Source organism: Zalophus californianus, chromosome 2 (assembly GCF_009762305.2).
Source record: "Zalophus californianus isolate mZalCal1 chromosome 2, mZalCal1.pri.v2, whole genome shotgun sequence".
Taxonomy (NCBI): domain Eukaryota; kingdom Metazoa; phylum Chordata; class Mammalia; order Carnivora; family Otariidae; genus Zalophus; species Zalophus californianus.
The window spans coordinates 43,161,186-43,233,274 of record NC_045596.1 but is presented as its reverse complement, the minus strand read 5'-3'; the positions used below and the strand labels follow the sequence as shown (position 1 = coordinate 43,233,274).

The 72,089-nt window shown below is 42.6% G+C and overlaps 1 long non-coding RNA gene across 1 annotated transcript; it reads left to right on the top strand.

The window, feature by feature from the left end:
- Positions 1-31,470: 31,470 nt before the first annotated feature.
- On the top strand, positions 31,471-68,808 carry LOC113924225. Its single transcript, XR_003520586.2, has 3 exons — positions 31,471-31,608; positions 32,282-32,455; positions 68,715-68,808. It is a non-coding gene; the product is annotated as an uncharacterized LOC113924225 (long non-coding RNA).
- Positions 68,809-72,089: the final 3,281 nt, after the last annotated feature.

Below are 72,089 nucleotides of genomic sequence, written 5' to 3'. Positions count from 1 at the left end.
CCCTTTCTCCCCTTTTCTAGCCCCGACTCCTGGACTTGGGAGGGGAATTTACAGCAACCAGTTTGGACTCTTGGCCAGAAAACCATTTGGAAAAACAGGGCTATATGACCCAAGGATGGAATTTTTATTTCAATTTTTGCTCATCGTTTACCATTAAGATAAAAGGATTCATGCATGCAAATGAATAATGTTGACAGATCTCTAAAGAGAGAAACAAAAGGAAGAGTCATATATTAAACTGATATGAACTTACTACAAAGACACGTGGGGACTCACAGTAACACAGGAAGTTACCTCCTTGGCCTTATTGGCTATGTGGTCACTCTGGTTCCCAGAAATTCCAACAATAACATATGCCTGAGCTTTCAAGAGCAATGGCAATAACCTCATCTGAAGTGACAGGCTCTCATGTTGTTCACCTACCATTGATGTTTCCCTAAAGAGAGTATTTGAGTGGATTAAACAGAATGTTATGCCTCCATGGGGCAGAGTTCAGAGCAAGCTTCACAGCAGAGGAGCTCCCTTGGCTTCAGGTCATAAATGATTGCCTTCAGCTTACAAATCTTTTCTTGGCCCTATAAATGGTGACTGGTACAGCAGGTTGGTTTCATCTGCAAAGATCATACAATATGTTGTGGTCACTTGCACAGTGAAAATGACCAATATGGAGGTTTCCCCAGATGGGGGATATGTAGGCAGCTAATATATACAGCCTCAGGAACTCCTTCTCAGCCCTTCCAGAAGATCCTGTGAAGGAGAAGGAGAGTGCTGGCTAGGAATATGAATGAGATGGACTTAAGGAGGTTCTCTAATTCCTCACTCTGTACCACTACCAACCACCCCATAAATGGAAGTGGCCAGACAGTTGAGATTATTGTCTGTGCTAATATGACAGAAAATCATAGGCTGAGATGTTGCCATCATCCTGACCTCTACCTGCCCTTCACTCCATTCATGACTTTAAAACAGTTTATTCCGATCCACCTGAAACAGGTGATGACATACATTCAGTCATTGCAACGAACACTGGAGGGTTTGTGCATATAATCCCCTCTATTTCAGCTCTGTTATTGTTGATTTAGTGCTTTTCATGATGCCCCTTGACCAATGTCACATACACTGACCTGCCAGCAGGCAGGGGTTTTATTTATAGGTAGCTTTAGGCTGGTATTCTCAAAATGCTGCTTACCCTCTTTACCTCACCCTTCCCTCAATGGAAAAATTCTCCTAGAAGCTAAATACCAGCTTCAGAAACAGCTACTGAAATGTTTACCTATTTCTTTTCTTTGTCAACAAATTTCACCAACAAGATCCAAGAAAGCCTAGAGAAAAGACCCTCACAAAAGCATCCTGTTCAGTGAGGAGAGGTTTCTAACACCATGAGCACCCCTTTATATCCTTACATGATTCAAAAAAAAAAAAATTGGCAGACTACCATCGCTCCTCACCCCTCCCCCAAATTATGCTAAAAGTGCTCTGAGGAACTGTTGATAGAGAAAATATGTAATGATAAAATAAATTCAGTACCCCTCTTTTATTGAATGTATATCTTACAGATCACAAGATCTGCATACGTTTCTTTTTTTTTTTTTAGATCTGCATACATTTCTAAAAATAGCCACACACACCTGGGAAAGAAGTATTCTTGAGCAGTTTGCAGACACTGCTGATATCACAGACCTCTTGCAGAAATTCTGTATTGGAGCCGATGTCAGAAAATAGTTACCTAGGGCTTTTGCTCTGCTCTAGGGATCTATGTTTCTCCTACCCAGAAGGCAAGGGCATCTGGGCCAGGAAGCGTCCAAAAGACTCAGTATGTTTTCAAATTCTCTCCAATCTGGAGAACTCCAAAAAGCTGAACAAAGGGATCAATTATTCTGGAACCAAATCAGGGATTCTGATCTCTCCTGGAGTAAGAATGGAATATCTGATCAAAGCTAGAGTTTTAAGGTATAGAGAGTTATCCAGATGTCTCACCTTTCCCCATCCTCAAGAGCTCTTCTAGGTCAGCTCCGGAGCCTGGTTGGGCCATAAGTCTGTGAGCTGTGCCTGTGTTTTAAAGCCAAATTAGACTCAGGAATTCCAACTTTGCTACTTAGAGATGTGACCTGGCTTGTGTCAGTGGTAGTCATTAATGCTAGATAGTAGGATTATGTGTCTTGACCTTCTTGTGTTTGGGTGGGACCCTATAACTGGTTCTGGCCAGTGAATTTTGGGCAAATGTCATGGTGTCACTTCCAGGTCAGATCATTTAGTTGCCATTCTGAGACCCTTCGGGGCTTTCTCTCCCCCTAGCATTTGACCCATGGCATCAGAGATGGTGGTGGCTCTGCCAAACTGGGTCTCTGAAGACTGTTATGAGCAGAGCGTCCCTGCTGAACTATGACGGTCAGGTAGTATGTTGGGAAATAAACCTTTGTTGGATTAAGCTACTGCAACTTCATAGCCACTTGTTCCTGTGGCACCAACCTCACGTAACTTGACCAGACAGACTAGGTTATACTGTGTGATGGTTCTGTGTTTTAGGTTCCCCAGCAAAATTAAATGGGAAAGTCAAATATTTTTATTTGTTATGAAAATAAAATCCTATCACCTCCAACCTCCCTCTGATTTGACTGGAATCAAGTTGGCTTTCAGGAGCGGGGGAGCTGAGAAAAGACAGCATCACCAGGGTATTACTCTGGTGGCACACCTCTGGCCAGGCTACTTCCAAAGCTGCACTTTTTCTCTGTCCCTACAGAATGAGCCACACAGGCAAGGTGAAGAGGGGCAGGCCCTCTCAGAAACTCAGGAAACATGGGACTGAGCCTTTGTGTTCTATGGGTGTCAATCTAATTCTTTTCATGAGGACAACCTTTTTTGTGCTTGAGTTTAAATGGCATTTTGAATCTTGGCCAATTTGAATCATTCTCGCCCCTCACCCTGATCCTCCCGGGACTCTTGAATACACTCGGGTTTGTGTTTGGACAGTTGCAATGATGTATTTCAAACCCAGTGTTTAGCTGCACACTTTAATGACAGGCAGGGACTAATTGGGCAGTTTGGCATATGTCAGGTTCTAAATGCAGGGATGAAGGTTCTAATGGCAACAGAGAGAGAAATAGATTTGTCCTGAACTTGGCAGCAATGTCACCATGCCAAACTCTGCCAGCCTGATGCTTGAACGTTTCCAGACCTAAGACTTTTCTAAAAAAATGGAAAAGCACCCTGGAACCACACATGAAATAGGAAAACAAAAATCTGCTTTGCAACACCTTTCACAAATACCAGTGATTTGGGCATGACCCTTTTGGGTGAAGGCTTTTTAAATAGCATGATATTTAAACTTGGTCCAACATCATTGTTTCCCCATTGCCATTCCCTTCCTTTGACAGACATCTCATTATTAAGCATCATATTATTAGCACAAATGCTTTCTGTAGAAACATAAAGGCAAGGATGCTTATTAATCAGAAACCAAATTTTCTATTCAGGCTCATAATCAGGGATCTTGGAAAATGTGAATATGCTTATTTAGTTGGAGGGACTGAGAGCAGCTTCCTCCTGTGGTACTTGATCTGCCAGGATGATGACATCCTAGGGAAGGTGTACTGAGACATAGGAGAAACTACGTAGAGTAGAGCAGTCCTGGGGTATCTACCAGGGAAAGACTTATAGGAATTGATCCGAAGAGAGCTGAGAAGGGTTTGCTGCTGAAAAATATCTCCCCACTGATTTGCCTACATTTCCAATGTCAGAGATTCATCCCTTCTTATCTTAAGGATTTTGTATTTTAGGAGATGTAGTAAGTTAGTAAAATCCATGAACTCTGAGGCCATGCTCCCTATGTTTGGATCCTAGCTCTGCTACTTCATGAGGGCATGACCCTGGGGAAGTTACCTAAATTCTCTGAGCCACCATCTCCTCATTTGTATAATGGGATAATAATTGTTCTGCCTCACAGAGACCCTGTAAAGCTTAAATTGAGCTGATGTATGTAACACACAGAACTGATCTGATATCAAGGTTCTAACCTGGAGCTCAAGTTCTTCAAACAGTCAGGAGTGGTGGCAATTGTGCAGTGGAGGAGGAGTTACTTCCAGACCCAGAAAGTTCCCCTTGACAAGGACTTCTTCTGGGGTTTCCCGTTGCTGTATAATCTTCCCGAGTTCTTGTTCAGTTCTAAACTTCCCATAGACTCATAATGTAGGGGTGGAATGTAGGCATGAGGGGAAGGAGCCCAACACAGAGCCAACCCCTTCCATTCTCCTGGAAGGTCTTGGGGCCACTGAAAACATCCTGGGCCCCATCAGCTGAAACTGGTTTCAGAAGGTTATCAGTTAACTCCACGTTAGGCTAATTTTCTGACTCCAAATGCTAATGCGATGGATTTTCTTTCTTCAATACACTCTTATTTAAAGCAAAAGACCATTAAAAAGAAAGTATGATTATTTCCCTGATCCAAGTGGATCCAAGCATGTTCCAAAGAATGTTCCTGATCCAAGAATGTTCAAAAACATTTTCAGAAATGGTAGGATCTAAGCTCCTGGGGGCGGCCAGCTCCCAAGCCCTTCTCCGCACCCAGGCCCAGAGATCAAAGGCACAGGATGTTTGCCAACCACCTCTCATCACCTGAAGGGCAGTGCCAAGAAGAGGTTGCTCCCATCTTTCTCCAATTTTTGAGGTTAAAGTCACAAATGTGTGCCCTGTCTCACAAATGGCTCTGTCCTCTGTCCTATGCAAACTGCTGAACAAATGAAATGGAGGTTTTAAAGGTCACACTGACCTTCTTTGAGGTGTCTGAGAAAACGTAATCCTTTCAGTCGGTCATAGAAAATAGGCTAAGCTACCTGCCTGGCTTGCTTGGCAGGGAGCGGCTGCCTTCCCATCTTCAAGGCTCTAGTATCTTTGCCCAAACTCTCCTATTTGGTAAAATTCCTGGGGCACGGGGTAGGCAAGCAGGTCATTTGTATTCCTATTTGGATTTTGCTTCTCTCCTAAAGCAAGTCATCAACTCTCTGAGCACAATCTCCCATTTCCTTCAGTTCCCTTGGTCACATCATAAAAGTTCATGTTCATTAGCTATCAGTGATTGAAACCAGGGCAACAGGCCCAGGGGGGAAAAAAAAACAACAACAACAAACCAAAACACCATAATGTAAACTTTTTTAAGAAGACATTTTTCTGGGCCTGGAGTCAATTTATCCAGAGTTCAGTTGGATTGGGTTTTGCTGTGCACTGTTTTTTCTTTTGCTCCTACTCCAGGTTAATGGAGTCTTTGAATGCCAGCCCACTGAATCCTTCCTCTAAAATGGCATCTTGTATTTTCTTCCAAAAAGTCTCTTGACTGGGGCAGGATGGGGTAAACAGGATTTTCACAAGGAACTGCCTGCCCAGAGACATTTCTTTTGGCTATGAAAACAAATGGGAAAATACTAAACAAATATAAGTCTTTGCATTACTGGGTTTTGAAAAAGTAAAGAGAAACATGTATTTATTCAACGGACCCACCCCCCTGGAAAAGCCTCAGAGTGCCAAAAAACATATGATTAGGGCTCTCTGAGGGAAACAAGCCTTCCTACAACTACCATTTTCTTTTCTTTTACTTCCAAATCTGCAAATAAACTTGCCAGTAATTTTGTCCTTTTCCTCCGCTAAAATGAGATTTCCCCGTGTGCACTGCCAGAGGGTGTGCGTCCATGTCCAAATGAGAGCGGGTGCTGGGAATCTGCTTTAATGATCACATTCCTTCAGTCCCTTTCAGAGGCATCATGGATCTGAGCTTCACGGCCATGCAAGGAGGATAGACTTAGACAATTACACCTGGACTATTAACAGTAATTTATTTGATGTTTAATTTGGAAAATTGGAGCTTTGTCCAGATTTGACAATGGTACTGACTTTAATTGAGATAAATACCGGATAAGGAGCTAAGGATTTTACGCACACTGATTAGTTCATTTAATTTGCAGGACAACCCTGAGGTCAATAGTATTATTACTCCGTCTCACAAGTGAGAAAACTGAAGCACAGAGAAGTTCATTAACATGCTCAAGGTCACACAACTGGTAAGTGACAGAGCCAGAATCCAAACCCCTGTTTTGCCTTGAAAGTCCAGGGCCTTCATCGCTATAGTCAGAGTGCTTCATGAGTTGGCACCTGGCAGAGTAACTCTTGTGTGGTGGATTTGAAGCAGATAGTTGTTGGACAAATTAAAAAGCCAACAAGTAAGTTGATCCTTATAATAGTCCTCTCAGGAAGATTAATACCTGTAGTTTTCAAGGTAAGTAACGGTAACTGCTATAAGAAATGACCCCTGCATCTGAATGGCTTCACACAGCAAAAGTCTACTTCTCAGTCATACCGCAGTGCGATATGGTCGGTAAAGATTTAATGGGGCAGGTCTGTTCTCTGCAATCATTTGGGAGCCAGGCTCCTTCTAGATTATGGCTCTGCCATTGTCAGTGCCTTTCTCCCAAAGTTGGCCTGAGCATTGTGGTCTCCAGGCTTGCACTGTCATCCAGGTGACAGATGGTAGATGAAAGAGTGGAACAATAGCCAAACTGTGGAAAGAGCCAAGATGCCCATCGACAGATGAATGGATAAAGAAGATGTGGTGTATATACACAATGGAATATTATGCAGCCATCAAAAGGAATGAGATCTTGCCATTTGCAACGACGTGGATGGAACTGGAGGGTGTTATGCTGAGTGAAATAAGTCAATCAGAGAAAGACATGTATCACATGACCTCACTGATATGAGGAATTCTTAATCTCAGGAAACAAACTGAGTGTTACTGGAGTGGTTGGGGGTGGGAGGGATGGGGTGGCTGGTGATAGACATTGGGGAGGGTATGTGCTACGGTGAGTGCTGTGAATTGTGCAAGACTGTTGAATCACAGATCTGTACTTCTGAAACAAATAACGCAACATATTTTAAGAAAAAAGAAAAAGAAGAAGATAACAGGGAGGAAGAAGAAGGGGAGTATGTCAGAGGGGGAGACAAACCATGAGAGACGATGGACTCTGAAAAACAAACTGAGGTTCTAGAGGGGAGAGGGTAGGGGGATGGGTTAGCCTGGTGATGGGTATTGAGGAGGGCACGTTCTGCATGGAGCATTGGGTGTTATGCACAAACAATGAATCATGGAACACTGCACCAAAAACTAATGATGTAATATATGGTGATTAACATAACAATAAAAAAATTAATAAAAAAAAAGAGTGGAAGATGGTTTGGGGAATTTTAGGGGTAGGCCCAATAGTGTCATGCATTCCATTGGCCAAGACTCCCTCATATGGCCCCATTCACTGCAGAGAGGGCTTGGAAATGGAGCTTGGCTGTGAGCTCAGGAAGGACATGAAATGGGTCTGGTAAGCGCACAGCTTTGTCTCTGCCACAGACCTATACCCTTCCTTTATAGATAGAAGTCTGCATACTTGTACTCTATTTCCTTGACAAAATCCTTTCCTCCTGCTTGAATGGAAATTTCCATCATTAGAGTCACTCCCTTGAGTATGATGTCAAAGATGGGAGTTTTGCACACTTAAGGCCAGATATAAAATGAACAAACTTAAGACCATCATCACTAGTTTTCTTATGTTAGCACAGAATAGATTTGTTGACAATATTAGAAAGCTCTAGCATTTGTTGGGACATTTTAATAAGGGTAGCCTCAGTGGGAAATTCTGGGTGTGAGGACGGAAGAAATATTCTAAAAGTATGGCATGGTGAGGGAATGCCTCGTTTAGGATAAAATATATGTGCGTGGCTTAAAAACTTCATAAGTTTATCTGTAAAGACATTAATTATCTTGTTCAGGATGACAAAGAGAATCAGTTGTTAAACCAGATCAGAAATGTATTCATCTCTTTATTTATCTCAGACTTGACTCAACTAGGTGACCTCATTTTGAGGGAGTTGGTTTTCATTGAGAAGTGTGTTTTAAGCTTATCTAAGTGACAACTGGCAAATCCTCCTCCTATTTAAAATTATAGCCCATTAAAGGCAGGCTACCATTTACTCTCCCAAGTATCGGGGCTCTCAAGTTTCTAATTTCTAATGATAGGCTAAATTATTTATAAAAGACATTTATCTTTCTTACTCCAATTATTAATCTCTTGATGCTACTGGTGGTCTGGAGGCTGTGCCTTAAAAGCTTAATGCATTCTTCATCAGTGTGTCACATTTGCTAGAGATGTGTTTGGCTTGACACAAAGGGGTTAAAAAATAGGACTTGAGGTGGTGCCAGACAATTAGATAATTACAAAACACTTTTGCACATTCAAGTCATCGTACAAGCATTATGTCTGAAGTCATGACTACCAACTTTTTCTTAATTGTGCAGGGGCGTTTTCAATGTTGTCATCAAATTCAAAGATTAAAAAAATCATTTCCTATTTTTAAAGCATACTGTGATACTTCTTCCTCAATAACTTTTTTTACTGGTATGAAAATATTTCCAAATCAATAATGATCACAGTAGCCAACCCTGACTGAGTGCTTGCTGCGTGCTAGGTTTTGTGCTATGTACTTTGCAAGTGCTATCTCATTTAGCTTTCTCAACCACCCTGTAAAGTAGGTAATGATAAACAGCTAAGGCTCAGAGACTGCTTCCTGTGCTCCAGGTGCTTATTTACTATCATTACAATCCTCTGTGGTTTACACTCAAAATTTTCTTGAACTAAGAAGCCGTCAACTGTAGGACAGGCAATGTTATAGACTGAATTGTGTTCCCTCAAAATTCATTATTGAAGTCTTCACCCCCCCCAGTACCTCAAAATGAAATGTATTTGGAGATAAGATCTTTAAATGAGGTAAAATGAGGTCATTAGTGTGGTCCCAATCCAATATAACTGGTGTCCTTGTAAGAAGGGGAGATTCAGACCTAGACAGGTACAGAAAGAAGACAGTGGTATAGGGAGAAGACCGCCATCTACAAAATAAGGAGAGAGGCCTCAGAAGACACCAACCCTGCCAACACCTTGATCTTGGACTTTTAGCCTCCAGAATGGTGAGAAAATAAATTTCTGTTGTTTAAGCCACCCCCTTGCGGTCCTTTGTTATAGCAGCCCTAGCAAATGAATACAGGCACTATTATTTTATACTGGCACGCCTAAGAAAATAGCAAATTAAATTATGACCAAAGCTTTGAATTTTTTAGACATATCCAAAGAATTCTTTCAAGGAGACTAACTTTCATCAAATGTAACTCTTGCACATACATAAAAAAGGAAATCGTAAAATAGAAATACATTAGTTAAGGCATTCCTAAAACTTCTTCACAAAGAGTGTGACTTTTCTAAAATACTTTTCTATTCAGCTCCATTAAAATCTACGATTTTCCACACAAAATTATCATGTAGACCATCAGGAGTGTTGGTGATACAGCATTTCTTAAAAGAAGAGCCACTGTTGTCTCCAGGATGTTCTCTAAGCCACAGACACCCATCCTGCACATTTTGGTGCTGACAAGGTTCTGATCCTGCTGATCTGATTCATCTCTGTGTATGCAATAAATTTTGTGTCAACACTCACTCTTGATGTAAAATTTTTGCATTCGATAATCAGTTACACAACAAATAGAAAGAAGGAGGAATCTGAAGTGAGAGAATAGCACAGCCTGGGGGAAAGGCCTGAAACAGGAGAAAGGGAGGACCCACACCCAACACAAAGTCATGGATGATAGTCATCCACCTTCTGGTTGGCATACAAACCAAACCATTCTCCCTGTCAGGGAATAGAGTTATATTCTATGTGTCACTGATGCACATGGGTTGCTCAGGGCTGAAAAGATCTGAGTTATTCCAACTGAACCCAAAGATAATGTCATAGGGAGGAGGGCCAGAGGGGACATTTGGCTCAAATTAAAAATTTGGGATTTTTTTTCTCATTTAAAAAATATTCCAATTATCTCAAAATATAGAAACAACAATGACAATTCTTCCTTGATTTACGAAAGACCATAATCCCAAACACGAATTTACAACTTGTCCATCTTTGCAACAGTTACTAATAAAGTGGCTACTGTGAATTGTGCTACTAAGCAAAGTGGGTGTGCTTTAGATAGATGTCCAGTGGATTCATGCATGATCTCTTGCCTTGGAGGGCCCGCTGTCCACCAGGGGGAATAGATTTTGTAAACTTGCAATTGCCCTGGAGTGATGAGTGGTTTGCTAGAGGTGTGTAGAGGGGGAAAAAAGTGAAATCTGACTTAAGAGTTGGGACCACGTCAGAGAAAGTATACAAGAAAAAGAGGTCACAATCTGTGGCTTGAAGGAAGAATAGGTGATTTGGTGTCCAAATATGGGTTGAGAATTCCTTACAGGAAAAGCAATATAAATAGGTAAATGCAAACACAAGACTAAGACATGGGGTGTGTTTAGGAGGGGAGGAAATGTCATGGGAAAAGTAGCTGAAGGATCTTAGATACCAGTGGATTTTAGTACTGCCTTCACATGAGAATCACCAGGACACTTTATAAAAATACGGATGTTTATGCCTCGGCACAGATCAACTGACTCAGATCAGAAACTCTAAAGGTAAGATTGTAATGTATAGCTGGGGTTAGGAATCAGTGTTGTTCATATTCTTAATGTGAATGGACTTTATCTTGAAGCCAGGTGTTCTGAACCTCCTGGTTTACCTCTCCATACTTGAGAAAAAGGACCTATCCCCAGCATTACGGCAATGTCTCTCAGGGGCACACAGTGCTGTGGAAATATCACAATTTTGGAGAAAGCGGTCCAGAGCAATTAATTTGAAAAAGTCCCCATCCTCCCAGGTGATTTTAATGTGACAAAGCTTATGTGATAGAAGACATCCAGTGAGTTATGCTGAGTTACACATTACCTGGCTATTAGGTGATAGAGATTGTTAATGTCCAGAGGACCAGTTGAAATTTCCACTGTTCGTATTAAGAATCTGGCACCGCTTGGAGGCAGAGAGGTTGACCTGCATTGTGAAGAGCAGGATTATTGCTCAGCCATGACCTTGGCAGTCGCCACCATGACTTTGATTTTGCCTCAATCAGTTGCCACCTCTTGGGATTGTAAATATTGACACTCATCCTCAGAGAAATCAATAGCTGTGTATTAGCCTCCAATTTCATATATCGATGTGCAGATCTGAGGGCCTCTGGAAAATACGAGATGACTTCAGCATTTGAGAACGCTTCCTCAGAGCCAAAGGCCTGCGGATTTGCATTTCCCTCAGTGATTCTTGGCTTCGTGACTTTTCTCATTATTATCTCTCTGCAGTGTATCTGTATGCAAAATTTTGGCAGAAGCACATTAGAAGCCAGCAGAGAAGAAAGGAAGATCTGCTTTCTCAGAGCTCAAGATCAACCTCCTCAAATTCAATAGAGTAAATTCTCCAAAATAACTGCCAAAATTTTTTTAAAAATTAACCCTTTGGTTGAAAATGTGTTTTGTCTTGCTTACATCATCCAGGGATTGGAGTATCCCGAGATAGCCTTTCCATCTCTGGTCTCAGTTCAAGTACCAAGTCAGTCAGATTAAATGTGAATGTTTCACATAATATCACCACCTCCTGGATATACTTGAGATACATAATCCGTCTGTATGGTTTATTTTACTATAGAGATGGCTGATGTTTTGATGAGAACCGAGTCTACATAATTCGCAAAACAACCCGACTCTTCAGTCAACCCTTGTCAGGCACTGTATACACGAGAGGCTCCCCAGCCTGGTGGATTGTCCTGGTCAAATGGACGCAGGCATTGACAAAGAACCTGTCCTCTGGTTCATAAACTTGAGTAAGGCACTGTGTGAGGTGATAAACCACCTTAATTCCAGCTCACTCACCTGTGAGATTGCTTAGAAAAAGTAGGAAGAGCCAAAGGGTGTATCCAAAAATAACTGACAAGCTCCTCAGCCTTCACTCTGGGAGTCCTGTGATTGTTCCCTTCAGCAAAATTGGCAAAGGTTTGGTGGGGGCAGGTAGGAGAGAGCCTTTCACTCACATCCCTCCTTGGTTGGGAGATCAGCACTGTCTCAACAGGAAGATCAGCGCTGTCTCATCAGGAAGCCTGAGCTTGCCAGCTCTAACAGGTGGGCGGATGACAGGACACAGAGCCGAGCTTCAAAAGATGGCTCCGCTCAGGGAAGTTTGCTAGAGCAGCAACTTGCCTGGGTGCTCTGCCCTGACAGTCAGAACGTGCCTACCTTTAAACTAAGCTCACCTTGTTTCCCACCTTCCCTCATCCATACGTAAGTTAGGAGTTTTGATTTTCAAAAACTACTAAATAAAATGATCTGCTCACCTTTCTAAGAATTATAGAAATGATGACGTCCTCGTGGTAGGAACTTTGGAAAATACAGAAGCACACAGAGAGAAAAAGTGCCCATCGACTCGTGGTCACCAGGCAAAGGCAACCACTGTAGGTACATTTCAGCTTGTCTGTAGTTCATTGTTAGCGTGCATGAGTGTGCGTGTGCGTGTGTGCACATGTGCATGTGTATGTGTATACTCCAATATAAAGGACAAAGTAAAACAAAGTGTTCCCACCCCCCGCCCCAGCTAAAGCCATGATGGGTGACGCTCTGCCACACCTATTCGTAGTTAAGACCAAGGACTACCAGGGCCCTGCCTGGGCCCTGTGATGCTGCTAAGGAGGCCATTGTGGTTCTAATTTACGGTTTGGCTACGCCAGGCAGCTCAGTGATAAGCACAGTTTGTTTAGTTGTCTTTGATGGATGCCAGGTGGATTGTGGTCAGACAATCTTCCTTCGGCAGGCTCAGCACTTGGAATGCACGGAGCCCGCGTGAGGCCCTCCCCTGGGCAGAAGGCAGGACACACAGTGGGCACTGACAACAGAAGGACTGACACAGTGGTAGCAGTAACGAAGGACACAGAAGCCCTTGGGCGGAGAGGAGAGAGGCGGAGAACTTGGGAGCATGCAGGAGAGGCAGCAGGTCAGACTGACTGGCTTTTCTGTAGTGTACACGTTTTGCTCCAAGAAGCCAGGCTCTGGTGTACCTTCTCATTAGACGACCTGCATCGCTTCCAGCAATGCGTGCAGACAATTTTGCTGAGTTTTGACATTTTTCACCCTCTCTGAGAGCTGTCAGCTTGTGAAGCAGGATCCTCTCATGGGCAGAGTCTGGTGCCGGCTGCAAAATTAAAAGCAAGAAATAACCACAAATAAGAGAGCACTAGTGGCCAACTATTTCTCAATCCTGGTGAGGGCTGTGGAAGGCCATGTGTGTTTATGTTCTCTCCCCAGCTGGAGCCAAGAAGAGGCATTGGAATGATGGCATCTGGAGGCCTCAAGAGGCAGGGCCTGCAGCCGGACAAAGGCAGGAGAGGTTTGGGGGTGGGGGGCATTCTGCTGGCAGGTATACGAGGCCCTTGTGGAAGCCAATGAAGCATGCTATATTATCTGGAATTTTCTCAGGGCTGCCTAGGCTATTGGTTGGAGGAATGGGCTGGAGGACCCAGGCTTAGTCATTTCTTCTTCCCCAGTTTGTGCTGATTATGGGCTGGAATGTGACGTGTTTTCTTTTCTAATAGGGTAATTGTTTTAAAAAACCTAATGATTTTCTTCCCCTAAGGAGGCATGTCTCTGTCTCAAACTAAGGGAAAACATTCCAGGTAATTGGTGGTGACAAAAACGTCCTGTGGAAATGATCCGTGTCCTGAGCAGTCAGAGAAAGGATGGGGGCTTATTACCCAATGCTCTAGAGAACGATGCTCCAGCAAAGGTGGGACACATTTCATGAAATTCCCCAGCAGCAAACATTAGGCCTGAGTGGCAGATCAGTTCAGGTACACTACGATCCAGATCCAGGCAGAGCTCAGTCAACCAGCCTAGGACAGGGATTCCCAAATTCCTCGAGCATGTGAATTTCCTTTTCAAATTCTGAAATCATTCAGACACCTCCAGCAGAGTGTCAGTAGCTGTTGACTGGGAAAATGAATGGTGATTCAAAAATAATTAAACACATTTAAAAACATATTTCTTGACAATCAAAGTTATATAATAGCACATAGTTAAAATCAAAGTTGTAAAGGAACTAGCACAATAATTTCTACAATTGGGTGAATATTCAATATACAGCCCCCATGTCAGTTCATCCCAGACTCCATGTGGTGCTTCATGCCAATGTTTGAAATGGCAACCATGATGAATTCCTTCTTTTCCTCAGGACTGTGAGATTCTCAATGTATCCCCATAAGATGTCTATGGTGTGATGATCTGAGGACCTGGGCAGCCATTACTATTCCAGAATTAAGTCAATATTGAGACACAAAGCCGCCAACTCAGTGCCCTAGAATATATTCATGAAAGAACTTCTGGACTGCACAATGGAAGTGAGGGGGAGCTTCATCCTTCTGGAAAGTGAGGCTCCCAGAGATTTCCCGAAGCTGTGGGAAAACCTCTTGGTATATCCTGTCTCATGACTCCTGACACTGTGTTCACACACACACACACACACATACTCACATAATGGCCCACAGCCCTATGTGTGTGATATGGCACAAAAGGAATTAACTATTGGGGAATCCCTTGTGTGTTCAATCATCACATGTTGGTATTTGGTGTCTTGATGTGGAATGATATGTGGATTCACTTTTTTGATTAAGTGAATGCGGCCTTACCACTGAATTTGAGACACCTGCAAAGTCAACTTCATCTTCCATGTGAGTCTGGAGGTTTTATCCTTTGACCTTATCTGCCTCCAACAGGGCCTGAACAGGGTGCAAGAAGGTTTCACCTTCCATCATTTATAGAGAAGATGCCAGATCATGGCTGAGGAACAGAAGGCTCTCAGCCAACCCTCTTTATTGATTTCTTGGGGCGGTGCTGAATGGGACAGAAAAATGATTCACAGTTTTCTCAAGATAAGTGAAATGCAAGAGCAGTTACAAGTTGGTGCCTACTACATGTTTACTTGTCATCGAGGCAGTTTTCCCCAATGTGTTCAATTTTTTTTAAAGATTTTATTTATTTATTTGAGAGAGAGACACAGAGAACACTAACAGGGAGAGGGCAGAGGGAGAGGGACAAGCAGACTCCCAACCAAGGCGGGAGCCCAACGTGGGGCTCGATCCCAGGACCCTGGGATCATGACCTAAGCCGAAGGCAGACACTTAATTGACTGAGCCACCCAGGCGCCCCTCTGCTAAGTTTAAAGATTTTATTTATTTATTTGAGAGAGAGACACAGAGAACACTAGCAGGGAGAGGGCAGAGGGAGAGGGACAAGCAGACTCCCAACCGAGGAGGGAGCCCAACGTGGGGCTTGATCCCAGGACCCTGGGATCATGACCTCAGCCGAAGGCAGACACTGAACCGACTGAGCCACCTAGGCACCCTAGATGTGTTCAGTTCTTTTTGAATCACCCTGTGTATACTCGCCAAAGACTACAAGTGTTCAGTAATGCTTTTGAATTAATTTGCATTTTTCTAATCATCAAAGCACCTTAAACACACTATAAAATAGTGAGGCATCATGGAACACTACATCAAAAACTAATGATGTAATATATGGTGATTATCATAACAATAAAAAAATTAAAAAAAATAGGCATATGTATGTATCATACCACAAAAACATATCACTTTATAAAGTGACATGCCCTGTTATACTTAGCTCAGTTGACCCTCAGAACAATCCTATAATATACATACCTGAGCCCCATTTCATAGATGTGGGAAATGAGGCTCAGAAAGACAAAGGCACTTGAGCAAGGTTTTGCAAAGAGCAGATTGTAGAACTGGGATTCCATTTCAGGCCTGGTTAAATTCACGGCGCTGGCTCTCAGTCCTAAACTGTGTTGCCTTCTCAAATAAGGAGAAAACTTGATTTTCTTAGAATGACATTGTGCCATTACTCTCTTTTCTTGGTATACAAAAATAAAGGTTTTAAATCTTGGATTTGGTTTGTTGTATCAAGTTGAAGTGTATTAAATTGCTGATGTTTGATCATTTCTGACTTATGATTCAACCTAATAATTTCCTTCTTTGAAAGAAGGAAAGAAGGGAAGGAGGGGAAGACGGGGGGTCGGGGGAAGGAGAAAATGAAATGCAAAAAAACCCAGAGTGATAGAAAAGGAGAGAGAAAGGAAGGAAATAGGGGAAGGAAAAACGTTTAAGAAGAAATTCGAAATTACTAGCAAAGCTCTGTCACTCTCTCTTAAACCCTGCTGCCCTACAGCCTCTCCCCCCACAATGTTGGCTTTATTGTCTCTCGCCTTTGATCAGAATTTTCACAGTCACCAGACTCCCTAAGTAATCAACAGAGACCAACTGTATCATATTGTCTTTCAGCCTTTACTTTTTTTTTTTAAACAAGGATTGCGCAGATTTCTAGCCACCACCCCGAGGGATTAAGAAGAAAGGAAAGATCAGCAGAACAAAGTCTTGCATTTATTAGGAGCGTATAAATACAACTTTCTCTTCCCAGGGGTAAAACACTGGACCAAAACAAAATGCCCTCGATGTATGAATTTATAGAAATGTAAAGTTAGCACACATTGAAGTTTCAAATGAGAGGCATGACCTCAATGTTGAAAGAAGAGAGATGAGAAAACAAAAAATGAAAGAAACCCCCTTTTTTTAAATTAAATAATTAGCTTGGAGATGATATGAAGCATTTTCCGAATGAATTCATTTATAGGAAGAAATAAAAACATTTGAACCGTTTGATTAACACATATGAGGAACAAATGATAGCCAGCTCACGGGTCAAAGTCTTGAAACTGAAGTCTTTAAAGGATGAATGTTCTCACCCTCTAATGCTATCTCTGGAATCTAAATATGTTCATCAAGTGCTGGTAGGAGAGAAATGTTCTCTCCAACCATTATTACGATATTGCTATTACCCAACACCACCAGCATGTAGAATCACATTTGGCTGCAGCCCAATGTGATGTGAAAGAAAAAGGACTTTCTTCCCTTGTAAATGTTCACGATTAAACTGGATCAGAACGGCAAATCTAGGAGTCAGCACGCCCTGTTTTCTTGAGCACTGTCTTCCCAGATGGCGCTCCCTTGGACAGCATTGTATCTTTGGCTCCCTTCGGCTGCCCACAGAAGAGGACAATGGTGAGACGAGCCCCAGGGCATGAGGCTGGTTACCTCTTTGCCAAGGCACATTATTAAAAGTGTCTTTGTAAGGAGACACTTGCCAAAAGATGTCTCCCCAGAGCACATGGCCCCTTTTTTTGGATCTTTCGTATTCTCCAAAGGAAATGGCCCTGAAAAGATCTAGGGTATTACATTATGGGTACTATCATGATTAATTACTATCATTTAAGGCTTTATTAGTTGGCTAAGGTTGTCATAACAAGGTACTGCAAACTGAGTACCCCAGACAAAGTCATAGATTGGGTGGCCCAAATAATGGAAATTTATTTTTCTCACCGTTCTGGAGGTTAGAAGTTCAACATCAAGGTGTCGGCAGCACTGGTTTCTCCTAGGGCCCCTCTCTCTCCTTGGTTTAGAGATGCCTCTTTCTCCCTGTGTCCTCACATGGCCTTTCCTCTGTGGTCATGCATCCCTGGGGTGTCCTTTTGTATCCAAGATGCAGCTGATAAGGACACCAGTCACATTGGATTAGAACCCACCCTAATGACCTCATTTTACCTTAATTACCCCTTTAAAGGCTTTATCTTCAAATACAGTCACATTCTAAGGTCCTGGGGTTAAGACTTAAACATACGAATTTTAGGAAGGCACAATTCAACCCTTAATAAAGGCCTCTGAGGCTATTTTTGCCTTGGAATTGCATGATTTTTTTCTTAATTGAAATCTGTCTTTGTTCTAGACTACTCTAGCTGCATCCGTGCAGTTAAAAAGTGTGGAGTTAGACCTTTGCACCCACTTTCCTTTGCTCTTGTGGGCCTGTTCCACCTTCTTCCTCCTGTAGATTTTCAACCTCTCCAGTGTTTTTATGTGTTAGACATGTCCCAATAGCATACAGCTGGAGTTTTCAAAACCTCTAATCTGAAAATTGATATCTTTTCAATTTTGAGTTCACTTCTGTTATTGTATTGTGATTGCTGAGATAGTCATCTAGTAGTCTACTAGTCATCCTAGGCTGAGTTATGCATCTCGCTCTGTTTTCCCACATGCTTCACCTTAAATCATACAATTGGTGGGTTACCTTCTTTGCCTTTCAAATGAGCATAGGCAACCATTTTTACTCAGTGTTTCGCTACTACATAATGTGGATTGCCATCCCTCCAGACTCCATTCTTCTGAAAGCCAATACCATACATTGTGAGTTGAGGGTTGTTTTGTTGGTTCGGTGTTGTAGTTGCTGTGATAGTAGCACTTTATTTCTAGGTAATAATTTCCACGTCACTCACCTTAGGCCATTGTGCTGCAGCAATGAACAACTCCAAAATCTAAGTGGCTTTAATGCAGATTTATTTCTCATTCATATTACATGTCCATTTCTGCTTATGCTCTTCATCCTTGGCTCAGGCCAAAGGACTGGTCAGTCCCTTCTGAAATCCTGTAGAATGTGGCAGAAGGAAAAGGGAGATAGGGAAACTTATGACAGCTTTGAAAAACTTTGTTCAGAAAGTGACAGATTTTACTTCCACTGACAGTTTATTGGCTAAACAAGTCCCAAGGCCATGCCTGACATCACGAGTGTGGAAATATAATCCTTCCAAAGAAAATGCACCACAGATGACAGGACAAAACCTGATGTCGGTGGGATGGGGGGTATGATCCTCCCACGGAGAGGGGCAACCTATGTTTGGGAATAAAGCTGCAACCCACTACACGTTAATCACTGTAGCCTCAAAGGCTGAAAAAATGGCCATGTAGCCAGTTAAAAACTGCAGTTTCATTATAATATAAGAAAGGGACAATAGCTATGAGGGACAGCTAGCAGTCTTCTTACAGTGCCCACTCTAGATATTTTAACACACTTCATATCTGTATTTTCCTCCCAGGCAATACAAGATCTTATAATATTTTAATGCTTATCACCTTCTCCACAACTTAAATGCTATTGAGTATTTTAGTTATACCTTTTATTTAATCATACAACTTAACACATTAATGCATTGTTTTGTTCAGTCAAAGTACATTTAGGTTTAGCCAGTATTTACTAATATTTAGAATTTTTTCCCCTGACGTGAATCTTTTAGATTTTCCTCAGCGAGGATCTATTGATGGTAAAACTCTCAATTTTTGTTTGTCTAAAAAAAAAAAGTATTTTGCCTTGATTATTGAAAGATATTGTTAGCATTCTTTGAAAGTCTACACTGACAGCACTTTTTCTTTTAGCACACTGCATATTTTATATCTGTCTTTTGTCTTTTATTACTATCATTGAGATGTTCGCCATCTGTCTGATTGCCATTCTTTGGAAGTGTTTTGGTTTTTTTTCCTGGTTGCTTTTAAGATCTTCTCTCTGCTTTAGGCATTCTACAGTTTTATTAGAATATGCCTAGGTGTGAATTTCCTTTTATTTATTCTTCTCAGGACTTTTTAGGCTTCCTGGTTCTGAGGGTTGGACTCTTTCAACAAACATTTCTAGAAAACTCTCAGTTACTTTTCCTTCCAATATGCCTTTTCCCATTTTGTCCTTTCTCTCTTTCTGGAATTCTAGACCACCTCACTGTATCTCTATGCATTTTAACCCATCTTGCATATCTTGTATCTCTGTTATAGCTTAGGTAATTGAATGAGATCTATTTTCCATTTCACTAATTTACTACTCAGCTGTGTCAAATCTGTTTAACATATCCAGTGAGTATTTTTATTGAGGTGAAATTCACATAAGATAAAATTAGTCATCTAGAAGTATATAATTCAGTGGCTTTTAGTACATTCGCAATGTTGTGTAATGCCCAGTTTTATCTTGTTTCATCAGAACATTTTCACCAACCCAACAGAAGACCCTGTATCCATTAACTGGTCCCTCCTCATTACCCTTCCTCCCGGGAACCATCAATATGCTTTCGGTCTCTATAGATTTAACTATTCTGGATATTCCATATAAATAGCAGCATACAATGTGTGACCTTTTGTGTGTGGTTTCTTCCGTAACATAATGCTTTTGAGGTTCATCCATGTGGTTGTATGTCTCAATACTTCATTCCTTTTGATGGCTGAGTAATACTCCACAGTGTGTATATATCATGGTTTGTTTATCCATTCATTCATTGATGGACATTGGGGTGGTTTCCAGATTTGTGCTGCTCTTAGCCTCATTTTTCAGATGGGAAAATTGAGACACAGAGAGGTGAGTTAACTTGCCCAAAGTCACACATCTGATGAAGTGGGGAGTTGGGGTTCAACTCCAAGCAGTCTATCTGCAGAGTCCTTCTTTTCAAGCATCCCCTCATTTGATAAATACTTAGTGAGGAGACATTGTATTCCAAGCACCATAATGTTTCTTCCACCTCCCCAGGCAAAGTTAACTGTTTCCTTCTTTGCTTTCCCAAGCCATTGCTTATTTGAGATCAACTGCCCCATGAAACTTAAATATTCCCGGGTACTAACTTTCCATTGAGCTGACTTCTAGCTTTGGCTTTATCAAACTTAAGCAAGATAAAGAAATGAAGGGTATAAACCAAGACTTGTACTTAAAATGATCTGACTCTTCTTTTTTCCTCATAATGACCCTGTGAGGCAAATACTATTATTTCACAATGGAATGTCAACAGTAATAACCAAGACAAACTAAAAACCAATAAAATGGAAGAAAATTAAAAGAGTAATGCTCAACATCATACCTCATCAGGGAAATGCAAATTAAAAAAAACCAGTGAGATACAACTCTAAATTTATTGGATTGGCCAACATCCAAAGCACTGATAAAACCAAATACTGTAGGATGTGGAGCAACAGGAACTCTCACTCATTGCTGGTGGGGATGCAAAATGGTACAGCCACTTTGGAAGACAGTTTAGCAGTTTCTTACAAAACTTACCATATGATACAGCAATTGTGCTTTTTGGTATATACTCAATGTGATGAAAACTTATGTCCATGCAAAAACCTACACATGGATGTTTATTGCAGCTTAATCCACATTTGCCAACATTTGGAAACAATTAAAATGTCCTTCAGTAGATGAATGGATAAACTGTGATATATCCAGACAATGAAATATTATTCAGCCCCAAAAAGAAATGAGCTATCAAGCCATGAAAAGATATGGAAGAACCTTAACATATATTACTAAGTGAAAAAAAAAAAAAGATTACATACTGTGATTCCAATTACATGACATTCTGGAAAAGAAGAAACTATGGAGACAGCAAAAAGATCAGTGGTTACCAAGGGTTTGGGGGGTAAGGAGGAATGAATAGGCAGAGCACCAAGTATTTTTAGGGCAGTGAAAGTATTCTGTATGACACTATACTGGTGGATACATGTCATTATATATTCATCCAAATCCATTACATGTCTGTAATGTACAGCATCAAGAGTGAACTCTAATGTAAACAAGAATTTGGAGTAATAATGATATGTCAGTGTAGGTTCATCAGTTGTGACAAATGTACCACTCTGGTGGGGGATGTTGATAGTGGGGGAGGTTATGCATATGTGGGATCAGAGGGTATATGGGAGTTCTCTGTACTTTCTGCTCAATTTTGCAGAAATTGAACCTAAAATTGCTCTGAAAAATAGTTTTGTTTTGTTTTGTTTGAAGATTTTATTTAGGGATTCCTGGGTGGTTCAGTCAGTTGATCAGCTGCCTTCGGCCCGGGTCATGATCCCAGGGTCCTGGGATCGAGTCCCACATCAGGCTCCTTGCTCAGCAGGGAGCCTGCTTTTCCCTCTCACCCCCTCTGCTTGTGCTCTGTCAAATAAATAAAATCCTTAAAAAATAATATAATAATAAATAATAAAATAAAAAAGATTTTATTTATTTGAGAGAGAGAAAGGGAGAGTGAGCATGAGTGGGGGGGAGGAGCAGAGAGAGAGGGAGAAGCAGACTCTCTGCTGAGCAGGGAGCCCGATGTGGGGCTCGATCCCAGGACCCTGGGATCATGACCCGAGCTGAAGGCAGACGCTTAACTGACTGAGACACCCAGGTGCCCCTAAAGTCTATTTTTTTAAACTAAAAGAATTAATCACCTAAGAAGTCTTCTTCTTGAAAGAACACAGATTATAAAGGGGGAAACTGAGCAGAGAGAGACTCCTGAGCAGAGTCTGAAAGAACTTCTGGGTACTTTCAGGGATTTGAAGCTGATAGACCTGGTACATTGACAAATGAACAACACATATGACTGAATAAAAGTAGGTAGGAACTATTAACCTCAGTTTGTAAATTTAAAAAAAGTAAGACCTAGAGTGGCCATAAAATCTTTCTGTGGTCATACCTAACAAGAAGCAGCCCAGAAATTCAAACCCCCATGTGTTTCACTCAGCACCCTGCACTCACCTTGGGATGGGACTGCCCACCCAGAGGAAATGCATGGGAAAGTGGGAAAGTTTCACTTGACAAACCCTTGTCAAACAGTTTCTGGAATACTGGCATAATTGATGAACAGTTGGCAAATACCAGTCAAGAAAGATTAAGGCAAATGAAACAACAAATTACCTTTTAAAATCATGGAAGTTGGTCATATTTTGGGTCCATAATATTTAATTTAAAAATTAAGAATATAAAAAATGTAATATATAAAAATGATCATATAATAATATCAGAACAAAGATTTTCCAATTCCTATCCCTCCTAGCAAGGTAGAAAACATAGATGTCTATGGCGAAATAATGGGGTGTGTGTGTGTGTGTGTGTGTATTTTTGAACAATATGCAGCTATATAAAAGGATGAAAAAGCTCTCTGTATACTGACCTAGGCAGTTTTCCATGAAATAAATATAGTTGAATGAAAAAAGTAGCACAGTAGCATGAGTCTAATGGAATCTCATATGTTTAAAACAAAAGCATATAAACTTTTATCTGCCAATTTATCTTCTTTCTCCTCAAGCCAGAATATATGATGTCCAGGAACTAGGACCATGTCTGCCACATAGTAGGTGCTCAATAGACATTTGGTAAATGACTGAATATGTAGTGCCAATTCAAAGCAGTAAAAAATATTAATATGAAATGGTAATAATCAATAAGAGAAGAAAGTAACATTTGTGGGGCCCCTACTCTATTTCCAGCCCTTAATTAATAATTGCTTTATACTTGTTATTCTACTTAACACTCACAAAATCCCAATGAGACTGAGAAAATTAAGACTCAGAGAAATTAAATAATTTATTCAAGGTCACACATTTAGCCTGGGATTCAAAAGGAGGTCTTCTTCATCCCACAGCTCCTGAGCACATTTTCAGGTCTACTCAGTAATAAAATTCCAGAGCCCTCTCAGTGGTGTCTTATCTGTTATCTTGATATGTTGTCTATATTATGAACCTACTTATAAAAAGCAAAAAAGAAGTGCAAAACCTGGCATTTCGTTCATAACTCCCTAAGGAACCTATGCTGTAAATTCAAAGAAGGAAAAAATTTTTCTTGACTAAGCTTGCACAACGCACTATAATTGGTGTTTCCAACTCAGTCCTCCAAAACACATTGGTAGGCAGGTCTTCTTCTCCCCCTTTTGAGAGAGAAGGAAACTGGGGCTCTGAAGATTTAAGCCCCCTACCCGTCAAAGTCACATCCATATGAAACGTTCAAGCTGAGACTCCCCAGATTTGTCTGTCTCCAGAATTCTGGCTCTTCCCAAATTCCTCACTCCCTTTCCCATCACTGGGTCAAGATAGGTACAGGATTCAAGGACACGGCCCTCCTAAAAGCTGGGCCTCTTTCTCTCAGAAGCTCAGATCTGCCCAGGTGAAGACACAAGGAGGGAGCTGAGCTTGCTGAGCTCCGGGCTGGGTCAGTTTTGGCTAGTAAGCCCTGAAGACTGAGTCTATGAGAAAATCTGAACCCCAGATGATGGTAGACAGTCAGATAAACCCCATTGCAGAGTAAGCTTCATCTTTTCTGTCCTCAGACGATATGATCCGTCATGAAATAGCTGTCAGTTTCTTCCAGATCACTGTATTATGTATGGGTTGCAAGGCTACCAATTAGTTTGAGCAAGTGCTAAAAATAAATAAATGATGAGGAGCCTTCTATTTTCATCCAAGATAATTAGGGCCTGCGTTTGGGGTGATGGGGTGGAGTGGAGTGGGGGAGTCTGAGGAAACATTACAGATCATGGATAGCCCTTGAACTCCATTCAGCAAAACCAACGGTCTGCTCTGTAGCTTGTTTACAAATGGGCCAATTGCCCCAGCCTGGGCCCCCTTCCTCGGGTCTGGGGCTGAAGCCTGGAGAGAGGCAGTTGTGCAGTGCTCATGATTTTATTCTTTCTTAAGATCCTCTTATATAACCGATTTGTTGTGCAATCGAGCAGTTGGTGGTTCACGGAAGCTGGCTCTTACCTTTAGATAAGAAGTTGAATTATTCCAGGGGACATTTGGAGTCAGGCAGTCTGGGAGACAGTGAGGAGTAAACCGGGCCTCCCACACAGGACATGGTATTTTCACTGAGAAGTTCCCTATATGTGAGCCACAGGAGCCCACCATTTCCTGAGCATCTGTATTTGGTGAGCACTGGAAACCTCTTGCTTTCCCACTGAAGGCCTCTTGCTTCCTCTTGGTAAAGTCAAAAACACGACCCAGTTGCAACAGAGGCACAAAATAGCAGTTTGGTGTGAGGAGGGAGACAAGGTGGCAAGAAGTCTCCATAATTGAAATGATCTCAGAGAATCACGAAAGCATTAATGAAGTGCTTCAAGATTGCATGCATATAGATGTGCACACTCATGCACGCACACGTGCGCATGCGCGTACGCATACACACACTCACACCTAGGACAATAGCTGGTGGTGCAGATGTTAGTAAGAGAAGAAAAGGGGAAAAGAAGGGGGGATCAGAACACATCATACCAAGAAGCCAAATGATCTATACATTGACGGTAGTGTTTTCTTTTTGCAAAAAAAAAAAAAGAGTTGGAACAAATCCTGAAAATACCACATTAGAATTTTTATTTCCTTGCAGGCTTGCTTCTCAGTCATAACAGGATGTGGGTAGCTGGCGGTGGTCCGTCTTCCACCGTTCTGTGTCCTCCCATGGGACATACCTGGATCCTGGGTCTCCCCAAGGGAGCAGCGGAGGAGCCTGACACATGTTCAGGTCTTTTTCAAAATCAAATATAATGACCGAGAGAATGAGGTTTTCTCCCTCAGTCCCCTTGCCTTTATTGTTTTCCATTTGCAATCCAGGGGGTGTTTGTGGCAGGGTAAATGCTTTTTATGCATGTACATTTTGATTAAAAAAGATAAGGCAATGCTGTAAGATCCTATGCCCAAGGGATCCTAGTGACGCGATGGATACTCTAATCTCCAGATTTGTGCTCCCAACCTACCTTGGGTAATAAAGGTGTGAGACTATCCGGATTTAAACTTTCTCTCCATTGGGTGTTCCTGTTTGTAGAACCCCATCCCTCTCTGAATAAAAACTTCCCAAGATCAAGGAAAGGCCACGAGGGCAGCTCTGTCCTGCCACCTGCCTTGATGAGGAGAGAGGCCTTAAGAGCTCGGGCTGAGGGGAGGAGCTCCCTTTCTGCATGCCAATGCTGCTCCTGGTGGGTCCCCGCTGTGTCCCGGCCTGGGTCACTCGCTGCTCCTAGGTCTTTGGAGAAACAAAGGGCAGAGACTGCTGATTAGCACCCAGGAAGAAGACGAAAGCCAACGGATACAAAAGAGTGGAGTGCAGGTGAGAATGGTAGAAAATGCAGGGGAGGTGCCCTAACGGAAATGGGAGGTGCCCTGGTGCCTAGGAATGAAGCCACGCAAGGCAGAAATAAGACTCAGACAACCATCACAAGCACGCTCTCCCCAGGACAGCTCAGCACCAGGACCTCGGTTTGCTGAGGAAGATGTACAAACCCAGGGTGAGGACCTAAGTGTCCCAGACAGTGGCAGTTCATTATCTTCATATGGGGGTTTTCAGAGTCTTTTGGGGGGAGGAAGGTGAAAGGAAGCAGAACTGTCTAGAAGCGGCAAAGGGAGAAGACTGAGTTATGAAAGGGGATGTTTAGGAAATTCCAGAAAGTCCAGGAAATTCTGCCTTGCTCCCCAGGGCTTTGGAGTGGAGTGGGCATTTGGGGGGATGGGAAGAGAGGCCGAGTTTGGGCTCAGCGTGGGGCCTGGTGAAAAGTCTCTTTCTAGCCAGGTGTCCCCCTGAAGCTTGTTACGTGAGTTTCCAGTGCAAAATGAGCATTTCTGTAGCATCTGCTCTTCGTTTCCCAACTTTAGCAAACACTTAATTTGTCTGGAGACCTGATTTCCGGCACATATATGGTATAATCTATCATTAAGTCCCTAAGTGTTTTTGAGAGCATACTACACACCTAGAATTGGACAAGGCCATTTGGAGACTCTAAAACAAGCAGAGAAGACAGTTGATGGCCTCGAGTTGATTAGTCTTCTTGCTTCGTAGGAGACCAGGAATCCGGGAGAGACGAACTAAGGCAGTACAAATACGTGACATAATTATTCCAAATATAATAGGAGTTTAGAGAATGGGAACAGCTAGAGTATCATCTACCACATTGATGGGACGAGGTCCTGCACATGCACCATGCTCAATGCTTTATATTATGTATTAGTACTTTTACTCTTCCGAACAGCCTAGTAATATTGTTGCACTCATTTTACAGATATGAAATTGAGGCTTAAAGAGGTTAGGTCCATTTCCCAAGGTCTCAACACAAGAAAGCACTTGAGGTGATATTTAAAACTTACTTACCAGACTTGAAGTACAGTATCTTCATCACAGTCCTGCATCTACCTTCCATGCAGGAGAAAAGGAAAGAAGGAGGAGGGGGAAAAACTTCACCAGCTGGGTCTTCTTCCCTTTCATCAGGAAGGCAAGAGCTCTCCCAGAATCCTCACTTGTAGAAGTGCTCATCGGTAGAACTAGGTCATCCACCTGCAGACGCTGAGCAGATATTTTTACCTGAGCATATGGCAACCTCCCAAATAATTGGAAATCTTTTTTAGTAAGGAAGGAAGGGAGAATAGGTACTTAGTAGTCGATCGGCAGCATTGGCCACACCGGGCACCTTACCTATGTGATGGCAGGATGCTGATGTGAGGTGCTAGAGTCTGGACTAGGATGTTGGAAGTAGAAGTTAGAAGAAAATAATAAAAATATCTAAGAAATAATTTTAAGAAAAGAACTCACTTGGAGGTAGATTGGACAGAGCTCCTGAAAATGAGGGATGAATGAAAGTGATGCCAAGGAAAACGGGAATGCAGTAAATGGTGTATGAGACTGAAGATGGCTGTGCTTTCATACACGTTGAGCTTGAAGTGATGGGAGGATATCCAAGTGGCTATGTCCTCTGAGTAGGTGCTAGTCACAAATTCTGGGGGCAAAGAGTCAGGGCTGGAGGTGTCACCTCAAAATGATGCTGGAGTGATGGATGGGTCTCTCAAAGCAGAGAGCATAACGGAAGGAAAACAGGATCCAAGGAGCTTTGAGGAGCATCCCCACTTAGACATGGGGAAGGAAGTGAGCTGACAAAGTGAGCCAAAAAACTTTGCTAGGCGTTCAGAGGAGAATCCGCAAAGTGAACTTTTACAGAAGCCTGGGTTATAGTAAGTTTCAGGCGGGAGGTTAACTGTCAAGTGCAGCTGAGGAGTTGAAGAGGAAGAGAACTAAGGAAGCCCTGTGATTTGGCAAAAGGAGATAATTATTATCTGGAGGCAGCAGAGTGGAGAAGAATGAGGGGAATAGAAGCCAGATAGTTGTTGTTCTCAGCAGTAGCCCAGAGGGGCTTGAAGAAGTGCATTTGAATCACCAATGGTTTAGTTATGTTCCCTATAATAATACATACATATTATATAATTATATATAATATAGTATATGTTAATTATATACTATTACTATAAATATATAATATACAATAATATATATAAATATATAATATTTATATAATATACTGAATATTTATACTACATTCTAACATATAATAAATATGTAATAAAATAGAACATAATATATAATATAATTTTATTATTTACATATATATTATTTTATATATTGTTTTATTTATATTTTTAATAAATATCATTTATATTATTATATATTATATGCTTATATCATAATATATAAATATAATATATTATTTTATGACACTATTATCCTTTAAAATTTTGCTATTCTTAACATAGCAGGTATGGTGGCAATTTTTTAATAAAACTGAATATTAATTAATTAGTTCATTGCCACGCCCTGACCATAGCAGAAAACTTGTATTTTCCATGATTACATGGATCAGGTAACAGGCAGACAGGTATGGAATATTTTACACTCCATGTTTTTATTTTATCCCCAGTCCACTTATGTTAAAAATCATCCACCCTTCCTGTCTCTGAGGAGCATTCCCACATGCTCTATGCCCCACCTCAAAAGCCTGGCACTCCCAAAGTCCAGTTGTCTTTGAAGTCTTTGAGGTGTCTGTGGGAGAAACTGGAGTATTTGAGACCAAAAAGTGCCTGTAGGTCATCTGAGTGCCAAGTCTCCATCACCACCTCTTGAGACCTAAAGACTATTTTAAAGTGCAATGTTTTTCTCCCTTTCTATGAAAGAAACACCATCCTGAGCTATTGATGCTTCAAGGACAAGAGCCCAGCCAGGGTGGCAGCCAGCTGTGGTCCATGATTTGTGAGGATGTGGATAATTCACAGGCTTTAAACTGAATTCCATTCAAATAATTTCCCTAAAAGATGAAAACACCAAGCCATTTGGGTAAACAGACACACACACACACATGCATGTGCATTTTGCCTTCAATTTCAAGTGGTTCATAGACCACCCCCCAATCCAACTAAAGTCTATCTCTGGATCTCAGGTTAAGAAACCCTAACCCCACACCTAATCTGACAACTATTTTCTTAAAGATAGTTTGTAGAGTCTTTCCAAAGCAAAGAGAAAAAAAAAAGAAACTCTAGAAATTCACTGCTTGGTTTTGTTTTTAGTGAAATCCTTGCCATCAGATTATTTTTTAAGGATTATCTGTCCTACAATTTGGACAGAGCCTACTGTGTTCTGGAAGTTGAAGTTTCTGGTTAACCAAGACTTTGCTACCTCTTATTTATATATTTCTCTATAGCTACATATCTAGGAGGTGCACAAAGAGTAGCCCATGGGACAGAGCCAGTCGTTTCTCAGGAAGATGATGCAAAAGAGGCCACAAACAGCCAACAATCTAGAATATCTCCAGTCATCACCAATAAGAATGAGGGTTGATTGAGTAGAGAACGAAGCAGCACCTGATAAAGAGGTGAGGCTGCAAGGTGAGCTCAGTTTGTGTTTTGGCATATTTCAGAAAATAAAGAGAATGAAGAAGACATGACGTGACAACATGAGATAATCCAGAGTCTTCTGGCCAATTAGCCCTTAGGCTGAGTCCCTGTGCCCTTGCACCCCACAACACCTTCCCACATCAACTGGAGAGGTCACTCATCAGCGCTGAAACTTCCAATTGAGAAGGTGTCTTCAGGTGACCTTAATCATGGTTCAAGAACCTACAGTCATCCTTTGACTGCCAGTCATCCTCAACTCGGGCTGCACGTTGCAATCATAGAAGAATCTTGGGAGAAAAAACACATTCCCCACCCCAGACTAATCGAAACAGAACTTCTGTAAGTGGTCCCAGACAACTGGATTTTTCCAGGCATCCCAGGTGATTCTGTCGCACAGTCAGGGGGACCAAACCAAGCTAAACTCCTCACCTGTGCTGAATGACAATCACACCCTAGTTGGTTGGAGATGTGGAGTGAGTCTTGCCCATTCTCTATGAGGTAACTCATCGTACCTCTGCATTTCAGTGATCTTGGAGTGTGCTCTTGTTTCTACTTTTGTTAAGTGAAGGAAAATAAGTAATTTTGTACAGAATACATACACATCTATGTATTTGGGGAAAAATACACCAAAATGTTAAGAGTATTCATTTTGGGGTACTAAGATAATAGGTCATTTTTATCGCTTCGTTTGTATGTTACATTTTCTATAAGAATGTTTTACTGTATGTTACATTTTCTATAGGGACTATGCATTTCTAAGCAAAAGTTAATTAAGTAAATACTTAATATTACAGATATCCCTCCATTTATAGTGGGGTACGTTCCAATAAACCCATTGTAAGTTGAAAACAGTGTAAGTCAAAAATGCATTTAACACACCTAGCCTACCGAACATCATAGCTTAAAAGTGTTCAGAACACTACCTTAGCCTACAGTGGGGCAAAATCATCTAACACAGAGCCTATTTTGTAATGAAGTGTTGAGTATCTCATGTAATGTATTGACTATCATACTGAAAGTGAAAAACAGAATGGTTGCATGGGTACACACTGGTTGTAGGCATGTGGTTGTTTACTCTCACGATCAAATGGCTGCCCCCGCCCAGCAACACAAGAGTATACTACTTTATGGCTAGCCTGGGAAAAGGCCACAGTTCAAGATTCCAAGTATGGTTTCTCTGTGTGTCGTTTTCACACCAGTGTGAAGTGGAAAAATTGTAAATTGAACCATCGTAAGTCAGGAACTGTGTTTTGGGAAAAAAAATCCAGGAATAATTTTTGACGATGTGCAGGGGGTCCCAGAATCTAGTTATAGTCTAAGGAGAACCCCTTGCTAGAAAGAAATTCTTGGGGCCAAATCAAGTGGAGTTTTGGCTGAAATGGGGAAAAACAAAGAAGGAAATAAAAGAGAACAGAGGGACAAAACTAAAAAAAAGGAAGTGATAACAGAAAGCCCAAGCAGTCCGGAACAGGAGGTGAGGGGGATGGCAAAAGAGGAAGATGAGAGTTCTAAAGACCAACTCTTGAAAATATGGGGGCTCTCAAGGACAAAAACTTCTCTTAAGTGTGATGGTTTTTGAACCAGAAGTCAGTGGATGGTACTGATATGTTTGGAATCCTAAACTGAACACTGAACACGGAAAGTGAATTAATCTAAATCCTCAAAAAGAATAGCCCATTTATTTCAACGCTCCCCTCAATCAAAACCAAGCTGATGAAAAATAAAGTTCAGCATTGGTGAGAGGATTTATTAAAGCCAAACTGGAGAGAATATTCAACATTAGGAGAGGTGTTTAGGGGGTAAATAGAGCATGAATGATGGGCAGAGAAGGGAATTAAAAAAAAAAATCTGATGGCCATTATTTTACTCTTTAATTATCCCATGGTATCGGGCATATGACTGGCTTGAGTAAAAATTTTCCAATCTAAAATACAGAAGCAACAAGAAAAGCTACCGCTGACAGCTTTATCCTTTGAAGTTTAAATCTAAGCCATCAACAATCCACAATCATCACCCTGTCCAATGGCTGATTCCTTTTTCCAAGCCTTGGCCTTTTGACTCAAGTGGCACAAACATGACTTTTAACCCAGTTAGAGCGGCTCTCGCGATGGCATTTTCTGTCCTTGCACAGAGGGAACATTTGCTGAAAGCTGACACTTCACCTCCCGGAAGGCAGAACAACATTTGCAGCTCTTGGGCACCCTTGTCCCTTGAGACTCTCTCCCTTGTCACAGAATTGTCAGGAACTGTCCCCTGCTAACGTTTGAGCTGCCAACCTCTGGATCAGCACAGACCAGAGTCAATTGGAGGTAAGGAGCTCTTGTTGGCTTTTCTGGCTACCTCAGAGGAAAAAAAAAATTGCTTAGTGCCCAATTAAAAATCCCTCCATAAGAGACCCTTCCCCTGCCCCACCTCCCCCAGAGCCTACCCTTTCACTCAGAGCTGTGGGTTTCCAGTTCCCTTTCAACGCCCAATCCTGTCCTAACTCCCTGTATAAACAGGCAGATGGAAAAAAGATAAGATTTCTTTTTTTTTTAACTCGGTACTTTGTAGAATGCATTTTGGGGGAAAATTAACTATTCCTATTTTTATTTTTTTTTCATAACCTAGTCTAATATGGGGTTACCTCATTGCCACATATCAACATAGAAATGAGTTGTGAGTATATTCTGTTTATGGTCTTCTGTGGATACGACAGAAATCCCAGGTTGCTGGACTGAAAAGGACTTTAAACATTAGCTGGTTTGACTTCCCCTAAGCTGCTTAAACCCCTTTAACATTTTCCCAACCATCTGATGATCCGGCCTCTATTTAAACATCTTTATTAATGGCAAGCTTGTTATATTCCTGTATGATCCCATTCTGGGCAGCTGTGGGTGCTTGAAAATCCCTCCTTCCCCGCGTCTCTGCATCTGGGTTAGGTCCTTACGTCACCTGTCTGACTGCATCCTGACATTACTACACTCGCCTTGTAATCATTAGCTTCCTGGGCTCCACCCCGCCTCTCCACGCTGCAGACTCCTTGAGGACGTGTTTCTCTTCGACATCGCGTCCTCAGCATATAGCACAGCACGCTTACTAGGCAATCAGGGACTATCTGCTGAACGACTTAAGAAATGAATAGCATGCACAAGTCAGCATCCTTGCGCTCACCAGGTAAGGCTGGAGGAGAGTATTAATGACAACTATTTAAATAAATAGTAAAGATATTTAATATTTTAAATATTAAAAAAAGTTTAAATATTTTAAAAAATATTTAATTAAATTAAATATTTAAATTTAATAGTTTAAATAGTGAGTTTAAACTAGTCACAAATGTGTGAGCAGTTGCTAAGTGCCTTCTGCTTCTGGAGCCTGTTTTCTCACCTTTGCAATAGAGCACTGGACTCCATCATTGCCACCAGGGGCAGTACCAAGCCTCCCTAGGCGGATATAAAAACATGTGGGGGCCTCTTTGGCTGTCACAGGTTTTTCAACTGGGTACTACTGGTGGGGACCAGAGATTCAGTATGCTCTGCAATATGAAAGACAGTCTAGCACAATGAAGAATTGCTTGCCACCAGCCCCATCCCCGTGAAATAGCAATAGTGCTCCACTGAGAACCACTGTGGATTGAATACAGGCTGTGAGTTGGGGGACTGGGATTCTAGTCTGCCACAAACTAGCTGTGCGACCATGAGCATACTGAGTCACCTCTTTGTGCATCAACTTCCTCATTGGTGACATGGAGATAAAGATAATTGCTCGATGTTTTTACCTTCCATGGTAAAATCAAATAATCATGGTGAACACCCTGCAAATAATGTAGGAGGGCCATACACATGAGGCCTCATTGTTGTTTCATGAGAAGCATAGCACTTGGGTCAACATTTCTATAAAAGTAGGAGGGATTCTCCGCTGAGCGGAGCGCCGCTACCAAGGAGTGGCATCTGTTAGGATCCCGACAGTGTACACTGACCCTGACCTCATGGACATTTCAAGAGCAATGCTGTGATAGGAAAGAGAGGAGGGGGAGGCAGAAGGAGGGCAACACCAATCAGAGGAGGCATATATGTGGAAGGGGCATTCTCCACCCCTGCCTGGAATTGCCTTCTTCTGGACTTCTGCTGGCGAACTCCTCCGGCAATCACCTTTTAAAGCCAGAAATCAGGTCACAACCCTCTCCTGGCTTATAGCCCCCAGTGGTTTCCCATTATACTGAAGATACTGTTTGCCATGGCTCACAAGGCAAAGAGATGGTTCTCTCTGACCTCATCTCAAACCATCCTCTCTCTCTCTCACTGCTCTCCAGCCACGCTGGGTTTAGCAGTTTCCTTAAGCTTTGTTTTATTTTGTTTATGATTAGACCCAGCGAGTTCCTACCTTAGAGCCTTTACCATTTCCTCTGCCTCAGGCACTAACTCTGGATCTTTGCGTGGTTTGTCTCCATCCCATTAGTCTGATCTTGACTCAATGTTTCCTCCTCTGGGACTCTGACCTAAAATAGTCACCTCCAGCTCCACGCCCCTCATCCCCCATCACTCCCCATTTTCTTCTTAGCATTTGCTGCTAAGAAACGCCTCAACTCTTTATATATTTGTTTTATTTTCTATCTTCCTTCAGCAGGATATAATTTCCATGAGAGCAGAGACTTTATCTGCTTGTTCAACACTCTAACCACAACGCTTAGAGCAATGTTTGGGCATAGTAAACACTTAACATATATTTGTTAAATAAAGAATGGATGGATGGGTAGATGGATGAGTGGGTGGATGGATGGGTGGGTGGCTGAGTTCTTCCAGGTTTGGTTCAGGCATCACCTCCTCCGGAAAGCTGTTGCTAACTCCTCTAGGCCCATAATGCTCCCTGTTCACGAGCCAGTCAGAGTTGACCAGCTCACAAAAAAAAATTCTGTTTATCCATCTGTCTCTCCACCAGCCTATGAGCCCCTCAAGGGCAGGAATCTTGTCTCATTTATGTTCGTATCCTCAGTGCCTTGAGTATTGCCTTGCTCATAATCATTCAACTGAGTTGAATGGCCTGGAGCAACCCACATTTTCTTTTTGATATGCAGTGAAGGGGTGGAAGAGATGGTCTATTCACCTCATAGTGAGCAGACGTCATAACCCCAAAAGTCTTTGGCAGGGAGTAGCAAATGGCCAGCTAACCCTGAGGTGTTTCAGTGGCAACTACTTGGAAGTTGACAACAGAATTTTAGATGTCATTGATATCTGTTACTGACTTTTAGGATTTCCCTTTATTTTGATTAACAGATATGCTCCCAGAGAAATGCATATAAATCAAGATTTTGCCCTTTTAGGTAGAAAATTATTTAAAATTCAAATTCAGAATTAACTCTGAAAGATCAAATCTTTCAGATTAAAAGACTGAAAAATATTTTCGATATCTATTTTGTGCCAGACACTATGCTAGGCATTTTGAAATTTGTTACTTCACAACAACCTAAAGCATAAGTATTAAGTACGCCCAGAGGACAAGCCTGAGGTTCAGGGTGGTTAAGTAGCTTGTCCAAGGTCTCACAGCTGATATGTAGCGGGATCTGGGTTAGAATCCTTAACTCCTATATGTAAATTCCGTATATCTTACACAGCACCACTAGAACACAGCAGGAAATCACCTCTACTTTACCTGATTTGTTGGTTAGAATTCTCGGGTGTTGGGCTTTCTTAAAGAGAGGTTCCTGTGATTCCTTCTGCGGCTCTCCATCTCCACAACTCCGTTCCTTTAATTGCTGGCGGGGGTTTAGTACCAGAACTATACCGACTAGGTCTGACATATGGGTATTCCTACGTGAATGACAGATCGTTTGGGTAGCAAGTCCCTTTATAAGAAAAATGAAGTCCTTGGGAAGATTGAAAGCAATTTGGGTTTAAATCATTGTTGGCTTTGTGGTCCAGGGTGTATCAGCAAAGAGATGAGCAGCTGCCTTCCTTAAAAATTATACAAAAAAAGTACAAATGTACAAAAAAAAAATCACTGGGCCAAAAGCAAGCCTCCACAAACTGAAATATTTTGGCTACAAATCCCTATAACAATGATCACACTATCTGCAAGTTCTGGCCATATATTATTAATACATTTTCAGAGAAAGGGTTTTAGTAAATGCAGATTTTACGGATCTCACATAAAGCACAAATACTTTAGACATGTTTCAGGTAGAATTTCCTCATTGGATATGTTTTGGCAATATGTTTTGGTAGGTGGGATTTGAGATTTGCTTTAGTTTATTTTGGGAATCAGATTTTTTTGGGGGATGCTTGTGTTAATACAATCATGTGGACTTTAAATCTAATATAAATGTCATATAATCTTTAAGCCAACTCTAAACTTTTCCTGTTGTTTCTCCTTGGCACCCCTTGTTCAGAAGTCCTGCAGCATCAACGTGGTAAGCGGCATGGTGAGAGCTGGGGTCACATAGTCTATGACCTGGGCACACCTCTTTGTATGGAAAGTGTGTATGCAACTCTTGGCTCCACCCCTTATTAGCTGGGTGACCCAGGGCAAGTTGCTTAAGCCCCTCGAGCCTCAGTTTTCCTTACTATAAAGTGGGAATAATAATGCTTACTCCAGAACATTATTTTTTCGAGAATAAATAAAATAATATATGTGAAGGAGCCTGAGGCCATAAGAGTACCCCTTGCTTTGCCAGTTATGGGACAGAAAGTAATGACACATGGACAACTCCACCTTGTATTTGTCAAACTTTTTGACAAATTAGGTGCAGATTCCTGTAGGACTCATCCAAACCCTGTCTTTGCATTGTGTATGTCTATAGGTGTGTCTGCATTTACATGCTCTCTGGGAAGAAAAAGATTAAATTGTGATATGTGGAGACCACCTACGTAATGGTTAGGAACATGAGTTCTGTAGACAAATTGCATTGGTTTAACTCCTTGCTATCTCCATTTCTAGGAGCAGCAGGAAATGACAGAGGAGAAAACTGTGGCAGTGAAGGTGACAGAGATTCTAGGGAGGCTGGTGCTCAAGAAGGTGCCAGGGCAATGATCTGTGATGGGATAGAAGCCAAGAGCCTAGAGAGGTCCAACAAGATGGGTGGAAGGGAGAAATGATATAGGGCAGAACCCAGGACCCAGTGGGCTAGGGACACAGGGACATTCTCTGCCTCCTGTTGATGACTTGTGTTGAAAGTAGGATTTGTGACTTGGGGTTTGGGAACATTGCAGGGTTTCTGGGTCACCTCACGTGGAGATGTGGGTTAGGCAGCGTGGAAGAAGCCTGCAGCTTGTTTGGCACCTGCTGAAATGGTCAGGCCTCATCCCGTAGCGCCATGTTGAGGGTGCCAGCTCGTGGGGAGAGCAGAGGGTTCGAGTGGGCACGTTTTCCCGGGAGCTGGAAGAACAACACAACCAGGGCCCTTTGTGATGACACATACTTAGCAGGTGACGATTACAGTTAAGACAAAAGAGAAGGGTAATTACATAATCTGTGCTTATAGATTTAATGTAACTCAAGCCACTAAATATGCTGAGTTCTGGGAGCTGGAGGCTTATTGTCAAGCTAAATATATTACAGATGATAATGTGGAATGGAGAACAGCACACTTGGGAACTAGACTTCCTGGGTATAAAACCCACCTCAACTACCCTAACAGTGTAGTTTAGGAAAAGTCACTTAACTTCTCTTTGACTCAGCTTCCTCATTGTTATGCGCTGAATTTTGTTCCCTCTAAACTTACCTATTGAAGCTCTAACCCCTGGTACCCCAGTATATGACTGTATCTGGAGATAGGGCCTTTAAAGAGATGATTCAGTTAAAATGAAGTCATTAGAGGGGCACCTGGGTGGCTCAGTCCATTAAGCGTCTGCCTTCGGTTTAGGTCATGATCTCAGGGTCCTGGGATCGAGTCCCGAGTCGGTCTCCCTGCCCAATGGGGAGTCTGCTTCTCCCTCTACCCCTCCCCCCCATTCTTTTTCTCTCTCTCTCTCTCTCTCAAATAAAAAAATAAAATCTTTAAAAAAAAATGAGGTCACGGGGCGCCTGGGTGGCTCAGTTGGTTAAGCGACTGCCTTTGGCTCGGGTCATGATCCTGGAGTCCCGGGATCGAGTCCCACATCGGGCTCCCTGCTCAGTGGGGAGTCTGCTTCTCCCTCTGACCCTCTTCCCTCTTGTGCTCTCTGTCTCTCATTCTCTCTCTCTCAAATAAATGAATAAAATCTTAAAAAAAACCACACACACACAAAAAAACCTTTAAAAAAAATGAGGTCATTAGAATAGGCCCTAATCCAATCTGACTGGTGACCTTATAAGAAGAGGAAATTTTGACACAAAAAGAGACACCAGGGATATGCCAGGATAGGGGAAAGAACGTGTGAAGGACAGCCATCTGCAAGCCAAGGACAGAGGCCTCACAGGAAACCAACCCTGACACCTTGATCTTGGATTTCCAGCCTCCAGAATTGCTAGAAAATTAATTTCTGTTGTGTAGGCCACCCAGTCTGTGATATTTTGTTATGGCAGTCCTGGCAAATTAATACACCTGTCTATAACACGAAAGTTACAAATAGTACGTGCCTTCCAGGGTTGTTATGAAGGTTAAATGAGATATTCCTTGTAAGGCACTTGTTGTCTTCCCTGAGCCATAGTTAGCACTCAATAATAAATTTAGAATTATAGAAAGTGCACCAGTTAAATTGTCATGGGTGGATTTCATTACCTAAGTCCCTTATTGCCCAAGATGGCTGCAGGAGGTCCCACCATTGTACCCCAATTTTATCCAGGGTGGAGGACAAAGGAATAAAGAAGTGCAAACCTTCATTTTAAAGACACCTCCAAGAAATTATGCACACCCCTTCCACTGGCATTTCTTTGCCTAGAACTTAGTCCTATCACCACATCTAGCTGACAGGGAGTCTGGGAAATATACTCTTTACTCCAGACAGTCAAGAACCCGGCGAAAATTCCAAGATTTTATTATTGAGGAAAAAAGGGAGAAGAGATATTTGGTAACAACGATTGATCTGCCACATGTACCATGTGTGTCCTTGTGAAAGAGGCACCATTGTTAGGTTATTTTTTTTCCAATGGGGAAACTGAGCCTTGGTTTCTTCTTCAAGGGCCATAGAGCTAGAAAGTGGCCAGGGTGTGATCTGACCCCCAGTCTCTCTCTCTGATGCTACAATCTGCTTCTTCACAAGTAAGATCGGCTGCACATAACCAAGGATCCCTGAGGTGAGGAGGACAAGCTCCACAAATCCCCGCTGCCATCAGATGGAAAACCATAAGTTGGAGTGCAGTCACTTGAGACATGAGGAAGAATGTCTTACCACAACAACGCACGGCAATGGGTCTTGAAGAAAAGTATGACATCACCTTGCCACTGCTGGGAGGTGCTTAGGGACAGGCAAGAGAGCACTGCCAGGGATGCTTGGGTGGCTCCTCCCCCTGGAAGTTAACCAGGGGTGAATCTGTGATTAGAAAGAAAGGGGCTTATATACATGAAGAAAAAATTATGATAGCTGTATCTGGTTAGGTTAAAGTTTTCCAGAGAAGAAAGAAGTCTGACAGAAAAGTTGAAAGAGTGAATGTTAGACTGGAATAGAAAAAAAAAAAAACTTTCACCAAAATGTCAGGGGAAAAAGAAGTGTTGGGAAGTGAGACCATTAATAAGTGAGCACTGGCTAAAACTGGCGGCAGTTCGGAAATGGCGGGGAGCTACTGGGCTACTTTTTAAAAAAATGCTCGTTTTTTTTTTTTCCTCTTTTTATTCAGCTCATTTATAGCTGTCCATTACAGAACATCTAATCTCTTACAGGCAAATAGACTAAATAGAACATTAAAGATGTTTCAACTCTGATGTATTAGGCCGAGTCTGCCACTCAAGAAAGCCCAGGAAACTGCGTGGGGTGTTGGGAGCAAGAGTCTCAGAAAAAGAAAGTCTTCCCAACCGCTGCTTAGTCCAAGCACTGTGTTGGACTAAGGGAGGATGTGGGGTGGGCTGACTGAATTCAGACACTCTCAAGGTAGCTAGACAAGGAAGAGTGACCTAAATCTTACCTGAAAGCTAGGATCTTTGCCAGATTTTTGTTTTAAGGGTTCTTTTAAAATGACGTTGAGCAGCGTTTTCTTTTATTGGCCCAGAGGAGAGAAAACAATGTTAGGACTCATCCAATGGTATCCCTTGAATGCCATGAACCCTCCAAGTGGCAGTGTGGGGGATGTGTCCTAGGCAGCCCCGGGTGGTCTGAGGGACATGGAGCAGTTGGTACCCGACCACAGGTCTGGCCCTGGCCCTCTCCTCATTTTCGAGTATTTGAATACCCACTTGTGCTAGTCTTCCATTGGGGCAAGGGGTCGTTCATTCCAAGCAGAGGTTGAAAGGCAAAGACGCCCTCCTCAGATAACCCATTTGCCCTGCAGGGCCGTCACATGTGTCGTTTCTTAGAGTCAAGGGCCAGAGAGGCCCAGAGTTGGGTGAGTTGGCCTCACTGGAACATTCGAGAGAAGTGGGAAAAGAGGAGCAGGAAGGGAGAGGTAGAAGGGAGAAGCACTGGATACTCTTGATGAGGGGACTGGGTGAGGCTGGGGCCAGAGGGACAAATGGGAAGGTGTGGGGGCTCCTGATGGTTTACTATTTCTCCCTGACAAGTTCCACCAGGGTCAGACCTGAAGGCTCTTATTCTTCCTCAAGTCCACTGGGGAATTCACCTTGGAGTAAGTGTCTGGAGAGGAGATACGTAGCTTCCTTTTAATTATTAAAACAATAAAATAATCATTAAGCGTTGGTTCTTGGGAGAGAGGTGCTAATCAAAATCTTCTGAGAATCTGACAAAAACTACGCTTCTTCTTCTCAAAAAAAAAAAAAATGCATTTTATGCACAGCCACACAAAATATTTTTCATTTGATTTATGGACACCGTGGGAGCCCATCTTCAGATCCCATAAGAAGCATGGCCTCCTGGTGTAAATGCTCTGATTTATTTTTTAATAAACTAAAACAGATTTTGTTTTTGTGCATTCTTTCTACGTCTTCCATATGCATGCAAAATTGTTATCGTGCAATCATAATCTACATACAATTTATGCATTCTACTTTATAAAATCTGACATTATCCTGTAAACATTTTTCCATGTTGCTATATAGTCTTCATAATTATAAATTTGAATGAATGCATAATATTATATTGAATTGTTGCAGTGTAATTTTCCTAACTGTTCCTCAATGATTAGTGCTTAAATGGCATCTAATTTTGTAGTATAGATAATGCTGCATTGAATATCTTTATACATTTATCTTGCTTCTGTTTCATGTTTTTTTCAAACAAATTCCCAGGAGCGGTTTTACTGAATCAAAGAGTAAGAACATTTTTAATGGCTCTCGTGACGTGATGTCATATCGGTTTCCAAAGGGGTTATAGTTTTTGCAACAGCCAACAATATAGATGTATCCCAATTTCACTGTACTTTTCCCTGGAATGGGATATAATCACTGAAAAAAAATTTTTTTTCCTAATTTAATAGTTGTCATAGGATCAAGGGGACGCCTGAGGTTGGGTTACCAAGGGGTGAAGTGGAGAATGAGAGGTGTGTTGGGAGAGTGGGAGAGTCTGAGTCTATAATGGGAATGGGTCACTCTCCTCTACTTTTAAATAGGACCAGGCAGGAGATGTGCATTAAGGAGAGTACCGTTTGAGCCTTCACTTGTAAATTCCACCAGTCAAATGGAAACTGGAAGCTGGGGTTCAATCATGACCAGTAGGGTTACCCTCAGTCACTTTGTAAGGCTACTATTTTATAATCCATGTTGTTGGTCTATCCCACTGGGCATACTGATCTCTCAAGCAACTGCCTTGTGACAGATAGCAATGCCACTCAATAGAAGCACAACGCAAGCCATACATGTAGTTTTCAATGTAGCCACATTAAAAAAGAAAAGAAAAGAAAGGAAAAGAAAAAAGAAACAGGTGAAATTAGCTTTAATTATTTTCTTTAACCCATCGTACCCAAAATACTATCATACAAAAATTATTAATTAGATATTTTACATTTTTTATACCAAATCCTTGAAATCTGGTGTGTATCTTACACTTAACAACAAATCACAATTCCAATTAGCCACATTTTTTTTTAAGATTTTATTTATTTGACAGAGAGAGAGAGAGAGAGAGCACAAGCAGGGGAGGGGCAGCAGCAGAGGGAGAAGCAGGCTCCCCGCTGAGCAAGGAGCCCTATGCAGGGCTCGATCCCTGGTTCCTGGGATCATGACCTGAGCCAAAGGCAGATGCTTAACTGACTAAGCCACCCAGGCTCCCCCCAACTAGCTGCATTTTAAACGCTCACTTAGCCATATGGGTCCTGGCCACTGTACTGGATGGTGCAGCTCTGTGGTCCCAGCCCATCAAAGGTGGATGGGATCTACCTTTTAATGCTTTGAGCTACTGGGAAATCAAAACCATGTTCTTTATCAGAAACGAACATTTTGTTAAAAATATAAAATATCCTGGGTTATATGGCTCACTGTGGATGTAAGGGAAACACCAGGAAATCCTGGCCTTGTGCTGCCATCCGTCAAAATATAGAGATTCTCAGGCCCCACTCAGACACACTGAAACAGGATCTTGGTTGCAGTGGGGGGAGTCCAGAAATCTATACTTCTAAAACAGATTTTTCATTACAGGTTTTAATGCAATAATGTATGGGGGCTGTTATTCACAGGAGGAAACTGAGTCCCATAGAGAGTTAAGGGACTTACTCATGTTCTCATAGTCAGGGGTCAGCCAGCAAGAACCCTGGTTTGACCCGGAAGCTCATTTCCACACCACCACACTCACTGCCAACCGGTCTTCCAGCACAGTTCCTGCCAATAAAACACCAGTTTGTGAGTGACAGGTTTAGGGACAGTCCAAATAACTTTCTGGGAAGGTAACATGTATTTTTAACCATTAACACAAATAAGAGGAGGAAGAATGAATTTCTTTCTCTAATCTGCCTTTGTTGAAATTGTTCTCTTGTCCCGTTAGAAACTAACCGTGGGATAAGATTCGTAGGCCCAAAATGACCCTCGGGGCCTGTCTTTAACAAAATATATGCCCTAGTCCCTCTGCCTGTTCTCACTGCAGAAATATGCAGGTGAATACTTAGAAAGGACACTCGGAAATCCATGCCTCTGACAAGTTTTGGTCACAGAGGAAAGCCAGCCATACTGCCTGCTTCAGCCAGGCCCATGTGGCCAAATACTCTTCAGACCCAAGTGTGATAATGGAACAAGAACGGCAAGAACAGTAGGTCTGTAAACATCCTGATGACAATGGGGAACAAAGAGCTGGGTGGAGACAAAGTTAGTGCAGGCAAATGTGCTCGTGCTTTTGACCCCAGAGCAAGATGGATGGAAGCAGGGGGGCCAGCAGCTGCCACACAGCTGGACTCGGGAGGCATGTGAGAGCGTGACTTGCAAATCATGCTTGAAAAATTCATTCTACTGAGCTTGGACGTGAACACGGTCACATGGGCCCCCAGTCAGCTTGCACCCTGCAGCCAAGAGGGAGACAGATCTGCAACTGGGCTAATAAGAAGCAATAGCCTCCTTCCTGGCTGGACATGGCTGCCTTTCAGGGAAGGAACTGCACAGGATAGGCACTATATTTGGAAATGACCCTAAATTTAGACCTATTGAAGGATGGACTGGTTTGAGCAGAGAGAGAGAGAGCTTGGCTGAGAGTTGCTTAAATGTATTCTGTAAACATGTAAGGCATTTGTTGGGCTCTCTATCATAGTGTCTTAAAGGAAGGATTATTCTGACCTCTTCTAGTGGTCTAACACTTTGGGTGTGCAATGAGCCTTACATTAACTTTCACTTCACAGATGAGTAGATGAGCCTCCGAGAAATTAGGTAAACATTGCATGTGTGTGTGTGTGTGTGTGTGTGCACTATTTATGTATACACTCTATAAATATATTCATGATGTTACATATTTTATGTAGCCTATATTTTAAGACCATATACATATATGGATGTATCTCTCTCTCTATATCTATATATATGGTAGTATAATCATTCATCCCACAAATACTTACAAAGCAAATACTAGTTACTAGACAGTGTCTAGGGACTGCCTCAAGAAGGGGAAGGGATGGGATATGGCCCCCAGCTCTCGCCAAACTCACAGTGTGGGTAGGAAGAAACCATTAAACCAATAAGCACACATAAATATATAATTAGTCTGGAGAATGTGCTACCAAGGAAAAGTACAAGGGGTCACAAGAATGTATAGAAAGGGCCTGGCCAGGCTGGAGGAAGGGCCTTGGTACCTGAGGTATAGAGATGAGCAGGTGTAGACTATATAGTCTGTGTGCAGTGTTTGCTAAGAATCTGGAAATGAAACCATTAGTTTAGGGGTTCATCACGCTGTGGATGATGCAGGAGGTTCCTGAAAAGAGGCGAATGTCTCAAAGCGAAATCATAATTCTCCAGCCCAAATCAAAATGTAGGACTTCACAGTAGCCGAGGTTAAAGTCCAATCGATTACGAACCACTAAGGATGTGGCACACTGTAGAAATGGAAATCTAAGTACACATGAGCTCTCCAACTGGTTTGTTCTGCCCCTTAAGCTTGCGAAAAAAATAGCAAGAAGCCCAAGACTGGCTTCTGGCTCTCAGAGCTTCCTAGTTTTGATGTTTCTTTTCTCTCTTCTCTCCTTCCCTTCATTTCTTTCTTTTCTGTCTCTACTTCTCTCCTCTTTCCTCTACTTACAGATTAGCGTCAGCTACTCTATTAATCTTGATTATAAATACCCATTTTCTTCATGTTAAATGCTGACCAGTTGTCTTCTAGGGTCCAAAATTTAAAACACTATTTGACTCAGTGAAACTTTTACTGTATCACAAAACTAAGCTTTTATTTGTATTTACACACACATGATCAATATCAAGGGTTGTTGCTTTAGGCTGGCATCAAATCGTTTTCTGGTATTCACCACTTGAGGTCATACACGTTCGAGAAAGCTCAGCCTGCTTCTTTATGGTTGATTTAGCCTGGAGGGTCTTTGCAAGCAAGTGGTAAAACCAACATAGCATTATAGCAATGTTCTCAAAAACAAAGAGTTGGAATTCTTACTGTAGTCTTTCCTAAGTAAAGGGGAGACTTCCTGCCTTTGGTTGCTCAAATTCAGCAGTTTCCAAGAGGCAAAGACATCAACAATTTGGCAGAAGCAGGAAAAACAAAAACAAAAAACTAGCCAGTGGACCCAAGTGAAGTTTCAACACAGCGGTTGCCTTGGAACCCATTTGGAGGTTAACTTGCTCTTGTTTCTCCAGCATTTCCTAGCTTAAGGAGATTTGTACTCCAATTCCTGCCTCATCCCAGCTCCAATAAAACAGCGATAAGATGCCCCGGAGGGTTGACGGCAAGCCTGAGGGGGCAAGCGGGGTCAAATCACATCATGGGAACAAGATGGGATATTACATAGTTTGAGTGTTGACTGTTTCCCACTTGCCAACAGTAGGACGTTTGTTCTTGTTGTTAAATAATTAAATAGGCAGTTTGTATTTATTTAACATACAGACTCTAGCCAGTTCCTGCTGACAGCTACCAAAATAACCCCGCATTTCCTAGCTCCCAATCGCTCCGAAGCTTGTTCTCTGACTGCGGGGGCATCGCTGCAGAGTGAAACTCCCCTCCAAGTCTCTGAACACCTTTTTTCATCACTTCAAACAATAAATTAATTCACAGCGTGTGATCCAAAAACAACAGCCCAGTTTTATTGGATGAGGTTCCCGTTCTCTGAGGCACTTCCCACCAGCAGCGCGGAGCTGTCTTGCAACTATCTCGGCTGTGAGTAAGAAGAAAAAAAGCTACAACTTTTCCCCATGTGTGCTTGTCTAATAAAGAAAGCAAACTGTGCTCTCATGATTTAAAAATGGGGGGGGGCGGGAAATGGATGAGAAAGTCGGGCGTTTGGGAGAAGCCGGCCATTGAGGGAGTGGCGGAAGGACGTATTTAAATGTCGTGTTGGGTCATCTGTGGATCTTTGAAACAGTCCATGGTGAAGTGAAAGCCCGAGCTGGTCCCCTGGAGGTGGGCAACAGGAGGGGGAAACCGCTGAGCCGCCGAAGACAGCATCCTCCTGATCAGGGGAGGGTGCTGCTAAGGGAGATACTGGGAATATTTATGTCTTATCAAGGCTTTTACTCTATCACATGCGCAGAAACTGATCAGAGGAAATAGAGACCGGACGCCTCTGGAGGTTGCTTGGACGGGATAGTGTTTGGGGTACTGAGGCAGTCCGTGCTAAAGAGGGCTCTTTGGTGGCAGCTGACGTGGGAGGAAGTTCTTGGCCCCGCCCTGTTTGGCTACCCCTCCGCCAGCAACATGACAATGTGTGGGTACCATGGTACCGCATCAGCGTCCTCCTGATGTTCCCCCTAAAGCGGGCACCGAAGGAGCACCCTGGGGGAGAAGCAAGCAAAGGAAGAGGCAGGAGGGAAGTCCGGGGGGAAGAAAGTTTCTTTCTCTACTCCCCACTATTTTCTACACCCCCTCTCTGACTCTTGAATGGTCCCCTTACAGTGCAATTTGCCTTTTTAAGTGATTCTACTGATGGTGGGTACTATGAAGGCCTCCTTGTTGTCAATATTAAAACTAAGCATCGGAAAAAAAAAAAAAAAAAAAAAATAAACATCGGGGCACCTGGGTGGCTCAGTTAAGCGTCTGCCTTTGGCTAGGGTCATGATCCCGAAGTTCCAGGATTGAGCCCCATGTTGGGCTCCCTGCTCAGCGGGGAGTCTGTTCTCTGTCTCCCTCTACCCCTCCCCTTGCTCCTTCTCTCTCTCTCAAATAAATTTAAAAATAAAAATAAATAAAACTAAGCATCAGCAAGTCGAAGTGGCTCCACTTGGAACGGTTCAACTTTAGAAGCACCACAGAGGTTGGAACGAAGGTAAAGAAAACCATTCACACAAGTAAGAAGGAGGACCCTGTTTGCATGGCACAGCATTTCATCTGGAATATAGTGTCTGAAGCAGGAAGTCTTTCTCCCTATTACCTGTGCATTTTAAATGGTCTGGCCTCAGTTTCCTCATCTGTGAAATGGGCCTGCCCACTTGTCACTGTATTGTTCTGAGGATGGAAAAGCGTCGTGGAAATGAAAGTATTCTGGGCTCTATCATTCATCATTAGTGCTGTTCTTGAGGCACCAGAGTTCATTTCTACCTCTTCCAAGACAGGAAACTATCGATAAAACCTCAGAAGTAGATTTTTTTTTTTTTAAGTGGTTACTCTCCCCCTGATTTTCTCATTTGTAAAGGGAGGAAGTTTTCCTATAAAATCTCCAAGGTTTCTTCCAACATTTAAAAAAAAAGAAAGGCAGGCAGGCAGTCTATTCAAGAATGTCAGTCATGGAGTCTTGACCTACTTTGGAATGAGAAGCAACTTCTCAGGAAACCTCAGCTTAATCTCTATTAGCTCAGCCACAGAAGCAGATGTTCTGGGCTTGGATGGCTCAGGAGCTGAGGCAGAGACCTTGGCATGTGTCTAAGGCAATATTAAAGTGGGCGTGGATACCAGAGAAGTGTGTCATACCTGCGCATTATCTGGGACCACACTTCCAGGAGGCTCATTCAGCTATTCACAGCCAAGAACCACTCTGGGTCACGGTCCCAAGTCTCCTACCAGAAACCTGCTTCTGGCACATCACCTAACCCACAGTAATCTTTTCCATTCCCCAGACCATGAATCAAGAAACCACTGCCAGAAGCAGTCAAGTTGCTGACCGGATTTTCTGGAAGTGTCCCTCACCCATCTCTGCACTTTATTTCTTCTCCCCTTCTTGTCCCACCCACTGGGTCCCTCTACCTTCTTCTCTATCATCCCTTTTCTCTCCTAATCCTTTCTCTCCACTCCATTTTTTCCTTCCTCGGCACCTCAGCTGATGGCAGATACTATTTTCCCTATTTCTAAACCTCTAGCAGAATCCACACAGCCAGCTTCACTTCCATTCCCCTTCCCCTCTTCCTTGCCTAGCCCATTACGATTCTTCCCCTCTGAGGACAAGGGGACTGTGTGCAAACTGGGATCGAATACAATCAACAAGGAACTTAGTGATGCCCCACGCCCACAGTACTCTAAACCCCAGCATGATAGTCAGCAGATCAGAAGACCAAACATCAAGCCCTTATTAGGATGGGACATTTTTATTCCCTATGGAGACTTAGCCTCTGTCAGTTGAATCCCTTGACATCCACAATACAGAACTGGATAATGGGCAAAGAAAGAAAAAAAAAAAATCACAGTTTGGAGGTCATGGAAAAAAAGGCAAAGAGAAAACTCAAACTAATGTGATAAATACCAAGTGAGAGACAAAAAGCTGAATGAGATGGAGAAGCATTTTGTGGGGAGGGGGCCAGTGTTAGTGAATGGGAACTGCAGAGTAACATGGGGTGCAAGAGAGTTGGGGAGACAAACAGGAGACAGGAAAAGGGTCTCTGTTGTTTCCTCATAGCCGTTTTTAAAAAAGAGATACAATTTAGAGGCTGGATTCCTTCCTGATTACTTTTGGCTATTTGATCTATCAATCTTTAAATGTAAGTCTCTCTAGAAACTGAGCCCTGTGGGTCAAGGAGGCAGATGGTTACACACCTGAGTTTAGGTAAGTATAGGAACTTCTGGGTTGTCTTCAGATTAAGCTCTGACCACTGAGGTTTAAAAAGGGTGACAATCGCTGGAATTTCCCCTACAGTACTCTCTCATCAGACACATTTTTTTCCAAGGGTAGTCATTTTAGCAGAATTGGAGATAAATGGCATCCCTGCGCATTTGGTTTTTGATACAGTTTTCCTCGACTGAGAACTGAATGCTTTAATTCCAGGCTTACCTGAAGCCATTAGGAGACTACCGAAGATGTAAAACTCCTATGCTAGGCTGAAAGTAAGTAGGTTTTAAGGCTAGAAGAATTCTCTCTCTCCACAGTTCAAATGGCATTCAGAAATCCAATTAATGTTTGGTTTTTAAAGCAGAATCTGTAATTGTGTCCATTACTGTCAACTGTTCAGTTTGATAATAAAATAGGCTACTCTAAAGATGACTTATAGTCATTAGGGAAGTCTGGGTCTGTAGGATAAACTTTCTCTTTGGAATAGTAAATTTTACATTTTTATAATTTCTTTTATCCAGGAATTGCAAAGCATTTTGAAATAGTTTGGGGTGATGGGAAATGTAATGTTTCATAAGTTATATTACATATGTCAATACTTTGCCTAGGGCCAGAAATGACTTATGTTATGGCAGTGATGTGGGTATCTAATTTTATTCTACTTACACTGTAAAAGTAGTATTGTTAGGGGCGCCTGGGTGGCTCAGTCATTAAGTGTCTGCCTTTGGTTCAGGTCATGATCCCAGGGTCCTGGGATCGAGCCCCGCATCAGGCTCCCTGCTCAGCAAGGAGTCTGCTTCTCCCTCTCCCACTCCCCCTGCTTGTGTTCCCTCTCTCACTGTCTCTCTCTCTCTGTCAAATAAATAAATAAAATCTTCAAAATAAATAAGTAAAATAAAATTAGCACTGTTAATAATTACAATAGCTATTATTTATTGAAAGCAGAATGCTTCTTCCGTTAGGCATTGTATTAAGTGTTTTACATGTATTAGCTCATTTAATCTTCCTGTGAATCTAATTCTAAATCTCATGTCATCCTAGTATGATTCTTTAAGAAAAGTACTCTTTTTATCATTCCTTCACAGAGGATGTATGTTAAATTCAGAGAGGTTGAGTAACTTGTCCCTTGTCACATATCTACTGAAAGTTTGACTGTGTCCCTTTTTGGGTGAGGACCAGTCAGTAAAATTTCCAGTGGTCAGTTACTTGTCCAAATGTCATCTGCATGGCATTTTATGCAACCTCTTAGATCATGAGGAGATGCACTGCTTAATCCTCAAACTGTGTGGCTGAAATCTTTGCCAATTCTTCGATGTGCTAAGGTGTGGCTCCATTGTCCACTGACACCTTAGTAAGCAGAGAAAACTCAAGGGTGATTTTGAAAATACAGCAAATGACAACGCTTCTCAACTGTCAGCCAGTTCTCTAGAATTACAACTACAGAATTTACCATAGCCAAAAATTCCAGGATTTGAAGATACAGGGCCATCATCTTTCCCCTGGATTGTTGCAATATCCTCCTCTTAAATGGTTCCCCTGCTCCTACTCTTGTCCCCTACAATCTCATATTGATGTAGAATGATCATCCTGATATGTAAAACCAAGTTAGTTCCTTGCTTACCATCTCTCAGTGCTTTCTCATCATATTTAGAATAAAGCCACAGTTGAATGCTCTACATGATCTAACCAAGTCTACCAAGAACCTGCTCCCATCTTATGCCACTCTTCCTGGCCCACTCCTTACCAGCCTGACTCACTCAGATCTCCAAACACACCAAGTTTGTCCTGCCCGAGGGTCTTTATAAATGCTGTCACCCCCTGCTGAAACCTCTTACTCCTAGTCTCAGGGCTCAAATGTCATACTCGGCCTTCAGTGACATGCACACGCTCACATACACACCCCTAAATTCCCCTACATTTTCTCCTAATGCCCTCTGTTTTTCTTTCATAACTCTTAATCCATATGTCTTTCTTTCTTTTTTTTTTTTTTTGAGTACTTGTCTAATGAAGGCCATGAAGAAAAACTCCTTAACTTTTTCATCACCATTGGACTCCCAGTGCATGAGACATTGCCTGGTGTGCGATTACTTGAAAGCTAGGTACCAATGAAATATTAGTAAGTTGAATGACTCTAAATGTAATTCCTTATTAACCACCTAATTGCCAATTTCTTTGGAAATATGTTCAATTTCTCTAAGTCTCTGTCTTTTCATCTGGTAAATGGAGCTCACAATAACTATGTCGCAGAATCTATACGAGGAAGACATACGATAACGTGTATGCTATGCTTCATAAATTATTAAACCTTGTATTATAAAGTTTTAAATTTCACATTCAGCTTCACGCCTTGGGAGCAAAGGGCACTTCCTCCTGTCTACTAGACTATGCTTACAGAAGGAGCCAACTTTGGACAATGCGTGGGCAATTTTCACAAGGCTTTTAACTGGACTCCAGGGCACTCAGAGGCTCAGAAAGGAGTGAAACAGGCCCAGCTTGTCCCCTGAGGAGTGTACCAGCCCCTCAACTGAGCTCGATGCCCAGATTGCTTATTTAGGCTTCATTGACTCAGCCACCTCCTGTTGACCTTTTGTCGTCTTTCCTAACTGACTTCTTTCCCAAAGCACAAAGCCAAAGGGAACCCACAAGGGCATGTGTATCAACAGGGCACATGTCCTTGGAAAGGCAGGGTGACTTGTGATTATTTTAAGTGACAAAACGATGGAAAGGTTTGGCAGGCATCTAACACATGGGGCTCCTTATCTATACTCAAAGTAGACATCACTCTCTTAACTGCTTCTAGACTAAGACTTTCCCTAGGGGTTTTGATGAAAGCCCTCTTGTTTCTTGTTGATCCTGACCTAAAAAAGCAGTAGTGTTAGTAACTATATTAGGGGAAAGGTCAGGATGATTAGAGGTCATTTTCTAAGGGATGAGGTTACCTGTGGACACCAAGGTCTAAGATATATGTTTTCCTTTGACTTCTTTTTTCTCACTAGTGGGCAGACTAGTGACATGGGTATCTGCATCCATGGAACCATCCTTAGAAGTTCTCTAAACCTCTCTAGTATCTTGAGGTAAACAGAGAACCTCAGAGCAGACGGTAGATCTTCCTTGACTTACAAAGGCTTACTTTCTGATAAATCCAGTGTGAGCTGGAAATACCATAAGTAGAAAGGGCATTTAATACACTTCGCCTCCTGAACATCGTTAACTTAGCCAAGCCTGCTTTCAACATGCTCAGAACACTCACATTAGCCTACAGCTGGGCAAAATCATCTAACACAAATCCTATTTTATAATAAAGGGTTGAATATTTCATGCGATTTATTGAACACTGTACTGAAACTGAAAAACAAAATGGTTGTATAGGTACAGAATGGGGTTGTGTGTCGGTTGTTTGCCCAGATTCAAACCCAGAAATGTCAGACTCCAGAGCCTAGACTCTAATCTAGGATGTTCCTCCTGAGTCTGAACAATGAGTAGAACTCTGGGATGAGTGTTTGAAAGTACTTCTTAAAGTAAGAGTCATAAAGAAAAAAGAAAGGGTAGGGCTGACAGGGCACCAGCTCAGGAATAGATATTGGAACAGAACTCTGAAAACTGGTGCATCCTGCCTGGGGAAGAAAGTGCTGAGCAGATCCAGCTCTGGTGGGTGGTGCACACCTGGTGAGAAAACAGCACCAGTTCACACTGCGCCCTAGGCTGGCAGTGGGAGCTCCAGGGAGGGTAGCACCGACTCCCTCGTGCTCCCTCCACCCAGGCTGCTGCTTTGGGATCTACTGTGAATGCAAAACACTTCCCACCTTAAACACCAGGTTGGGCCTCTCCCTGCAACTCTGACTAGCCGTAATAGGAACTGGAGGGATGCATCAAAGAAACAGCAGAGCTGGGGATCCAGTCAGCAAACTTTAATTGCTCCAAAGGAACGGTTATGGTGTGTCTACATAAAAGCCCCTTATCTGTTAACCCAATAAAAAAATTTCAAAGGGCCCACAAAGACGTATTAACCAAATGTGTAATCTGTTAATTACAAATCATCCATCAGGCAACCAATAGATGTTTTTAGCGATTACTTGAAAGTTTATGCACTTCCATGGGAGATGGTTTTCCTGAAGCCTTTTATGTTCACTTTTAAACTGAAATATACATAAAAATTTGGTCCTCAGTATAAGCTACCTACTGTTAAGGGAACTCCCACATCAAGATGGAATATCTGAACTCTGGTGAGTTTACAGATGCAGACTATGATGTTGAGAACAGCTCCTAAATTGTACTAAAGGCAATGAGTTTGGGCCTTGAAGAAATTTGAAATGGGGTCCACATGAATAAAATGCTGGTCTTAATTTAAGAACTAGCAGCTTTTGGTGTGTCTCAGCCATGAAACTAGAGCATCCTGGCTCTTGGGCTGAATGAGACCCTTGTGAGGTGGTTTCACCCACATATATATTCATTCAGCCAACAAATACTCATACTGCACTCCTACTCTATGCCAGACAATTTGCTACACAAGGAGGATTAGATTGACAAGGTCCTGCTCCCACTGAGCTTGCATTTGGATGTCAGCAAGAAATAAGGAAATGGATAAGATAATTTCACAGAATGGGTTGCTATTGAGAAACTAAAAAGAGATGAGGGGATAGTGATGATCCAGTAGGAGGCTGGAGAGGGGCTGATCTAGACTGACTAGAAGGCCTCTTGAGGAATAGGATTCTTCAGCTGAAGATTGATGAGAAGGATCCAGGGAAAAAGATCAGCAGTGAGCGTGCCATGTGTGAGAAACAAAGAGAAGGCCAACACGGCTGGAGCAGTGAGCAAAGTGCTTACAAAACAGTTATCAAAGAGGCAGGCAAGGGACCAGCTCACCTGGGGGGTTGTCATGGTAAGTATTCTGTGTTTCATTTTAAGTGCAGTGGAAAAACTATACGAGTGTTCCAAGTAGAGGGATGACATGGACATATACATTGAAAAAAAGAATGTTCTGGCTGCTGAGCGGATAATAGATCATAGGAAAGCCTGAGTAGATAGGGAGACAGGTCAGAGGCTATTGTAATAATCCGCACGAGAAACAAAACCATAGGCTTGGATTACAGTGATAACAATGGAGATGGTGAGAAGTGGCTGGGTTTGGAATCTATTTTGGCAGCAGAGCCAACAAGACTTACTGCATATGGAGAATGAGGGAAAGTGATAAATGGAGGCAACTCCTGAGATTCTGACCTGAACTATTGGATGGATGATGGAGGTGGTCACTGAAAGAGGGGAAGATAGATGAGGAAGAAGTTTTGGGAGACGGAGTTGCAGGAATCAGTAGTTCTGTGTTGAAAATGAGTTGCATCTGCCTGTTGGGCATCTAAATGAATGTGTCAAATTGACACTGAATACTTAGAGTTCGGAGGAGAGGTCAGGGTTGGAGCTTTAACATGAGAAGTATCCTCATGTCAGGAAAACTGAGACTGAAGCATAGGGGTCATTTTTGACTAAGGTCATTGAGCTCATGTGCATAACCTCACAGACCCCCATGATGGCTTCCTTCTGCCCCTCAGCTGTGTCTGTGACTCCCTTGCCTGCTGAATCTCCAGCCACACCGCCTTTCACTCTATTTCTCAAAGGTGCAGAGCTCCTTCCTACCCAGGACCTTATACCCCATCTGCCTTTTGCCTGGATGTTTTTTTAGTTTTCAGTCTGCTTAGCGTTCAGCACAAAGTCATTTCTTGGAAAGGCTTTTTCTGACCCCTTGAGATAGATCGTATATATCTCTGCAATATGCATTCACAGTTCCTTTTATGCGTTACATGTCATAATCAAATTTGAATATGTGTGATTATTTGATTAACTTCTGCTCATCTCCTAGAAGAGAAGCTTCATGAATGGTCTTTTACATATCCAGGACCTGGGTAATCAGGAAATATACACTGAAATTGGCAATTGATATATAGTGGTAATCTATAAATACATGTCAATATCTGTTGAAAGAATGAATAAATTTTTAAAATTTTAAGATTTTCTTATTGAATTTTAAAAATTGATGACTAGATAGGTAGATGGATGGTTTTATTACATGAACGATGTCAGGGAAGTTATTTAGCTTTCCTTCATCTTCTACTAGATGTATACAATTAAAGTGAAAACATCTTCTTTATCCTTTGGGGGATATTAAAAGGCTAAAGATAAAGTGCTTTGTTAGTTTAAAGCTAAGACCTATATAAGTACATAAGGGTATTTCTAAACACAGAGAAAATATCCAAACATCATTTAGTTAATAGTCCACTTTACCAAACCTTTTCTTAGAAGAAAAAAAAATTCATTTGAACAGATTCTCATTTTTCCTCCTGCTCATCCTTTGCTCACACTTTTAGAGAGTGGACATATTTATAGAAAATGTTCCAGTTCAGAGGGACCAGGAACATCCCTGGAAATCTTCTAATAACTCCAGAATTAATCCCCAGAGGTTAGAAAAGCTGACTGTATTTTTCTCTCCTGTTGCCTTCTTCACTGATGGCCAAAAGACTTGGGACCCAAAAAAGCCGTCAGAGGGCATCTGTGGGCCATGGGAAAGAAAGTGCCCTTTGCACTTGAGCCAAATGTTAAGAAGTCCAGCTACCCTGCTGGAAAGACCATGTGCAGAGGGAGAAGTCCGGGGATTACATGGAGCATGAGAGAACAGCCCAGTGATTCCAACATCTGAGTGGAGCCCAATCTCCCTGCCATCCCCACTAAGGTCCCAGAAATGTGAGTGAACCACATTTGGAGATTTTAGTCCATCCACCCCCACTGTGACTATAGGCACAGCTGACACTGTACGTGAAGCAGAAAACTCATTGCCAAGTTAGTCCACAGAATCATGGGAAATAATACATTGTTGTTGCTTTAACTTTCTAAAGCGTGTAGTGATTTCTTAAGCATCAACATAAAAGATTATTTGTATTTTTATATACCAGGCACAATTAATAAATAGCATTTTTTCAAATATCATTTATGCATCAAAACAATCAAATATCTAGGACTAAATATAATAAAAGTTGTTAAGATCTACGCACTGAAAATTATAAAATGTTACTGAGAGAAATTAAAGAAATCCTAGATAGGAACTACTTGCTAAGGTGGATGCTGCCTGATTCAGAAACCTCTTAATAGAGCCAATTAGATCAAAGAAGAGGGAGGAGGAGGAGGAGGAGGAGGAGGAGAGGAGGGGAGGAGAAGAAGAAGAAGAAGAAGAAGAAGAAGAAGAAGAAGAAGAAGAAAGAAGGAAGGAAGGAAGGAAGGAAAGGAAGGAAGGAAGGAAGGAAGGAAGAAAAAGAAAGAAAGGAAGGAAGGAAGGAAGAAAAGAAAAGAAAAAGAAAGAAAGAAAAGAAAGAAAGGAAGGAAGGAATGAAGGAAGAAAGAAGAAAGAAGAAGAAAAAGAAAGGAAGGAAGGAAGGAAGGAAGGAAGAAAGAAAGAAAGAAAGGAAGGAAGGAAGAAAGAAAGAAAGAAGAAAAAGAAAGGAAGGAAGGAAGGAAGGAAGGAAGGAAGGAAGGAAGGAAGAAAGGAAGGAAGGAAGAAAGAGAGAGAGAGAAAAAGAAAGAAAGAGAAGAAGAAAGAAGAAAGAAAGAAAGAAAGAAAGAAAAAGAAGAAAGAAGAAAAAGAAGAAAGAAAGAAAGAAAGAAAAGAAGAAAGAAAGAAAAAGAAAAAGAAAGAAGGAAAGAAAAAGATGGAAAGGCAGGAAGAAAACACGGAAAGGAAGGAAGAAAGAGAAAAAGAAAAAGGAAATCCTAAATAAATTGAAGGATATGCCAATTTTCATGACGCAGAGAGCAAGAGCATAAAGATGGCAATCTCCTCAAATTAATCTACAGATTTAATGCAAAGCTAATCAAAATTCCAACAGGTAATTTTTGTTAAAAATTGACATGGAAATTCTAAATTTTATATGGAAGTACAAAGGGCCAAAAATAGCCTCTCCAGCCCCCAAATTGTGAAGAAGTTCTAATTTAGAGAATTTAGATTACTAGACATCCAGTCTTGGTTATAAAGCCCTGGTAATAAAGACAGTGTGACGTTTGCACAAGGATATACAAATAAACCAAAGGAACATGACAGAGAGCGCAGAATAGACCTATGCACAGATGGACACTTTTACTGACAATAAAAGTGGCAAAGGAAAGCCGAGAAGAAGGTATGCTCTTTTCAGTAAATGGAGTCATTTACTTGTGCACTTGTCTGTATGTATATTACATTCAGTAAAAATGTTTATTAAATAATTACTTTGCCAACGTGGGACAGATGGTCTTCCTTGGCCTTCAGAGGTGAGTCTTGAGAAAAGCACATTGCTGGTGTAAGGGTCCAGCCTGGAAAGCAAAATCTGAATCTACCTGTGGGGAACATCACTCAAACCCCAAATGAGGAACAATCTATTTTAAAAGTGTCTATGTCATGCAAGACAAAAAAAGGCTGTGGAAACATTCCAGATCAAAGGAAATTAAGGAGATACAATAGCGAAACACAATGCCTAATTCTGTGCAAAAGGAGTAGAATAGATCAAGACGTCTAATTGGAAGATGGTAGTATTTTTATGAAATCCAATATTTAGGCATAAAGGGCCAGGATGAATGAAAATTACTCTGAGATGGTTCAGGAAAAATATTTTACATATATATATATATATATATACACACATGTATATATATATATACACACACACAACAGGTAAATCTGGGTGAAGGAGAGTCGCTGTGTTTTATGTGCTATTTTGATTCTGGAATAATTTCTCTAAGTTTGCAGTTATTTCAAAATAAAAAGATTTCAAGATTGCACTGGCTTATTGGATACCTCCACTGCGCTTACACCAGTTGACATGGTTTCTGAGGTTATTAAGTGTTATAAATAAGTGAATAAATGGTCGAATAGCCTGCCACAGCCCGTTCTGAGTGGTTACTGAGAAGTACTCCAATCCCAGCTGCCCAGCTAGGTTTAATGAAAAGGGTGTCCCCAGTAACCCTACAAGGGGAATTAGCAATCAGATTCCTCTAAGTGGAATTTGCAATGACTTACAAGTCATTTATAATATCCCTCAAATGTGGGAAAATACAAGGTCTGTGACACTTGTGTAACTTTTCTTGTCATTCATCAATTCAGTCATTGAGCACCTACTATGGGCCAGGCCCTGTTCTAGGCACTGAGGGTAGGGCTAAACAGTAGAGAACATATATACTACCTGAACCCCAAAAGGGAACATAAGAAGGTAGTAATATAAGAACAATATAATTCAGCGCACCTGGGTGGCTCAGTCGATTAAGCCACTGCCTTTAGCCCAGGTCATGATCCCAGGGTCCTGGGATCGAGCCCTGCACCAGGTTCCCTGCTCAGTGAGGAGTAGTCTGCTTCTCTCTCTCCCTCTGCTGCTCCCCCTGCTTGTGCGTGTGCACGTTCTCTCTCAAATAAATAAATAAAATCTTAAAAATACACACACACACACACACACACACATATATATAAAGCAAGCAATATTTATCTTATAAATGCTTATTGGCTGGATTGCAATACAATGCAAACATTTTCATATGCCAATTAAATACAGAAACAATAGAGCTATGAAAAGTCTGTCTACTTAATGCTTAAGGATCCAGAATTACCATGCTAAGGAAGCGTGTGTGTTGTCACTGCCATCCACCAATATATTCAGAGCCACCCACCACAACAACTTCCCACGGGGTCCATACCAAAGAGAAGAAAAAGAATAAAAGCAATCATCTATGGGAGAGATTATTGCATACCAGACAATGAAAATGGTATGCTTTGTTGTGAGTTAAGTTATGCCCCCCAAAAGATACGTGGAATTACTAGCCCCTGGTACCTGTGATTGTGGCCTTATTTGGAAAATAGGATCTTTGCAGATGTAATCAAATTAAGATGAAGTCATACTGAATGAGGGTGGCCTCTACCTCAGTGACTGGTGTCTTTATAAGAGAAAGGAGAAGGAGATGGAACACAGGGACACAGAGACGTGAAGACATACAGAAAGCAGGGAAGACAATACACTTGACGTTAGAGGCAGAGCCTGGAGTGATGCAGCTGCAGGACTGAGAATGCCCAAGGATTGCCTGCAACCACAAGAAACTGGGAAGGAGCAAGGAAAAATTCTTCCCTAGAGCCTTCAGAGGGAGGCCGGCCAGACTTGCCTACATCTTGATTTTTAGCTTCTAGGTTCCAGGAGTTTCCAACCACCCAGTTTGTGGTACTTGGTGATAGCAGCCCTTGGAAACTCACGTAGCCCTGTTTTATAATTGAGGATGCTGGAGGTCAAAGACGTTACACAGCTTGCTCAAGTTCACACAGCTAGTTATTAGCAGAACCAAAAGTCAAAGCAAAGCTGAGTGGCTCCAAAACCCATCTTGCCAACTTCTTTCTACCTTATAGTGTGACTGGATGATGCATAGGCTTCTCTTCCATGTCAAAATTAACATGGCAGAAATGAACTCTTGATCCCCCTCTTTTCCTTCCAGACTCCCCATCCCAATAACTTATATCACCATTCACCCAATTTTTTCATTGAAAAACTAGAGTCACCCCAGCTTATCCCCATTTCCCAATCCCTTATGTCTAATCTGTCAGCAAGTGCTGCTCATTTCATCTCCAAACTGAACCCTCAATCTAGCCATGTCTTGGGGCCGTCACTGCGACCACGCTGATCAGGGCCACGTGAACCCTGCAGTAGCCCTTGGGGCCGTCACTGCGACCACGCTGATCAGGGCCACGTGAACCCTGCAGTAGCCCTTGGGGCCGTCACTGCGACCACGCTGATCAGGGCCACGTGAACCCTGCAGTAGCCCTTGGGGCCGTCACTGCGACCACGCTGATCAGGGCCACGTGAACCCTGCAGTAGCCCTTCCATTTTCCCTCTTGCCCCTTACGCTCCATCTCCACCTGGCCGCCAGGGTGAACCTTGACAAATATAAATCAGATCCCACCACTTTCCCTGTTAAGGACCTCCAAGGACTTCTGACCGCACTCCAATAAAAAGCTAACCCTTGTCATGATAGAGTGGATATCTGTCATTTCTTTGGTTATTCCCGGGATCCTAACCTGCTTGCTACATTTGGGAAATTCCCGATTTTGGGGTTTCAATAGGTGGTAGAGTCTACTTCCCGCTCCAGAATACTTCAGATACTCATTTTCCAGGCTTTTTGTGTCCCCATTCGATCACTGAAGGCCTGAGTAGAACAAAAGGCGTAGTGAGGCAGAATTAACTCTCTCTGCCTGAGTGTTTTTGAGCTGGGATGTAGGGTTTCTTTTCCCTGCCTTCAAACTGGAACTTGGGGACTGGAACTTACACCACTGGCTCTCCTGGGTCTCTAGGATGCCAACTGCAGCTCTTGGTACTTCTCAATCTTCATAATCATGTAAGCCAATTCCTTATAATAAATCTCTTTATCTATCTATACACACATATGCGTACACGTCCTCCATCCTATCAGTTCTGGTTCTGTGAAGGACCCTAATAGACCCACCACGCGCGAGCTTCAGTGACCTCGGGGAATTGTCCTGATGACGGGTTGCAGCACCTTGGTCACCATCCAGTGAAGGGTCCAGGGACCAGCGCCGGCAGGGGAGGTAGCATTGTCCGTGTCCAGCTGCCACCCCCCTTCTCTTGTCACGCTTCCAAATCTGTCCCTGGCAATCCTACCTAAACGCCTTTCAGTAAATTCCTTTTCTGATATGATCTTCCAGTCGGTCTCTGTGACTTGCAAAGGGACTTGTAAATGTGGCTCATAAGCCTTACAAGTCCTACCTCCTTGCCCAGTGTCATCATATCCAACCCTTCCCACGGGGTCCCTACGCCCTCTCTCTGGACCCTTTTCTTCCCAGCTCTTGCCGCCTGGGTCTTTGGCACTCGGCCTTCCCCAGGGCTTTACATGGTGGCTCCTTCTTGTCATTGAGGATTCAGCTCAAAGAGCTCCTCTCAGGGAGGACTTTTCTGACTGTGTGACCGAAAGCAATCCCTTCTCCACCAAGATAGTCTCATGAATGATTTTATTTTCTTTATAGCCCTTGCAACTACCTAGAAGTGTCTTGTTCATGGTTTTACATGTTTATGGTCTACCTCTCCCATTAGAAGTGATCCCAGGAGGGGCGCCTGGGTGGCTCCGTTGTTAGGTGTCTGCCTTCGGCTCAGGTCATGATCCCAGGGTCCTGGGATCGAGCCCCGCATCGGGCTCCCTCGGCTCCCTGCTCCGCGGGAAGCCTGCTTCTCCCTCTCCCACTCCCCCTGCTTGTGTTCCCTCTCTTGCTCTGTGTCTCTTTCTAAAAAAATAAATAAAATCTTAAAAAAAAAAAAATGATCCCAGGAGAGCAGGGACCTTTTCGGCCTTGTCACTGCTGCATCCCGAGGACCTCGAACGGTTTCTGGCCCAGGCCAGACTTCTCGGGGGTCCCGTGACCTGCTCCAGGGCTCACTCTTCATGCCCGAGCATTAATTTCTGACTGTAGTAAACTCTCAAATTTGTTCTTTCTGAGGATCTAGGCTTTATTCCCCTCAGGGCACCAGCAGGGGTGGTGCTGTCCATGTCGATTATTGCCATTGCCGTTTAAACTCTGAAAACTGCTAGAGTGTTTGACAGGAAAAAGTTAGAAGGCCAAAAGCCCCGACCACCCCAAGCTACAAATGTCATCAAGAGAGGCCTGGCTGGGCTGGCAACAAAGGGCGCCCACTGGGACTTTTCACTGAGAAGCAATAGTAACGAAAAAAAATTTATTTCTTTGTTCTGGTCTGTCCTAATCCTATTAATGTGCTTCTTGCTGGAGAAGGGGGGCCCAGGAAGGGGATCTGGGTTTTCAGGCTTTTGGAGGAATATTTAGAGAGCCAGGCTGTTTGGGGTGGGAAGGAGGACCCAGATACAGGGAAATCAGGAGGGGAGTCGGAGCGGAGGAAAAGAGCTGATCTCAGAGGGCAGAAGCGAGCTGGAGGGAAGGGGTGAATGCCCCAGAGAGACGCAGGATGGAGGGAGGGAAAGGAGAAGGAAGGAAGGAGAAGGGCAGAAGGGAAAGGAAAGGAAAGGATAGAGGAAGAGGAGAGCGTGAGACCAAGGGGTGGGACGGGCACAGAAAACTATGGATCCCATGCCCCCCCCCCCTTTTTATAATTCCAGTAAGAGCGATTTCCCGCAGTGAGTTACTGGAAGGAAACCCTGTGTGGTTAATCTGGATCCCGTGCACTATCTTTCCCTCCTCTCTCTACCCAACAGACTCCAATCCGACATCCACAGTGATGAGCAAGCCCAGACAGCGCATTTACAGAGTGCCCAACACAGCTCAAAAGACCTTCCCTCTATTGGCCCTCAGTCCTTGCAGCGACCCTATGATGGAAGGCCAGTGCTTGTGGCCCCATTATTTAGATGGGAAAACTGAGACCCAGAGAGCTGAGTTAACTTGCCCGAAGTCACACATCTGATGAAGGGGGGAACTGGGGTTCGATTCCAAGCAGTCAAGCTCCAGAGTCCGTCTTTCTCAAACATCCCCTCATTAAACAGATAGTGAGGAGCTGCTCTATTCCAGACCCCCTAACGTCTTTTCTACCTCCCCAGGCAAAGCTGATCACTGCCGTCTCTGTGCTCCCAAGGTATTGTGTATTCCCGTGGTCCCAGCGTAATAAATTGTGCTTGTATGATCTGCCTTCCCCAGAGCCCTTACATTGCCTGAGGCCCTAGCTCTGCCTTCATATCACTGTATGCCCGGCGCCCAGGCCTGCGCCTCATACAGAGCAGGTCCCCAGGAAACGTTTGCTGGGTAATAGCGAATGATTGATTTATTACTATTATCTGCTGTGAATTTGGAGCTAGTGCCTCAGATTCTAGCGCGGTAGGCTTCACTGGGCTAGTATGGGAAATGCCAAAGCTGCAGCTGAGGCAGAAGAAAGGCAGTGTGCAATTGCCCAACTGTGTCTTGTTTCATTCACCTCAAACTTGTGCCGCCCAAGGCAAGACCGGGCGGGGTGGGGGTGGGGGTGGGGAAGCAAGGGAAAGCAATCAGCAGCACTAGGGTAGGAGGCATGCATCGGCAACTCAAGTGCTCCAAGGAGCTGTGCACACCCCAGGAGGGTTCGGGGCTGACGTGGCATCTCTGGGATGCGAGCCGATGGCAGGGGCCGAAGCTGTCATCGCTCGCGTCTAGGAGAGGGCCTAGGTAGAACAGCATGTGAGGGAAAGGTCATCACCCATTCTCAGCGGATCCTGCTGCATTCACAGAATCACAGACCCCAGCGATCGACCAGTTCAGTGGTTTGTAAAACCTCCCTCTTGCTCTGAGTAGCAGGACTCTCTCTTCTAACCAGATATGAACGGCAGATAAATGTCAGGCTGCTCTGGGTAAAGCAAGGGTGAAGACTCAAAGTCCCACCCACCACCATCCTCACGCTCCCTGAGTATTTTGAAAACCACTGATGTCTCAAAGGTGGTGAATTCAACCCCCACAGAGCTTAGATGACCCATAGGAAGTGACCTAGGTGCTAAGTAACAGTTAGGTGGGACTTACCAGATCTGAAGAAGTTTCCCCCATTATGTCCCTCTACTTCTTTTAGAATAAATACAAATCCATTAAACACAGAGATGAAAATGGTGCTCTGTGTTTCCTAGGGTGTTGTTTTCAGGGCGCTCCCTGAAGCCTGGCGCACTGTCGCTTGTTAGAACCTGCCTACAGCCAGACTGGACAAACGGTGGAGCCCTGAGTTGTACTCTGTGCGCTTATGTAACACTTGACAGGCGGAAAAACTCTTTTTTGGATGTGGTGGCGTAATTTGTGGAAAGATTAATTTGCGTGACAGGCAAATGTTGCCAGAAGACAACATCCTCTCCCTTCTGTCGCCTTCACTTTCTAAGGGCTGTTCACGGAAGGCGTCATGCGGGTTTGCCCTGTGTGGGGAAGACGGCAACTGGCACCTGCAGGGGACGCTAGCAGGGTATCCGGGGAGGCTGCTGAGACTCCCAGGGCCTGGGGACTGTGTGGGACAGCAAGTAGCTAGGGCTTGTGCTCCACACCACCACACATGCCCGCGGGAGGCAAGTCCTCAACCAACATAGAGAGCCAGACCCAAGGTGAAGGTCAGGTCCCCTAGATGGCACCAAAGCCACAAGCGTGCCTGGCTTCCAGGGGAGCGTGTGGGACTTTTCTTTCCCCAGCTTTATTGACGTATAATTTACAAATAAAACTGTGATATATTTAAAGCGTACAATGCGATGATTTGATATATACGTATAATGTGGAAGGATTCTCACTATTGAGTGAATTCACACATCTATCACTGAAATTGTTCTTTTCTTTTCTTTCTTTCTTTCTTTCTTTTCTTTCTTTCTTTCTTTCTTTCTTTCTTTCTTTCTTTCTTTCTTTCTTTCTTTTCTTTCTTCTTTCTTTCTCTCTCTCTCTCTCTCTCTTCTTTCTTTCTTTCTTTTTTTGTGCGAACACTTAAGATTAATCTCCTGCCAGTTTAGTAGGATGGGGGGTGTGGAGCAGATAAAATTTGATTTGGAAAAAGAAATGTGACTTGTCTTTTAGAGACAAAAATGCTGAGATCCTTGTCATAGTCAAGGTTGAGGAAACCAAATATGCTTCACGTGTTATCGTTTTTGATCTCCACACTATCCACACTAGTTAGGGCAGGCGATATTGTTCTGCTCATTTTCTCAGTGGGCAAACTGGGTCCTCAAGTGGTTCAATGTCCCACAGCTACTAAGAGGTGGAACTTAGAGTCTTCTCCTTTTTCCTTCAAATATCACTTCCAAGATTTGTCTCGGAAAGAGAAGGTATACTGGATATGATGTCATGGGAGAACTTGCTACTCTTAAGAAAGTAAAGGGAGGGGCACCTGGGTAGCTCAGTCAGCTGGGTGCCTGCCTTTGGCTCAGGTCATGATCTCGTGGTCCTGGGATAGAGCCCCATGGCGGGCTTCCCACTCAGTGGGGAGTCTGCTCCTCCCTCTCCCTTTGCCCCTCCCACTGCTCATGCTCACTCTCTCTCTTGCTCTCTCAAATAAATAAACACAATCTTAAAAAAAAAAAAAGGCAGTAAAGGGATGGAGTATTTTTCTAATTAGATTCCCCCAAGCTTGTACCAGAAGGGATGCATGATGACTCGCAAAAGTACTTAGAGTGTAGTGGAGGGAATTGGCCCTCAGCATTCATTGCGACCTTCTTCTGTGATTTGCAGCCCTGCGGAGTACTTGGCTACAAGGATTTCCTAAGCTCTCTTGACTCGAGGGTTCTGGCTGTGAATCAGATTCCACCTGTTTGAAGTGCTTATGGGAGGTGGAGCAGGTGACAGTGAGGCAGGGCCATCTTTTCCCTCCCGCCCCAGCTGCTGCCATTGGCCAAAATGGGCCAACATGGGCATGGGGACACGTTTTCCTGCAGTGTTGTCCTTGTCTGGCCCCCAGCTTCCCAGGTGTGAAAGGCAGTAGCCACAACTCAGCAACAGCCAGGTCCTCATCCCTGCACTGCAGCTCTGAGGGGCGCTTTGGAAGTCAACAATTCCTGATCTTCATTTCCTGGCTGTGCTGGAGATAGCAGCTCCTTTGGTGGGTCAGTTCGGCAGTGTTTGCAGGAGGCATACTTGTAGGACTAGTCTAGAGCCCACCGTCTAGCTCTTTAAATCCTGCGTAAACACCGATTCCCCTGTATTAAATCCCTCTCTGCTTGAAATAGAACAGTGATGGGTTTTGTATAAGTACCTTGAATGATACATAAAGTTCCATAAAATAACATAAACCTTAGAAAAATATCCTGGAAAATGAAATGAGGGGGAAGCAAGCCATGTGATTAGTACAAAGTGTGTATCATCAAACTGTCTCCATTTGCAAGTGGTAGATCACTAATTTGGTTCTAGAGAAAAAAAGAAGTATTTGATTTACAAAATTCATTAAGCCAAAACATTCCATTTCATGGAAAAGCACCATTTGTTCCAGCACCAGAAAGAGATTTCTCTCATGGGTCTTAAAAATGCTGTTAATGATAATAATATAGTAGAAGTGATCTGGGCACAGTAATTCACTAATTCATTTAAAAACAAAACAAAAAAACCCAACACTGCTTAAAGTGGGGGCAATATTTATAAAAACATCACGATACAGTCACACCTTACACCTTTCATTTAAATCAATCCGATGAATATACGTTTGTTTCCCAATCTTTTCACAGGGCAATGCCCTTTCTTTGATTCTGAATCCTCTGATTTGAGTTATGGTGTCATCTTTCTTCTGTAAGTCAAATCCACAATACATCATCTAGGATTTGAAGTTAAATTGGAATGTGACATTAAACAAATTGTGAAGCATTTTGAGTGTGTATTTCTTCTAGGTTTTTTATAGTTCTTCCCCCATTTTTAAAAGAGTTGTTATACCCGTAGCTACTTTGAGAGCGATTTTTCTTGGTCACAGCTTTATGAAGTTTTTCCAAATATTTTCCTTGATTTTTATTGAAATAAATGGCAGTCATACTTTTTGGAGTATTTTAATATAAATATCAAAATATATTATTATGATAAGTTCAACTGACATAAATGTGTTTGGAACAAAACAACTTGGCTAGTGTGAGCACAAGTGGGTGGGCAGACTGGGGAATAACCCTATTGGCCCAGAGTGTCCAGTGGGTCTGGACATCAGTCTTTATGATTCACAGAGGGTCCAGAGGGCTCTGGTGAAAATCATGCTCAAGTAAGACCATGAATTGAGTCCTGTATTGCCAGCACTTAACACAGATGATCTCATTTAATTTGACAAACAGCCTATGAGCTAGGAGCTATTCTATTTCGATTTAACAGATGAGGGAGCTGAGACTCAGAAAAATGATAGGACTGGCCCAAAGTCTTATAGTTAACAGATGGCAGGGCTGGGATTAAAACTAAGGTCTTCTCGGGGCACCTGGGTGGTGCAGTCGGTTAAGCGTTCAACTCTTGGTTTCTGCTCAGGTCGTGATCTCAGGGTGGTGAGATTGAGCCCCGAGATGGGCTCTACACTCAGTGGGGAGTCTGCCTGAGTTTCTCTCTCCCTCTCCTTTTGCTCCTACCCCCGCTCCCTCTCTCTCTCTCAAATAAATAAATCTTAAAAAAAAAAAAAAAAACCCTCAGGTCTTCTCAACTCCAAACATTAACCACAATGTTCTTTTTACAATGTCCTTAATGTAAGGTGAAAGCTGATGGAATACCCCAAAGTCTAATTCAGCAAAAGCATTTCTGGGGGTTACGGTACAATATAAACCTAGTCTGTGCACATAGCTTTCTTCTGTTCATGGATAGAACTTGACTTTCAAATGAGAGGGAAGACGAACTAATTATTCTTGAGACAATTGTGCATAAGCATGGTTTCTATTAACAAAGTTTTCAACGGATCCCGAATGTCAGGGGGTTGGAGGTTACTCTGCCTAACAAATACCTGGAGTGCAGCTATTTTCACTGTTGGGTAAGAGCTGGCTAATGCTTTACTAATCAGCCCAAAGAGGGGCAAGGATTGACATTCTTGGGGGTAGGGGAGTTGCGATCATTGGACAGCAAGTCAAAGACCAGGTGATAGCCTACTGTAGTCTGAACAGTTCATATCTAATGTAACCCTGGTGTGGTTTGGCTTTATTTTACTCATAGGCAACTGAGCTATAGAAGCATGTGTGTGATTGAGAAATAATTCCTTTCTTTCAATTTCCCTTAGACATCTAAGAAAAGCTAGTCATCTTACTTTTAAAATACACTGAATAAAAACCAATCCAAGCAAGCTAATATTCCTTCTACTTTCTTTGTCCTTTTGTACTTACCTAAAGGATATTATACTTTCAGACTTTGGTAATGAATGCATGCATCTGCCCAGCACCACTCTACACCCTCTCATATGGATCATCTTTATTTAATAAAGGGACTAAAATCTATTATCACACACTTTCCCTTGATTTAGCTTTTAACCCACACAAACAAATGCATGGCATCCTCTACATTTTGTTAGAGGTGGACCAAAAATGTTAGGTCTTAGACTTCCAGTAGCCAGTGTGACAAGTTCTTATCTGAAAATATCAGGTTTTTGGCATGTCCATCCTATGGGAAATCATAAGTTTGATTTATATGTGATGATCTGGAGTGATAATCACAATATATTGGAAGTTAAAAATTTAAGTCGTAGTACTAATAAAATTCCCATTTCTTTTTTTAATTTTTTAAAGATTTATTTGAGAGAGAGAGAGAGAGAGAGAGAGTGGGGGAGAGGCAGAGGGAGCGAGAGAGAGAATCCCGAGCAGACTCCCCACTGAGCATGGAGCCCCACACGGGGCTCAATCCCCTGACCCTGAGATCATGATCTGAGCTGAAACTAAGAATTGGATGCTCAACCGACAGAGCAACCCAGGTGCCTCTATTCCCATTTCTTTAAATAACAGGAATATATATATATATATATATATATATATATATATATATATAGAAAGGTATGGAAGGAACCATACCAAAGTTATCATTGATTACTTAAGGGGGAGTAACAGTTAAACAAGTCTTTTCAAAATAATAGTATATGACATACAAATTAAAACAAAATTTGAAAACAAATTGGTGCTGGAGAAGTCTGGGAAAATTGTAGACAAGGAAGATGTATTTCCTTCCCTATCTCCATGTTAAGTCAAAAGGGGAGCCCGTGGTTAAGTGGCTGGGGCCTGCCCCCAAAGCGCTGCAGGTCTAGAAGTCTTCCAGCAAGAGGAGGCATGAGCTACAGTCAACCACAGCAGGTGGGATGGGATTTTAAGCTGCCGAACTGGGGCGGCGGTGGGGGGGGGACTTTCAGTGGTTTCCCAAATGTGGTCTGTGTAAGAGGAGAGGGTCTGGCGGTAGCTGTGGGATGGGGAAGAAGAGCCTGGCAGGTGGACTTCCGGGACCCCATTGCCACTGTTCTGGGATTTTCACACACCTTGGGCTGTAGCAGAGGCAGCAACAAAAGAAGTCGAAAATTTCTGATTCCATTGAGAGGGACTTTGGAGTCAAATAAAATTTACTCAGTCTCCCTCTTACACTCCCTCTTAATCTTCCTCATCCGTGTAATGCAGATAAATTCACACCTTCTAGGACCCGTTATAAGCATAAGGTGAAGGGATGCCATTAGAGATGCCATTAGCGTTTAACATATGGTCACTTAAAAGAGGAAAAAAAGGGGTCACCTACATGGTAGACAGAGGCACAAGCAGGGCAAGTGATGGGCTTGGAAGGCCTTACACTATACCACTGTCTTCACCTTTCCCTGTCACCTTTAGACATTATGCATTTCAGAGACCTGGGTGAAATGGTCACCAACATGTGTTCTGAGCACCTGTTCATCCTGGGGACTTCCTCTTTCCCTGTCTAAAAAAGTCATCTCATTTTGCAAGGTTCCCACCTAAAAATGCTCATCAGCCTGGGAGGAAAGAAGGCCAATAGGGCAGGAAGCTGCTGTGTAGCGATCATGATGGTAAGACCCCTTCTTGGATCATAGGCCAGGACAAAATGCAAGTCCTTTACTGACCCAGGTAGTCTGTCTTGATCAAAACAGGACAATAAATACACAGAGAGGCAGTCTGACCTAGTGTTCAGAACCCAAACTCTGAAACTAGACTCCCTGGATTCAAATCCTGCCCCAGCCACTTCCCAGCTATGTGGCCTTGGTTAAGTTACCTGATCTCTCTGTGCCTTCGTTTGTTGAGAGGATCCGATTAGTTCATGTATGGGCACTTAGGGATGGTAAGAGCCATGTAAGTGTGCACTGAGAGTTAGCACATAAGCTACATTTCTCATACCCATGTCCACACAGACATAAATCAATGACAGCCTTCTTTCTCACTGAATCTCTTTGAGGTCTCTGTATCCTTCTGAACAAAGCCACTCCACGCAGTTGTTAACGGAGTAGATCACCAACTGAAAACTATTTTTACATCATATTATAAAGCCAACTGGAATATTTACAGGTAAGCAGTAGAGAAAGTCAGTTTACCCATCCCAGTTTTCTATACCAAACATTGCACGAAAAGTAAAAATGTATTCTTATTAAAGGCAAATGATGCCATACAAGGGAGATTTGGCACTCAGGCCAGTCAGCCTGTTGTGTGGACAAAAATGTGTTCAGCTGCCCTAGAATACTTATTCACATCCTGAGACAAGCAGCCATGAAAACGTCCCTTTTGCCTGTCCTCATTCTTCATTTGCTATAGAATAAGAGCGGCTGCTAAGCCACAGACCACAAAGAAAAAGGTCAGTTTCATGAAATACACCACAGTCCTGCTGATGTGCTTGAAAAAGCACGCACACTTCAAAGCCAACCATGGACAGAGACACATAGGCGAACCACTCGAGAACATTTATTTCAACTAGGAACATTTACCCCCGAGGACCCAGCCCTTGTGAGGTTAAACCCCTCATAGAAGAACCCACATCATAAAAACTGCATTTAGCCAACAAAAGTGGAATCAACAGCGAAGGAGACATAACAGCTTGTTAATTTATAACCAACAATAACAACTGTTTGAAACAAAGGCAAAGTGGTATTTTCACCCCGCACTCTCACTGAACCGAAATTCTTGATTTGCTCTCTCTCTAAGGCTCTTCTCTGCACTACAGACCCCATGCCCTCTGCAAACCCAACATTTTGTTTTTCTCATGAGGCTCAAATGAACAAAACTGTTCTTTGAAACATAAAGGGGAAAATGTTCCTGGAAGATATGGGGACGTTCACATGGTACATAAGGGAGTGGACAGATCATGAATCTGTGAGATCAACAGATAATTCTGGAACATCACATTAATTTTTATTTCAACCACCATTCCGATTAGTTCATGTATGGGCACTTAGGGATGGTAAGATGCTCCAACATTTAGAAGAGTTGGTATGAGTAGCAAAGTGGTTGATTTATCTTTTCTTACATTTCTGAAGGTGAATGAAATGCCTAAAAGATCATCCAAAACCCAGAAAAGGACAAGAAAGGGCTTGCCCGTATACCAACTAGATTGGTGACATTACTGTTTAAAATCCTCGGATTCAGGGGTCAAACAGACTAATGCTTGCCTCTCAGCTCCAGTGCTCTTAAATATGAGGTTTATGGCAAGACAGTGAGCCTTTCAGAGGCTAAGGTTTTTCCATCTTTTTTTTTAAAGATTATTTATTTATTTATTTGAGAGAGAGAGAGAGAGAGCACATGAGCAGGGGGAGGAGGGACAGAGGGAGAAGCAGATAAGCAGATTCCCCCCTGAGCAGGGAGCCTGACGCAGGACTCCATCACAGGACCCTGGGATCATGACCTGAGCCAAAGGCAGACACTTAACTGAGCCACCCAGGCACCCCAGTTTTTTCATCTTTAAATGGAGATAAGTAGTAGCTACCTCCTGGTGGTAATGTGAGGCTTAAATAAAGAAATATGTGTAGGGCGCCTGGGTGGCTCAGTTGGTTAAGCGACTGCTTTCGGCTTAGGTCATGATCCTGGAGTCCCGGGATCGAGTCCCGCATCGGGCTCCCTGCTCCACGGGGAGCCTGCTTCTCCCTCTGACCCTCCCCCCTCTCATGTACTCTCTCTCTCTCTCATTCTCACTCTCTCAAATAAATAAAATCTTAAAAAAAAAAAAAGAAATATGTGTAAAACAGCCAATATAGATCCAGGTTCATGGTAGACATTCAATAGCTATCATCATCATCACCATCATCATCACTGGTAATGATCCAAACAAGGTAACCTATCAATTATCAGTTAGTTATATGACCAAAACATCTAGAAAGATCCCAGAGACAATAAGTGAGACTCGATGAGCATGTGTGTGCTGTAATAGAGAGTCAGGTGTGTGGTGTCATCTTACAAGGCAAGAATAATTGAAAATTAATTCATTGAAATCATTTTAATATCTATTAACTACAAACAGGTATGAGAGTATTGGGGGGGATGATGGCAATGTTCTAAAACTGCATCACAGGGATGGATGAACAACTCTATAAATTTAATAAAATCACTGAAATTACAATGAGTGGGTTTTATGGTATGTTAATTATACCTCAATAAAAATGCTAAAAAAATTCTCCATGGACAGAAGCTGAAGGGGAATTCAGATGACAGAAAGAACAGAAACCGCCTTGCATGCAGTGCAGCATAAAAAGACAAAAAGAAGGAAAATATGAAAGTTGGATTAAGAGACACTGAGAACAAAGTTAAGAGTCTCTGTGGTGCACTGAACCGGAATTCCAGAAGGAGAAGAGAACATGACACGACAGGTAGAGGTAACTTAAAAAGGAGTAAGGACGTCCCAATATTGATGAAAGACACCAGTCCACAGATTCTAGAAGCCAAAGAATCCCTAATAAGATAAATGGAAAGAAATTCGAGTTTAGACACACTATAGTGACACTACGAAGACCAAAGACAAAGAGACAATGTTAGAATCAACAAAGAAAGAATGAAAACTTCCTCAAAAGAATAAAACTGATCCGACTTCTCAACAGTGACGATGGAAATGAGAAAAGAGTGGAAATAACTGTGCTGAGATGAATGCGCTGAATATAACTGCTGTTCTTGAATTCTATTTCCAGTGAAAATACTGCTCAAGAATGAGCGACACCTAGGTGGCTCAGTCGGTGGAGTAGCCTTTAATCCCACATGACTGCTATCCTTATAAAAAGAGGAAATTTGGACACAGACATACACATGGAGGGAGAACCCCATATGAAGAAGGCAGAGTCTACAAGCCAAGGGATGCCTAAGATGGCCAGCAAATCACCAGAAGCTAGGAGAGAGGCATGGGACAGATTCTCTCACAGCGCTCAGAAGGAACCGACTCTTGCCAATACCTTGTTCTTGGACATTGGCCTCCAGAACTGAAACAATACATCTCTGTTGTTTACACCCCGCAGCATGCAGTGCTTTGTTACGGCAGCCCCAGAAGACTAATACTTCCCTTCCCAAAAACTCTCTCGAACACAGACCAGCTGGTACTTCCTGCTACAGCCCCACTGGCCCCAAGACCCCTCATGCAGATGCTGCCCCCACTGACCCTCTCCCAAGATCAAGCCTGGAATGGGGGAGCTCTCCCGCCTGCAGTCTCTGTCCTTTCAGCCCAGGGACTTGTTGGCAGCTTCAGTGCATTTCCCCATTCCACCTAAGGAAAGAGAACTTCCGCCACTTTCCCTTCCTCCCCACCCTTCCCCATCCACCCAAGTCCCCCGTCTACTTCTCATCTCATTCCCACAAAGCAGCC